General features: G+C 38.5%; 3 protein-coding genes across 5 annotated transcripts; 2 read left to right on the forward strand and 1 right to left on the reverse strand.

Annotated features, from left to right (window-relative positions):
* Positions 1–22,382: 22,382 nt before the first annotated feature.
* On the forward strand, positions 22,383–37,955 carry LOC122012817 (regulation of nuclear pre-mRNA domain-containing protein 1A-like). The gene is made up of 8 exons (XM_042569465.1): positions 22,383–22,570; positions 23,985–24,085; positions 24,702–24,949; positions 26,673–26,792; positions 26,909–27,050; positions 29,261–29,400; positions 29,513–29,548; positions 36,933–37,955. The coding sequence occupies exons 2-8, from the start codon at positions 24,010–24,012 to the stop codon at positions 37,692–37,694; spliced, it is 1,524 nt and encodes a 507-aa protein (XP_042425399.1). The 5' UTR covers positions 22,383–22,570; positions 23,985–24,009; the 3' UTR covers positions 37,695–37,955.
* Positions 37,956–38,642: 687 nt separating this feature from the next.
* Positions 38,643–46,336, forward strand: LOC122012819 (protein DEK-like). The gene is made up of 11 exons (XM_042569469.1): positions 38,643–39,182; positions 39,295–39,328; positions 41,999–42,078; positions 42,159–42,218; positions 42,957–43,067; positions 43,158–43,232; positions 43,335–43,400; positions 44,704–45,322; positions 45,649–45,746; positions 45,832–45,862; positions 45,941–46,336. Exons 1-11 carry the CDS (start codon positions 38,781–38,783, stop codon positions 46,099–46,101), a joined length of 1,737 nt encoding a protein of 578 aa, XP_042425403.1. The 5' UTR covers positions 38,643–38,780; the 3' UTR covers positions 46,102–46,336.
* A 1,092-nt stretch (positions 46,337–47,428) lies between these two features.
* Positions 47,429–56,832, reverse strand: LOC122012818. Of its 3 annotated transcripts, XM_042569467.1 has the most exons (5): positions 56,542–56,832; positions 53,839–56,175; positions 53,567–53,717; positions 47,986–51,328; positions 47,429–47,787 (listed from the first exon to the last, which is right to left on the reverse strand). In XM_042569467.1, exon 2 carries the CDS (start codon positions 56,134–56,136, stop codon positions 53,851–53,853), a length of 2,286 nt encoding a protein of 761 aa, XP_042425401.1. In that variant the 5' UTR covers positions 56,137–56,175; positions 56,542–56,832; the 3' UTR covers positions 47,429–47,787; positions 47,986–51,328; positions 53,567–53,717; positions 53,839–53,850. The 3 variants fall into 3 exon arrangements, with proteins under 3 accessions (XP_042425401.1, XP_042425402.1, XP_042425400.1); XM_042569468.1 differs by lacking the exon at positions 47,986–51,328 and having other exon boundaries at positions 56,662–56,832; XM_042569466.1 differs by lacking the exon at positions 47,986–51,328.
* Between the last annotated feature and the right edge of the window lie 15,257 nt (positions 56,833–72,089).

Below are 72,089 nucleotides of genomic sequence, written 5' to 3' on the forward strand. Positions count from 1 at the left end.
AGGCTCGGCTGAGAAGGATCCACTGGAGGAGTGTAGTTGATGATCAAAGACACGAGGCAGGGAAAGCTTTAGCCGGCGCACAGGGACCCAACCTAGGGTTCAGATGCTCGACTTCCGACGGCTCCGGGTGTCCATGAAGAGAGGGCGTCGGCACTAGAAAGGCAGCCGGCTGTCGGCTGGGGTGGCGGCGGCGAGTCGCTCAGCGAGGAGGAAGAGCACCCGACGGCGCTGTCGGGTGGAGAAGGCGCAGAGAGGAGAGGGGTTCAGCTCTTGATCAAGCGCCGGCGAGGAAGAAACCGCCGGGGTTGGTGGTTAGGGCAAACCGAAGGGCTCGGGTGCGCAGAGGAAAAGTCGGCACACTGGTTTCGGCGAGGCAGAGAAGGGAAAAACAAATAAAGAAAATAAAGAAAATAAAAGAAAAAGGAAATGTAAATATAAACATTTCCTCACTTAAATGGGATAATCTAAACAGGCTTTTCCGGGCCCCGTTTTTGTCCCTGTTAACTCGTCCATACGAGCTCCGAAAAATTCCTAAAAATTCCGGAAAATTCCCTTATTCATATTCGCCTATTTTCGATATTTTACATTCTCCCCCACTAATAAAAATTTGGTCCCCAAATTTCGTTATCTACCATCAGCAAGTACTAACAACAGATATAGAATATAAATGCTGAACGGTAAATAAATCACATACCTCAAGTGAAAAGCTGGGGATATCGAGCTCGGATCGTATCCTCGAGCTCCCAAGTAGCCTCCTCGTCCGAATGATGCTGCCATCCGACTTTAACCAGTCGGATAGTCTTGTTCCGCAATAGCGCGCTCTTTCCGGTCGAGTATCCGTATCGAACCTCCTCATAGGTAATGTCAAACTAAACACATGCGTCGTGTCGGGCACGTATCTCCTCACGGATCGACACGTGAAATACATCGTGAACTAGGGACGGTGGTAGTGCCGGTCGGTAAGCTACTGCTCCGATCCTCTCCAAGATCTCGAAAGGACCAATGTCTGCGGAGCTAGCTTACCTCACGAGGCCAAATCTCTTCACCCCTTTCGTGGGCGAAACTCGTAGAAATACATGGTCACAGAACTCTAGTGGTCTGCGTCTCCGATCAAGATAACTCTTCGGCGATCCTGCGCCTCGACATCCTCCGTCCGATAGTACGGACCATCCTTCTGAACTCTATGAGGTCCCAACAACCGAGCCTCCAACCTCATCCCAAAGGACGGGTGTCCAAGGTCTACCATACAACACCTCAAGCGGTGCCATCTGGATAGCCGAATGGAAGCCATTGTTGTAGGCAAACTCTACCAACGAGATGGTCCTCCCAACTGCCTCCGAAATCCATAACACATGACCTCAGCGGGTCCTCTAAAGTCCGAATGGTCCGCTCTGTCCATCCGTCTATGGATGGAAAGTCAGATCTTGAAACGCAGTGTGCCTAAGGCCTGCAGACTCTGCGAAACGAGGCGTGAACCGTGGATCTCTATCCGAAATGATACTCAGCGGAACACCATGTAGTCTGATGATCTCCCTACAATACAGATCTGCCAATCGATCCAGGGGATCAGTCCTCCGAATCGCTAAAAAGTGCGCGGATTTGGTTAATCGATCAACGATTACCCAAATCGCGTCATGGCCTCGTCGTGTCCTCGGCAACCCTACCACAAAGTCCATGGTAATGTGATCCCACTTCCACTCAGGAATAGGAATCCGCTGAAGTAATCCTGCAGGTCTCTGGTGTTCAGCCTTCACCTACTGACAAACAAGACATCTAGCTACAAAATCCGCGATGTCTTTCTTCATGCCGTTCCACTAGTAGGAACGCCTCAAGTCTCGATACATACGGGTCCCGCCTGGATGGATCGCAAATCGAGAACGGTGTGCCTCCTGAAGTAGCTCCTGTAAGACCGGATGAGACTGAGGTACGCATAATCTGCCTCGGAAGTATATAATACCCTCCTCGTCTCGTGTAAACTCGGTCTGCTGCCCGGAAGCTATCTGATTGCTAATGAACTGCAAATGCTGATCACCAGCCTGTGCCTCCCGGATCCTCGACTGAGCAACCATGGTAACCAGAATACCGTGCTCTGTCGGTCCCTGCTCCTCAAGATCTAACTCCGAGAAACTCTGAATCAAGTCCGTGACTGAAGCCCGGTGGCAAGCCAAAGTCCCTCTGGACTTCCTGCTGAGTGCATCTGCAACCACATTAGCTTTTCCCGGGTGGTAGCTAATGGTACAATCGTAGTCCTTCAGGAACTCCATCCATCTCCTCTGTCGGAGATTAAGCTCCTTCTGAGTGAAAATGTATTTGAGACTCTTATGATCAGTGAGAATCTCAAATGTGATACCGTATAAATGATGACGCCAAAGCTTCAGAGCAAAGATGATGGCAGCTAACTCCAAGTCATGAACTGGGTAGTTCTTCTCATGCTCCTTCAGCTGACGAGAAGCATAAGAGACTACCCTGTCGTGCTGCATCAGAACAGCGCCCAAACCCTGTAGAGACGCGTCGGTGTAAAGTACAAATCCATCCTCTCCAGAAGGTAAAACCAAAACTGGAGCCGACACTAATCTCCGCTTCAGCTCCTGGAAGCTGGTCTCGCAATCCTCGGACCATATGAACTTCACGCCTTTCCGGGTAAGACGTGTCAGCGGCATAGCAATACGCGAGAATCCCTCGACAAAACGTCGGTAATATCCGGCCAATCCCAGAAAACTGCGGATCTCCTGAACTGACTTCGGCTGCTCCCAACCGGTGACAGCCTCGATCTTCTGAGGATCAACTGAAATACCTCTGCTAGAAACCACGTGTCCCAGAAAACCGACTGAGGATAGCCAGAATGCACACTTGTTGAACTTCGCATACAGCTGATGTCGTCGAAGAATCTCCAAGACTGTGAGAAGATGTTGTGCATGCTCCTCCTCTGAACGAGAGTAGACCAATATGTCATCAATGAAAACGATAACAAACTGATCCAAATACTCCAGAAAGATGCGGTTCATCAAATCCATAAACACCGCTGGAGCATTGGTAAGCCCAAATGGCATTACCAAAAACTCATAATGACCGTATCTGGTACGGAAAGCTGTCTTCTGGATATCAGAATCTCTGACTCTCAACTGATGATATCCGGATCGCAGATCAATCTTAGAATACACTGAAGTACCTCTGAGCTGATCAAACAAATCCTCAATCCGTGGTAATGGATATTTATTTCTGACGGTCACTGAATTCAGCTGCCTGTAGTCAATACACAACCTCATAGTACCATCCTTTTCTTGACAAACAGGGAGAACCCCATGGTGAAACACTAGGAGAATAAATCCCCTAACTGCTCCCGGAGTTGAACCTTCACTCGTTCAACTCTTTTGGTGCCATACGATACGAGCTTTCGATGTCGGCGCGGTTCGGAATCACTCAATAGCGAACTCCACCGGACTTCGGGAGGCAAACCGGCTCCTCGGAAATACATCCGGTATTCCGGACAGAACGCGTTGAGAGCTGCGAACTACTATCCTCGATCGATCAACGACAACAAAACCATGGCGGTAGTGAGGCATACCTGAATCGCCGAAATAATCGAGATGTCATCTTTGATGCCGGTGAAACTCCACGAGGTTGGTTCGGAGGCCGAAGGTGACCACCCTCGTCGGCAATCAACGGTAGCATGATATATCGATAGCCAATCCATACCAAGAATGATATCAAACTCGACCATCTCCAATACTAGAAGATCTACCGTAAGTATCATGTTGCCAAAGTCTATCGGTGAAAAGAACCATGACGTCAAAAACAAACATAGATCAAGAAGAACATCATGACAATAACCTAGTCAAACAAGATATATATAAATTGGAACTTCCGGTGATCTATCATGACCATCGTCTTCAAAATATCGTAAAATACATCGAAGCTGCTTTGCATGAAGGATCAAAGTTGTTGCCAAAGCATCCTCCCTCACCCACTGACGTCTGGTGAACACATTGAGGATGAATATGTGCCAATCTAATCCATAGAGGAAATCAATGTGACTATTAGAGGGCTCGTGGACAAATGAGATGAAAACCATCCTAACCGGTGTTAATAGCCAGTACAAGCAACTAATTGGAAGTCTGACAAACACATGCTAATACGCTTATCCGGAGAACTCCCTCTTCAAATTCTTTTTCAAACTCACTGCCCCTTGACTGACTAGACTGTCCTCTCTGACCTGACCCTCCGGAAGCCGTGTGCTGAGCCTTCAGCTGACAATCTCGGCTCTGGTGCCCCGGCAGTTTGCAATAAAAGCAAACTGACTGTCCCAGAGAGCAAGCTGGGGTGAGATGATCTCTGGATCCACATCTGAAACAATGAGTATCACCGGAAGGTGGTTGCCGGTTCTGCTGAGAAAACCGGGAACGTCCTGAAGAAGACCGCCCTGATTTCTGAGGCCTACGAGATGCCCCAGAAGTACCCTGACCTGACCGTCTGTGACTACTCTGAGGTTGTCCTGTCGCCTGTGTCTGCTGGACCTGCCTTGAAGTCTGACCCGTATGCTTTCTTTTCCTGTCCGGATATGCTATCTGCCGAGCTAACTCTATCATCAAAGCTCGATTCAATGCATCAGAGTAAGATGAAATCCCTAATCCGGCAAGCTGTACATGCAGATAACCATCCAATCCCTGTATAAAGCGCATCATGCGAGTTCGCCCTCCGCAACTAACTCGGACAAAACCGAGCCAACCGAGGAATTCAAGATTATACTCGGTCACGAGCGATTATTACGCCTCAAACTCATAAAATCCTGTCGGCGAGACATCTGATGGAAAGAAGCGGCTCTCAAAAGCCTCTCGAACCTGGTCCATGTGACGTTACGCTCACCAATAATAGAACCGAGTAACCCACGGCATTAGCTTCATCCGTAAATGGTAAGCGGCCACCGCTTTCTCCCACTCGGAGCAAGCCATATAGAAGAAAGTCCGCTCCATAGTCTCTATCCATGACAGAGCCATACTCGGATCGAGATCTCCGCGAAAAGAGTGAAACGAGTCTTCATCGACTTAGCCTGCTGGAATCCTAGCTCGTGCAATGACAATATCAGTGATCTGTGTCAGGACGGCTGCAGGAATGCAGGTGGTACCGCGGAATAAACCGGAGGAGGAACTCCCGATGCTGGATATACTGGAGCATAAGCCGTCGGTGGTACTTCTGGGGAATAAAAGTGGTGGCGGTGGAGGCGGTGAGGTAATGGTACGGATATGGTGCGACTCTGCTCATCGTAGTCATCGAGAGCACCTTGGTATAGGATACTTTGTAGATCCAAGTGGTGGTGGCAGAATCGCAGTAGGTTGAGCAGGATGTCGGGTCACACCAATGGTACCCACAGTGGTACGTAAGCGGTGGCGTGGATACGTCGGTGTGGCCAAAGTAGGTATCTTTACAGAGCTATCGGGTTTGAGGCCCGATGCTCCCTGCATCCTGAGTGCCCCATCACGGTAGCGGGCTCACTAACGATGGGCATCTCGGCATATCCAGGAGATCCGTGGTCCTCGCGTGGTCATCCGACCACGTCTCGCAAGAATCTGAGTAGATCGTCTCATATCTTAAATTAAATTACGGATATCAATACCAATATAACCAACATAAAATAACAACATACCTATTTGCTGTCTGGAGATGTTGTCCAGTCCCCAAATTTGACCTCAAAATTCGAGCGTACATATCACGGAAATCCAAATAAATCCAAAGCGAAATCCGAAACATAACCATATCAAAATCCGATAATGCCCGGTTTGACTCAAACTGGCTAACCCAAATATCCGAATACCAACAACAGTGTATCCGATAAATCTCCGAACACCAAAAGCGGTGTATTATAACCGCTCGATACAAAATAAATTGGTATCGGATAAATCCGAAAATCCATAATACAAAATCCAACAAGTATCGCCAAACTTGGCGCCGATACCAAGTAAATAAATTGGTATCAGTTATCCCAAACATCTAAAATACGAAACAAAGATCGTATAACTTACGTTCTGATACCACTAAATTGTCAGAAAGTCTCAGTCCAGAAATTTAGCAAGTATCGTCTCCCTGCTATGATACCAAAAATTTTCAAGCACTAAATACTCAACCAGACTGGAATCATAACAATAATAAAATCAATCACCACGCAGTTTATATATATATTCACGTATCATACACAACCACGCAGAATAATACTGACTCAAAACCACCCTACTCAACTACACTCGTAAAGCTCAAAACCGACGAACTCACCTCTTCTGCCAACCAGGCGGGCATGTAGTAGAATAAAACCAAATCCAAATCCATCGATATAATAAAATCTATATCATGTCCATAAGCAAATAAATCCGAACGTAACGAGTTCAAACAGTCTAGAACAGAAAGAAACCAAAGAAAACCAAACATATCCTGGAGGTCTGCAGGACCAGCACTACGTGCAATGAGGACTAGCGACTGGAACTCCCTCCTGGGCATCAATGAAAAATATCAACAATGGAGGCGGGGTGAGTCCAACACTCAGCAGGTGCAGTTGATATACAAAGTAAAGAAACTAACACCTAGCACTAATCATGCGTACAGTCTCCTGATATAAGAAAGATAAGAATGCATCTGAAATAAACAGGAGAGAATCTGTACTAACCAGTCCTGAGTATAAGGTCAAACAGTCCGAGGGATAAGGAAATCCTGTATGCATGTCAAACATAGGTATCCAAACAATATGCAGCATATAAATGCAGCAAACACAAACACAAGCAATAAATGCATCATGCATATGATGCCAATGATGCGTCCTGGTCACCCCTGACGCCAGTCGATCATCTCATACAAAAGTGAGGCCGAGTGGGTAGGGCTGTGACAACCGTGCACTCTGTCGTCACTACTCCTGATGAGTGACCGAGTGGACGGGATGCTGTCGGAGTACACCTATCCTCCTACCCCAAATCATAGATGGGGGAGCGCAATGCTCTCAACTCCCGGTACACGATGACGGGGAGGAATCCCTGCCGGATAACACGTTGTGTCACACTACCCATGAGCGGACCAACGGTGCCTAACAGAGTCCCTGCTGCAACACACTCAGCCTGAATCGACCACTAACCCATGAGTGGTGGTGTGTGCAGATCCATGTAACTGGCGATGTGCTCAACAATAATGGAGCGGACTATCGCACAGCATGCAATCATGCAAATGGTGCATGGCACTAACCACAAGAATATCCTGACCTAATCCACATATATATAAAAATGCATCATAGGTCAACGAATCCAAAACAATCCAAAGGTATACAGAAGGTATAAAACCTAGGTCCTGAACATGGTCAAGCATGGCATATCACTACCCCTATAAGCATGTATAAACAGGTAAAATATACCTGAGATGCAAAACCAATCAATCAATCAAGCATGTAAGATTTGGGTAGTGATTAACCGAAACAGATAAGAAACACAATTAATGCAACATGTTAATTTAATTACTAAGCATATCAAATGACATAAGTCAAAAGTACCCGCCTCCGATAAAATGGTCCAAATCCTGACTCCGAGATACTCGTCTCGCGTCAAAGTCCTGAAATACCGATATACAGATATTTTATTTAGCTACATTTCTCATAAATAACCAAATAAAAATCTATAACCCTAAATTAGGGGAAACCCCAAATCATATGACCATCATCCTGTCTAAACAATTGGACGATTAATTAGGATTAGTTACCTAATCCTCAATCCACCCTTTGATTAAAAATCTAAAACCTAAGTCCAATTACCCATGCATCTAAAACATGATGAATCACATATTCCATTTTAAATGTAATTCAAACATAACCCTAATTCAAATCTACACATGATCAATAACATGTATCAAATGCCCTACTCCTTACCTCACTACCAAGCCACTGTTGACGCTGGAAATGTTGGTCGGAGCTAGGTAGAGCCGCAATCCTCCACACAAGTACCCTAATCAACAATTCCCCTTACAACCTAAGTATCCAAACCAACCATATCACCAACCAAATCTGAATTAAATTGATACATATGAATCAAACCACAACTTACCTAAATCTAAATATCTTCCTGCCAACTCACAACCATAGATCTTGTTGTTGGAACTTGGTGCCGAAGCTGGGGATCATCCCCAACCAGTGATGCTTGGATCCACAATAGAGCCGCTGATCTCTCAAATGTGGCAGCAAGGAGACCCTGTGTAAAGCACTGCTCGGCCAATTCCAACTAATCGAGAGTAAGGCTCGGCTGAGAAGGATCCACTGGAGGAGTGTAGTTGATGATCAAAGACACGAGGCAGGGAAAGCTTTAGCCGGCGCTAGGTTTCCCGTGGCCGGCGCTGCCTCGGAAAGGAGAGGGAAGGCCGACGCGAGGGCTGAGGAGCACGCTCATCGAGGAGGAAGAGCACCCGGCGGCGCTGTCGGGTGGAGAAGGCGCAGAGAGGAGAGGGGTTCGGCTCTTGATCAAGCGCCGGCGAGGAAGAAACCGCCGGGGTTGGTGGTTAGGGCAAACCGACGGGCTCGGGTGCGCAGAGGAAAAGTCGGCACACTGGTTTCGGCGAGGCAGAGAAGGGAAAAACAAATAAAGAAAATAAAGAAAATAAAAGAAAAAGGAAATGTAAATATAAACATTTCCTCACTTAAATGGGATAATCTAAACAGGCTTTTCCGGGCCCCGTTTTTGTCCCTGTTAACTCGTCCATACGAGCTCCGAAAAATTCCCTTATTCATATTCGCCTATTTTCGGTATTTTACAAGTAACCCAATCAGAAGGCAACAACTACAAGAATAAAAGTTATTAAAAATTAAGACATCAATCAGCAACAAAATATAGCTTATGAAAGTCTCAAACTATTTGAACAATGAGATTTTAAAAACATTGGCAGGTTCTCTTATCCATTTGTAACAGTTTCACTCCTTCAGTAAGCAAAACACTCAAACTCTTCACAAGGATGCTGACATTCTCTAACAAATATCACATTTACTTCAACAACTGAACTCCAAAAGAAGAAACAAAGAACACAGAATATTCATCATTGTCCACCAAACAAGATTAAGTGTAAGGCAACTCACCTTGAATTTGACGGTTCCCTTCCTCACAACAATATTTTCGGTCTATACCTCCGGATTCCACTTCTCCTTCCAGTAGAACTGGGAAGCGATCTCCGACCAGAACCAGCTGGATCCTTTATTGATTTCTGTACATGTTCCGATACTAAAGATACATGATATTAATGCTGAAAAAAAAAGCCAAAACAAGTTTATCCAAGAAACTAAACAACGTTCCATTTTAAAGTTTTCGCATTCTTTCGAATCGGGAAAAAACACACAACTAGTTCTGTACAATAGCAAATATCACAATCTACAAGTTTCCACAAAAGAATAAAATTTACATAAACCTAAACAAAGCCAAAACTTACTTACAAAAACAACAGAATGCCCAACAAAGGAGGAACCTTCAAGCCCATAAAACGGAATTAGCCCAAGAAAGCTCGAACCGAAGAGTTCAAGTACAAGCAGCACACACCTGTTCGAACCGAAGCAGCACGCACCTTCGGACGAGGAAGAAGACCAACAAGGATGGAAGAGGTTTTGGCGAAGAGGGACCAAGCACAAGCAAGGAGAGGAGTCGCCGCTGAGATCTGAGGCACCCTAAGCCCTTCGCATCCTCTTCCAGGATGAAGAAGAGGAGACAACAAAAGAAGCGCAGATTCATTCCGCCTTCCTTTTACAAGATGAAGAAGAGCTCGTCGGGGAAGTTGGGGGGATTTTGGTGGCATCGAGGTGGGATCGAGAAGAGATCAAGAAAGAAAAACGCGAAGTAGATGAAGAGATCGTAGGTTGGACGGAAATGCTTAGGGATCGAGAAGGTAAAGGGGCGGAATCGGCGGCAAAAAATTTCGGGGAAAGGGAAAGAAAAACTCGGCGGTAAAAAATGGTGAAGGGAAAACAATGGTATTCAACAACACTTAATAGACAACGAGTTTTAAAAAATGTTGTCGTAACCCCAAAAAAAAGCGCACATAGACAACAATTTTCAAAAACCATTGTTGTAGCCTTTAAAAACCGTTGTCGTAGCCCCAAAAAAGCATAAATAGACAACGATTTTCAAAACCATTGTCGTAGGTCAAAAAAATTGCTAAAAGACAACGGGTTTTGTTAAAACCGTTGTTAAACGGCAAAAAATAACAATTTGGTATAAAATCGTTGTCGTTTGAGTGTTGTTAAATGAGGATTTTCTTGTAGTGAAGTCTTGTATAGTTTTAAACAAGCACCTAGGGCCTGGTATGAAAGGTTGACCTCCTACCTAATTTCCAAAGGATTCAACCAAGAATAAATTGAACCAACTTTATTTGTAAAATCAATCAAACAAGATATCTTTATAGCCCAAGTATATGTTGACGACATAATCTTTGGTTCAACCAATTCAGAATTTTTACAAGAATTTATAACCTTAATGGAATAATAATTTAAAATGAGTTTAGTAGGTAAACTAACTTACTTTTTAGGTTTACAAATTAAACAAATTAATGAAGGAAATTATGTTTACCAACAAAAGTATATTAAGGAATTACTTAAAAAAATTTAGAACAAAAAACACCAAGGAAATAAAAACACCGATGGTGACTAACACAACCTTAGATAATGACCCAAATGGAAAACCCGTATACTTAAAATACTATAGAAGTGTGATAGGTAGTCTTCTATACTTAACCGCAAGTCGACCTGATATTTTATTTGCGATTAGTATGTGTGCTACATACCAAATCCGTACTAAAGAATCCCACTTAACTGATGTAAAAAAGAATTTTCATATATCTAAAAGAAACATCAAATGTAGGAATTTGGTATTCTATAACACTCAACTTTGAACTCATAAGTTACTCTGACTTAGACTATGCTGGCTGTAATCTAGACCGTAAGAGTACAAGCGGTGGATGCCAGTTACTTGGACCATCAGTTGTCAACTGGTTTAGTAAAAAGCAACATTGTGTTGCCTTATCTACTACTGAGACAAAATATATAGCAATAGAAGAATGCGTTGCATAATTGCTATGGATGATCCACACTCTAAAAGATTTTAATCGAAACTTTACAAATACAAAAATACTAATTAATAATGTTAGCTCAATTAATTTAACAAAAACATCATGTGCATCATTTAAGAACCAAACATATCGAAGTTAGACACCACTTTATCAGGGATCATATCAGTAAAAGTGACATTGAACTCAAGTACATTGAGTCCAAGTCAAACTTAGATGACATATTCACCAAACCCCTCCCTGAAAGTGAATTTAACAACTTACGTCGACAATTAGGAATGTGTTTCATAGACTAGAACCAATATTTTCAAAATTATTTTCAAATAATTTGCAAATTCTAGAGTAAAATTTCTTTTCTTACATTTTTCTCAAAGTTTTCTTATTTTTAAAATTTTCAAAATCAATTTTAGCCTTAGTCTAGATCAACTCCATAGAAAGCATGTTCCTATAGATTTAGGACTTGAACATCTCACAAACACATTAGGGCTACCTTGTTTGTGTATTGCCAAACTTAGAAAGGGATGTGATACATAGGCAGATTGCATTGACTTAAAATGTTTATATCAGTGCATCAACATAAGTCCGGGCGTTAAATACCAAATTTATAGTGATCAGGTTAAGTAATCCATGTTAGTCAAACATTAATTGGATAAAAAGACTTAACCTGGCTAACCAAGTGACCACTACTATCATCTGATAGTTAGTTAGTAACTAACAGTTAGACAGTTAAGGACAATTTATAGTTGATTAGATTAATTTAAAATAATATTGGATTCAGGAGGAGGATATTTAAAAATGACTTTCAAATTTTTTCTTTGAATAGATATTTTAAACATACTTATATTTTTCAAAAATATTTCTAAAAGATGTTTTTGAAAACACACCTATACTTTTCAAAGTTCTATTTTGAAAATCATTCTTCACACATTTTGAAATATCTAATGTTTTGCAAAATTCTAATGGTTTTGAAAACTGACTACTTTAATTTTTGCAAACTGTTTTTAAACAAACTTGAGAAGTTTTTCCTTGAAAATTTTTGAAAAAGTTTCACTTCTGTAAAAATTAATCTTTTAAAAGTTTAAATCTTGAAAAATGTTCATCCCTGATTTTTTTTTTGCAAAACTTATTTCTTTAAAGTTTCTTAATAACTATTTAAACTTTACAGTTAGTTTTTAAAGAACTACAAGTGTTTTGCAAACCTTCATTTTTTTGGTTAAGTACATCCCCCATAACTCTGAACCTTATTTTTTGTTGCCTATTTTCTGATCAAGTTTTTGTTTTATTGTCTTACTTATTAACTCATGTCCTTTAGATGAATGTCAAAGGGAAAGGGTTAGGGATTAAGTTAGCAACAAATAAAAAAAAATCAGAACAACTTAAACCTCACAACAAAAGATAATTTACTCATATATTTTTTTGTACGCTTACTTTACATATTTTTCCCTAACTTAACCTAGGTTGTCATTGCATCAAAAAGAGAGAGATTGTTGGTGTAATTTACACTAATGATCTAACTCAGGTTTTGATGAATGACAAGTAAGTTAAGTTAGGTTATGTTGTGATCTAACCACATGATTAAGTGTGCAGTACGAAGTCTAAATAGATCGACGGGCCGACTAAATATTTGGCAGGAAATCCAGCTAGGTCAATGGGTCAACAGGATAGCTAGTACGAAGTCCAGATAGGTCGACGGGTTGACCGGATATCTGGTGAGAAGTCCAGCTAGGTCAACGGGCCGACCGAATAGTTGACATAAAGTCCAGACTGTTGGTGCAATATTCCCTAGGTCAAGGTTGACCTGTTTGACTGAGCTTGAATTGAGTCAAGCTCGAGTCTTGATGTTTGGATTTCGATGTTTGACAATACATGTAGACAACACATGGAGATTGCAGGTATGATTATTCATGTGGGGAAATTCAGGAGGAGAGTCAAGTAGGTCAAGGTTGACTGGATACTTGACTGGAAGTCCTGGTGAGTGAAGTCAGGTGAAAGACCTAGTGAATGAAGCTAGGTGAAAGTCCCGGTGAGTGAAGTCGAGCAATTGGAAAGTCCTGGTAAGTAAAGCCAGGTGAAAGACCTAGTGAGTGAAGCTAGGCAGAAGGAAATCCTGGTGAGTGAAGCCAGGTGAAAGACCTAGTAAGTGAAGCTAGGCAGAATGGAAATCCTGGTGAGTGAAGCCAGGTGAAAGACCTAGTGAGTGAAGCTAGGCAGAATGAGAGTCATGGTGAGTGAAGCCAGGCAGTTGAGAAGTCCTGGTGAGTGAAGCTAGGCAACAGAAAGACCTGGTGAGTGAAGCCAGGCACGAGGAAATCCAGATGGGTCAAGGTTGACCAGACATCTGGTGGAAAGACCAAGTAGGTCAAAGAGATTGACCGGATACTTGGCACGAGGATAAAAGTCCAAGTGGGTCAAAAGGATTGACCGGACACTTGGTGAGCGAGTCCTAGCAGGTCAAGGGTGACCGGATGCTAGGCACGATGAACCAACAGGTCATGGTTGACCGGATGTTGGTTTAGGGGACTTTGGACTTATTTTTGGGTAAAAACAAGGAGCTGGATCGATCAGCCGATCGATTGGTACATGCTCAATCGATCGGGCGATCAATTGGATGAGTCTCCGTGACAAGCTTTCTCCCAATGATCAGTGGATCGATTGGGGAGAAGCGTCGCGTGAACAGAAAGCCTCCCAATCGATCGACCGATCGATTGGGAGCCTCCAATCGATCAGTGGAGCGATTGGGAGGTGTGATTCTGCGCGATAAGCCATGGATCGATCAGTCGATCGATCCAGGCAATTCCCGAGAGCACAGAGGCACTCTGGATTGATCGGTCGATCGATCCAAAGCCTCCCCAATCGATTGGGAGCAATCCAATCGATTGGGATCCGACCATTGACGTAGGGTTTAGCCGTTGGCATGTGATTGCTTCGGCAGTTCTTCCTCTCTTCGACACACACGACCAGAGCTTGAGTTTGGGTGACTTCTCCACAAAGTTCCCCGCCATATCTTGAAGGTTCTTGGAGGCACGTCCAAGTCAAGAGGCAAGAATACAACAAGAAGAAGGAGCTAGGGTTTTATTGTAATCTTGTAAGATTCATTTGTATTTTGCTTCCTTCTCTCTTGTTGTTGTATTGTGAGCTTGTAGGGCTTCTCCGCCTTCGGTAGTTACCGAAAAGGAGTGTTGTTGGACTAGTCACCTCTTGTCGAGGGTGTGTGAGTGTGTGGATCCTTGAACTAGTCACCTCTTGTGAGGTGGATACCAAGTAAATCCCTAGAGTTAGCGTTGTTGTTTGTGTTTCTTGTATTTTTCATTGCATATCTTTGAAGAAACAAGCAACGACGAGCACGAGATCGCGTCGAGATATTCACCCCCCCCTCTAGCTCCATTTTCGGTCCCAACACAAACAAGGCGACGAGTTGACCGAATGTCTGGCAAATTGGTAAGTTAAGGTAAGTCACTAGAGGAGAGTGATCTTATGAGGACACATCCTGATTAAGGAGACAATAGGTGTCGGTTTAGGTTAGGTCCATTTCGGATCCCTAATCTGAGATCTTGACTAGTCCTGGTCCTGGGAGAACAGAAACTAATTAATACTGCTCATTATTATTGTGCTAACATTTATCTTGTAGGTTATCATTTTTGGTTATTGGACTAACGTTGTTTTGCAAGACAAAGGAACAAAATTACTTTCGGATGAACAGTGTCTGGAGGTGACTTCAAGCTTAATGGAAGGCGTCTTCGTACTGTTCATAGAAGGCGCTTTCTAAGGTTATGGAAGGCGCCTTTCGCAGGATAAATTTTGGACAAAGTCGCGAATAGAGGCCATGCTGTTCGAGATCAATTTTCTCAAGTTAGAGATGCCTTCAATGGCTATGAAAGATGCCTTCAATGCCCTATATAAGCCAGTCTCGAGGAAGCTTCAAGACACAACACTTATACGAGCTACTACGTGTCCATTTGAGGTTCTGACTGCTCCAGGTTCCTGCTATGACTCTGCTAAGAAGCTGCTATGCCCTATGACTATTCTGAGAACTTTTGATCACAACCGACAGACCGACATCGATACACGAACAATCCACTTCGATCATAAGTGTCGGTAATATTTTTATTGTACTTAAATTCTACAAACGGGAAGTACAGTCTGTTGTACTTCACCGATTTTCTTGGTACTTGATTCCCTCTTCCGGAGGTACCGGAAGATGTTTTTAGTGGATTACTCATTGATAGGTCCACGAGACCTGGGTCTTGGAGTAGGAGTCACTGAAGGCTCCGAACCAAGTAAACCTCCTGTGTTTTCTCGTGTTCTCATTCAGCTTTAATTTTCTAATGCGTACTTAATTTTTGAAAAGTTTTTAAGACACGTGATTCACCCCCCCCCCCTCTCATGTGCATCTCGATCCAACAAAATCCACTAGGACTTTCTTGCAAGCTCAATCGCACTTGTTAGACAACAAAACATCTTAACTTTTGAATCCTTTGCCATTATCAAAATACAGGTTTGATTGTCTGGTGCTTCTTGCACCAACACAAACACACTTAAGCAGCAACCTTGAGAAAGCTCTTTTGTATAGTTGATCCCCGATCATGGTGAACGACTTGACCCTCTTCTTCAATAGACAAGCTTCCTCCTAATCGGCTCGCGTGATGCCCAATCGGAGAAGCTCTATCAACGGTGTCCTCCAGTCGCATGGGAATTCTATCCCGTCCATCCTGTCGATGTGTGTCACTAGTGAGACTTGTTTGATTGACTGATCTATCACAACTGACGATAGTGAGCTGGCTAACTTAGCTAGCTCGTTCGCAGCCTAGTTGTCTGATCGGGGGATCTTCTAGATAACCACTTCTTAGAAATCATCCTTCAACTTTTTGAACGCTTCGACGTATAGCTTAAGCCGGGCGTTACTTATCTCAAACGTGCCCAATAGCTGCTGAGCTACCAGCTGAGAATCCGAATGGATGAGGACTCTCGTGGCTCTTACATGTCGAGCTGCCTGTAATCTTGCTTTCAAGGCCTCATATTTAGCTTCGTTATTTGTAGCCCGATAATCCAACCGCATGGACAACTACATCTTGTCCTCCCGTGGTGAAACCAAGAGAATTTCTATCTCGCTGCCTTGCCGAGTGGATGAACTATCTACATATATTTTTCAAGTCACATCTGCCATGGTGTTCTGGACCTCAGTGACAAAAACAGCTAAGACCTGGGCCTTGATCGTCGTTCACAGTTGATACTGATGTCGAATTTGCTTAGCTCGATGGTGTTGGAGCAATCTAGGTGCCCTAGGTTTTGATGTTTGGGCAAAGGTTTAGTTAGGTTTATTGTTGTATTTGATATGCATTGTGAGTGTGCAGGATACAGGTACAATAAGGAAAGTCCAAGTGTAATCTTGGCAGAGGAGAAAAGTCCAAGGATGAGTCTTGGCGGTGTAAGTCCAAGTATGTAGTCTTGACAACGTAAGTCCAAGTGTGACTTGACAATGGATGAAGTCCTGGAGGTGAGGATCCTCTTGGCAAAGGAAGACCCGATAATAAGGACACGGTCGAAGGAAGCTCCAGAAGGCAAGACATGAAGGATGGGGAGACATCTGAGGGATACGAGGTTGATGGAGGAGGCTAGAAGGCTAGGTCTAGGTTGGTCGGGCGAGGACGAGTGTTGAGTGATTGTACTCGGGGCGAAAGCTTATGGTTTTAGGTTTCACTGTAGCAGCACTGTAGCAGTACCGTTGTGACACTGTAGCAGTCGAATGGTTACTGTAGCAATTGACTAATATACTGTAGCAGTCGACTGGTAGTCGATCGTTGGGTAACGGTCAACTTCACTTAAAGGACCAGTCGACTGGTAGCGGGGAAACAACTTAGTGTTTTCCTCTCGAGCTCTATTTAATAGAGCTCGGGGTACTGGGTATGGTTGATAAAATAGACTTGGTTAAAGCCTATTAGAGTCTCCCAAGCCTTCGTGTGATTGGTATGCTTGTATTCAAGTGTTTGTGACGAGGTTTCTCCACCGACAAGGAGCTTGAGCTAGCCGGAGGTTTTCCAGGGAGTCATCCACCGACGGATGAGGATCGTCCACCTTATGGACAGTCGTGGAGTAGGAGCTTTATCTCCAAACCACGTTAAATCAACGTGTTAGGTTTGCTTTCTCTTGTTAGTATTTGTTTTTTTATTTCCGCTGTGAACTAACATTATAGGAAGTAATCGATTTGGGTGAGACGCTATTCACCCCCCTCTAGCGGGCGTCAAGGTCCCAACAGATGGTCCATTTGATCAATCGTCTGGATGCTTCTGGGTTAAGGAGTACTCTTCCTAGGGTACTATTGATCATCACCACGATCGGATATGATAGAAAATATGGCCGAAGTCTCCGAGCAATGAGTATTAGTGCGTAGACTAATTTTTTGAGATAGGTGTAGCGGGATTCTACATCTTTAAATATATGACTTATCAAATATAGAGGTTGTTGCTCCGAGCCGTTCTACCTCACCAACACCAAACCAACCGCATACTCTGTTGAGGACAAGTAAACCCAGTGTAGTTCACCGACATTGTGTTTCGCCAGTATAGATAGGGAAGTAAGGTACTCCTTAAGTTCCTCCAGCGCCTTGTCACAGTCCGCGTCCCATTGGAACTTCGTCGCTCGGCGCGGCACCTTGAAGAACAAGTGACTCCAGTTGGACGATTTGGAGATGAACCTTGATAATGCGATAATCTGTCTGGTCAGCCGTTGGACCTCCTTCAAGTTGAAGGGTAGCGACATGTTTTGCAATGCCTTCACCTTGCTTGGTGACGATATAGCCCATAAAGCGAGCACTCCTTTCTCCGAACATGCATTTATTTGAATTCAGCTTGATTCCCTATGCCCTCAAAGTCCAGCAGGTTTCTTCGATATCTGCACAAAGGTCTATAGCTCAGAGGGATTTTATCAAGATGTCATTGACATATACCTCTATGTTACAGCCGATCTACCGTCGGAACACCTTATTCATCAATCTTTAATAAGTGGCGCTGAGGTTCTTTAGTCCGAACGACATGACATTATAGTAGTAAGTTTTGTCGACTGTGATGAAGCTGACCTTCTCTTGATCTTCTCGGGCAAACGACACTTGGTGGTAACCTTGATATGCGTCGAGCATGCAAATCAGCTCACAACCTGCCATGGAGTCCACTATTTGGTATATTCGAGGCAAGGGATAGAAGTCTTTTGGGCATGCCTTATTCAGATCATGAAAGTCGATGCAGACTCACCACTTGTTACTCGACTTGGAGACCAGCACGACCTTGGCCAACCAGCTCAGGAATTGTACTTCGCAGATGTTGCCTGCTTCTAGCAACTTCTCTATCTTCGCTTGGATAATCTGATTCTGCTCCGAGCTAAAGTCCCTCTTTCACTGCTTCACTGGCCGAGCGTCCGATCGGACATGAAGCTCGTGTTGAGCTACGCTTGGCAAGATGCTTAGGAGCTCGTGTGTCGACCAAGTGAACACATCATGGTTTCGCCTAAGGCAGGCGACCATCTCTACCTTCTTGTCCTCTGTCAAGTCAGCGACGACAAATGTAATGGCTTCCGACCGGACGGGATGGATCTGAACCTCCTCCTTTTCCTCATAGATCAATGCGGGAGGTTCTTCCCTGATGGCATTCACTTCCAAGCATGGGATCTTCCGTGTGGCCCTCGCTTCAGATTTGACCATCTCGACGTAGGACCGCTGAGCAACCAATTGGTTGCCTTTAACTTCACCCACCTCGTTGTCCACCCGAAACTTAATCTTCTGGCAGAAGGTGGACACCACCGCTCGAAACTCATTAAGGATCGGTCGGCCCAATATGGCATTGTAGGTGGACGGTGCATCCACCACAATAAGATTTGTGGTCCTTGCCCTCTTAAGCGGCTCCTCTCCGAGCGATATAGCCAGTCGAGCTTGGTCGATCGGTAATACTTCATTGCCTGTGAACCTATAGAGCGGGGTCATCATTGGCCGCAACTCATTTCGGTCAATTTGCAACTAGTCAAACACCTTCTTGAATATAATATTCACCGAGCTATCTGTATAAAAAAATCTAATGAATAGTGTAATTAGCTATCACTACTCGGATGATCAAGGCATCATCATGCGGGGTCTCTACTCCCTCTAAGTCTTGGGGGATGAAGCTAATCTCGGATCCCTCAGCCTTCTCCTCGCTTAATTTAACAACATGTATTTCTAGTTGCTGGGCGTGTGACTTCCTTGCTCAGTTGGAATCACCGCCAGTCGGGCCACAGGCGATCATTCTAATCTCTCCCTGAGCGATGTTATTTCGATTCTCTTCCTTCCTTGCCGAGGTCCTTGTCCGCTCAGCAGAAGCTCAGACGAGACTTATGCTATTTCTCTTTTAAGGCTGATGATGGCGTTGCTCATTCGCCTATCTTCTTCTCTTCACCAGTCTGACTGGCATTGATGTCATCGCTCGGGAGCCGGTGAGCGACGATGATATCCTGGTGGAGTCGGTCGATGGGGAATCGACATTAGGTTGTAACAATTACGCGTGTTGTGCGTTGTCGACTGATGAAAGGAGCAAAATAATGGCGTCCATAACTTGCCTTTTGCTCGGGCGACCGACTACTACATACTGCACAACATGCGTCCTTGACTGATATGGTTGTGCTGCTCTCGATCGAGGGCCCTTCGATGGTTGATGGTTAGTGGTTGACCGTCGTTCCACAGGAGCAGCATGCTCGGCAAATGCTTCATTCCTCCGTGCTGCTTGGGCTTCCTCAACATTTATGTATTCAGTGGCTCTCCAAAGTAGGTGGTCGAAGTCCTTTGACGGCCTCCGGATGAGGGAGCAGAAAAATTCCTCTTCGGTAAGCCTTTGGGCGAAGGCATTTACTAATATCTCTGAGGAGGCCAATGGAATGTCTATGACCACCTGGTTGAACCGCTTAATGTAGGTCCTTAGTGCCTCCTTGGGCCCTTATTTCAACGCGAACAAATTAACTCTTGTCTTCTAGTAGCGGCGATTGCTGACAAAGTAGTGCAAGAATATCAATCGGAAATCTTTGAAACTATAAATTGATCCGATCGACAGTCGTCTGAATTAGCGCTGCGCCGATCCGGAAAGGGTGGTGAGGAAGACCCGACACTTCACTCCATTGGTGTACTGATGGAGTGTGACCACGTTATCAAACTTGGCCAGGTGGTCTCCCGAATCGGTCGTCACATTGTATTCCCGGATTGTCAACGGAGTGTAATGCCGGGGTAGGGGGTCTTCCAGGATCCCTTGAGAGAATTGTCAGTTGATTCGCTCGAGCGAATCATCATTCCGTAGTGCTTTCCCTTTCCGTGCATCCCACACTGGTGTGTCATCCGATGAGGATCCTGGTTCCCTGTCTGCTAGGCACTGCTCCTCTAATAGAGTATAGAGTAATACCCGATGGAAGAGGATCGGCGTGTTGGGCGCACCCCCGTATGTGTCGATCGGCTTCTTATTCTACCCCCGAACAGATACATGCTCTAATCATTCCTTATATCCGGCCTGATGGCCTGCTGCTGATGTCGCGAGCTTATGTACCTCTAGCACTAGGACAACGCTTGTTGTTGTTGTTGCTCTACCATTTTTGCTACTCGGGTTTGTATTAGCATATCCAGTTCCTCTTTTGTTAAAGTCACCGTGGTGAGTCGTTCAACATTCTCCATCTTCACGAATCAGATATAGGCTACGTTTCCACAGACGGTGCCAATATGATCTTGTTCAAAAATCTTGGAGATGGCTGGCTGGGGATGTGACTTCTTTGTTGACTGGATGTTGACCTTGCTTCACTCTGCAACACAGGAAATGTTAGTGCCGAGCTAGGGAAGGAGTCTCCGGCGTTGGTTCTCCGACGCTCAAGTCAATGACCGGAAAGATAGAAGGAAGTGGAGCAATAGTAAATACAGGCGTGAATAGTGAATAACACGTACCTTAATCGGTGCATGGACCCCCCTTTATATAGCGCCCCAGTGAGCGATATGCATGCTTCTCGAGACATGGACACGTTCTCTAAATTGTCCTATGAAAGGACATGTTAGGAAAGTGTCTCTGACACCATACCTTAGCAGGATATGCAAATTTCTGATGAGACAATAGAAGCTTCCGTTTACAATCCGCTTGTTGACCATGCCTCGTTGTCAGCAACATTATCTCCCAAAGGGATATTAAGAGATATGAAAGAGGTCCTACTGTTTGGCCGAGCAGGGGAGCTGCTCGGTCGAGGATCCCACCCGGTCGACCTCTGCTGCTTCCCTATAATGACTCGGTTCGGTAGACTGTTTTCGCCTAACCGGACTCATGCTCCGGTCATCTCAACGTTCCTCTGCTCTGTGATGAGCGTCTAATGATCTTGGATGTACAGACGTTCTGCTTGAACTAGCCTTTTGTTGGTCGGGCGCTTTACGTCCGATCGACCACTGCAGTAGAGCTCCGCTCGGGTCCCTTGTGGTGAGCCCGTTGATTCTCTGGCATTGACCTTCTTGACTTTAACCTCTATATTGATTACTATCTCTGTCCTTTGTCCATATTTAATGGGTCCCCTTGATCATCGCATAACGAGTGTACCCCGTTGGAGCACAAATATCCGCATGAGGCGATAATAATATAAATATTCCACTGTTTGATGAAATTTTTTATTATTAAATATGATAAACTACCTTTTTAACACCTTAATTATTTCAATCTATTATGCTTGTTTTTTTTAAAGAATAAAAATATAATAATGAAGTTCATAGTTGCAATAATATTATGGAGGTTGTTAGCTGCTTTAAGTTTATAACCTTGCCGCAAAAGATGTGATTCAACGTTTAAATTTCATTTCATTTATTTATTTACTTTCGCAATTTATTTGTGTTAATGAGCTCTTAAAATATTAGGATTCTCTTAATACGCTAGAGCAAAATGAGATAAAATAAAAAAAGAGGATAGAACGAAATAAAAAAAAGTCATCATTTGTTTTTTGTATTTAGTTGTAAGAAGGAAAAGAAATCATATGGACAAACTTATCCTGTTTATTAAGCAAATTTATTTATTTAAAATTTTAAATGATAATATTACTTGTCGCAAATATTGATTTTAATACACTTCAACAAATTGAACGAGGAATCTTTTTAGAAATTGTGTGTTTATCTTGATAATTTAAAAAATAATAAGGCTTAAGTTAAAGTTTAAATACATAAAAATGTAATTTTGTCATAAGAGTAGGACTTATTGGAGATTTGATTTATTAAATGCAAGAACTAACTAATTATCATATTTTAAGAAAATAAGGTTAGGAATATTCGGAATGGAAATGAACACACGCACGCAAAAAGTGATACCGTCCAAAGTTTCTTTTAATTAATCGTTAGAAAAGAACTGAAAGGGCGGACGCCATCGCCCCACCGACCAGAAACCCTAATGCAAGAACAAAACCCTAACCATTTCATCCGGCATCGGACCGACCAAGAGTTCTGCAAATTGCAGTCATAGACTCGCCTCCGCAGCGGCTGCACTAGTTTTTTCAGGTCAGATCGCCAATGGCTTCTCTTGTACGAGCCTTTTCAACTGATTTCCTGTCTTCCAGCTTTATTTTGACGCTGCTCTGCTGCTTGCGTTTGCAAATTGTTCCTCGAGTACGGAAGTGACTTCCAGTGCCTTCTTTTATGGGAGAATTACTACTTCCCGTATGTTTTTGGTTCTTTAATCTAGGGCGATTCGTCTTTTTGTTAGCGTCGAAGGCTGTAATGACCTAAGGATGACGTGTTGATAGAGCGCCGAGTTTTTTAATTACGTATCTGGTAGAGCTGTAACATCGACGATTTTGCACTGAAGTCGTTATCTTTATGGGATATGGCCTCAGATAATCCCTTTTTTCCCTTCTCCTGCGCGTGCATCTGATAAAATTATCACTTCTTGTTGGCTATTGCGATTGGAAATTTATTGGTTAGTGGATCTACGTCTGCCCTTGACATTTATCCTTGGAAGTGAATTTTTCTTTAGTCATGTTGTCTTGCAAGTCAGTATTTACCCCGGATTGTAGTTGATACATTTTAATTCAAACCCCTAAGGTCTAGGCCAAGGGTACTTGTTGCTCTGACATTCTTCGTGATCAAGTATCTGTTGTTGTTTCCATTTAGTTTGTCATAAGCACATATCGAGGAGAGATATTCATAATCAATTCCAGTTTCTAGTAGTGACCTGTTACTACTTGCATTTATGAGACCATGGCAACCTTTGGCTATTATTTTTCTTGTAATAACATATGAATTCTTTAAGTATCTGTATGTGTCTTCAGTCTAATTTTTAGTGTAGCTCAAATTTCATAAGGATGTGAACATCAGTATTTTGACAGTCAATTAGAGATTTCTCCATTTTGCAGTAATATGGTTTCTTCTGTTGTTTACCATTAATTATTGTGTAAATATATAGTCATGAAAAACAACAAAGTCAGATTTACACGCATGCAGGTTCTTTTGAAATGTGCTTATGATCTGTCTGTTTTGATCCACTTGCTTGTTACAATTCTTTAAAAATGCATTGAAGTTCATGGCATGCTGTAGGCATGCTGGCAGAGTAACAAATCTTGTATATATTGTTTCAACTTGAACATGCATTGTAGCTTGTTTAGTCATCTATTATGTATTTTTTTCATTCTTGAAAATAGTATCGGTTTTTAAATCTTTTTTTTGAACGATGAAAAAACAATTTATTTTTGTTAATATTGTAAGCAAATACTAAGATGTTTGAGCCAAATCCTGTTAATTCTAACTTTTGCAGTTATAGTTTCTTTACTGTGTTAATTTTCTGTTGTTAAATCTCTTGTAAGGATAAATTTCATACTTGTAGGATTTGCATTCTATGTTTCTGATATTATCTTGTTCTTTTCATTTGGATTGTCTCATATCCTAATGATATTCAATTCATTTTTCTGTTTTCCAGCCTACTGAATTTCTTTTTAGGAACGATGAATGGATCATTCAATGGGCAGATTTTGGTGGATAAGCTTGCCAGACTTAATAATTCACAGCAGAGTATAGAGAGTATCCTTATCCATTATTTCTTTTGACTGGCGCACATGACTGCATAAAGTTCAGGGAAGAAATATTCTGGATTCTAGAAGTAATTGTTAAATCGATTTCAAACATTTTAAGAAGTGTGCACTTAAAGTTCCCTTTCTTGATTGCCTTAAGATACAGTGGATCGAGATTAGTTTGTTACAAAATGCATTGTGTTTTATTTACAATTTTTATCTTTTCAATTTGCTACTCAAAACCCCCTCTATTTCCCTTAGGACCTTTGTGTGTACCATGATGCTGATGTGAGAATAGACTTTCTCTCTTTTTGAAAAATCATTTCATCTCTTAATTGTTTTTTCTCTGTGAATGTGCTTGCTTTGACAAGCTTCCCAGTTTAGTATTGTGGAGGTAATTCTTCCTTTCCAAGAAAAATTAATCCATTATTTTTAATTTCATTCTAGTTTCAAATTTTCAGGGTAATCTTGATTCATTTTGTTTGTTTTCCATTGCTCTTGTTATTTGTTGCTATATACAAACTATTGTTGCTAAACAATTGCTACTGTTGGACACACACTGGATTCTAAGGTGTTTTTAGCAATCAAACACTTATTGTACCTATTACACTTTAACTATGAATTAGCTTTATCACATTGGTGCATCTTCCATCGGAACAAAGCTAAGCAAGTTGTTGAAACGTGGGAACATCAATTCTATTGCTCCCCTAGGGAACAAAGAATATCCTTCTTGTATCTTGCCAATGATATCTTGCAGAACAGCCGGCGAAAAGGTTTAGAATTCATTAATGAATTCTGGAAAGTGCTTCCTGATGCTTTATCTGATGCATTTGCTAATGGAGGTGATATCGGAAGGAATACTGTACAGAGACTGGTAACTTAAATTTTTTCTCATTATTTTCTTGACTTTATATCATCATTTGGAGGCTGTGAAGCACAGTTATTTGCATTTTCTTTTTATACTAATTGGCGTCGAGGATTTCATTGTACAACCTTGTACTTACAATGAAATTTCTATTATATATATATATATATATATTTCCTTTCTGGCCATAACCTGATTTTTGCATATTTATTGTGGAACTTTCCCCTTAAAAAAATGCTCTTAAGATTTGAATTCATAATATGATTTTGTTGTATACCAAACTAGCCATTACATCATTTGTTTATAAGCCTCATACCAAATTAATAACTCTTACCATTGGAATTCAACTCTTTATTTCTGACACCTTATTCAAATTTGAGCATGTATATTTGTCATCCCTATCTTTCCACGTGTAATATAGTACCATTGAGTGGCTTGATGAAAAATGTGGATAATATATTCTTTGGTTAAGCATAATTGTTCCTATCTTGAACAAGATCTCGAGTAAAGTAAATGTCTATAAAATGGCAGATGGCTTCAATGTGTTTAGTGCCTTCATCAAATGCAAACTGTTTGCATTGTAAAATGATCACTTCATTTCATAAATGTTCATTTGTTCAATGATAGTAAATTTGTGATCTTTACTGAAATTGTATTGTGTTACCACTCGACATGCTTTAGCACAAATCAAAGCCTGCGGAGATGCATGTAGATAAGCTTTGTCCATTTAATACACTTTTATTTAGTTTGTTAACTTATAATAAGACTAGCAACTGCATATTCAATTGAATTAAAATTTTATTATACTATATTATACCAATAGTCAACGTGCGTTGAAGCATGTTGAGATGCACTTAACTCATTTAATCATTTTCTCTTAAATTTTCTATTTTACTATATCAATCAGATAATTGAATTAAAAATTATATTTATTCATTTTTACTTCAATGCATATCAGATAAATTCATATGGTTTACTCTTATAAACTTCTTCTATTTAATTTACTTCTAAAAATAAGACTAGGAATTCTACAATTAATTGAATTCAGATTTTGAGAAACAAGTTATAAAAATTAACAAACATTATTTGACTCGTGCCATAATTGTAGAATAGCGCTTCTGGCCTCTATCCACACCACAAATCCTCTTTCAATGTTGTCATTGGGAGGAGAAATGGAGAAGGAATATGAAAAACTCTCTTGGAGGAGAAGAGAGGTTGAAGGGAGGAGATTTTTTCTCAGTTTCTATCAAGAAGAGAGGGGTGGGCCATGTGTAAAATGGGGAAGAATAATCATGAGGTAGGGGGTGATTAGCTGTCTTAACAAAATATTTCTTTTTAAAAATAAAATTCAGCTCCAGAAATAAGCCCAAACCACATATAATGTGTAAACCTTGGTTCAACCCCTCAACCAATTGGGCTTCAAATTGAGCCAAACTTGAACTAAACGGTAGCTAACTCAAATTCATAGGTATAGGATTTAAAATTAACCGAAAAGTTTCAACTATACCAACTTTTCATCATATAGAAATTTAATACAGCTATAATAAATATAATTAGGAAAATTAGGAAGACTGCATATATTCTGTAAATGCTGCGTGTTCATTATTACAAACAGTTCTCACACTGTCTTTTTGAATAATTAGAGAAATGTAACTTGACATCCAACAGTCTCTTTTTTTTTTTATCTTTATGCAACTTCACTTTTTCTTTTCTAAGTCAGCAACCTTTTCAGGTTAACATTTGGGAAGAGCGTAAAGTTTTTGGTTCACGGGGGCAAATTCTCAAGGAAGAGATACTGGGAAGGAAGCTTGAAGATAAAAATAGCAATGGAAAGGCCATTACTCAAAACTTGGTAAGGAGCTTTGGTTCTGGGGTGTATTCTTATAAGCTTGTACACTGATTCCAAAGTTTTTGCATGATAGTTTTCTATGCTGGACTTTTGTGTTTATGTCTGTTTGAAACGTGCAGAAGCAATCTAGTGGAATACTAGAAAAGGTCATTTCAAGCTATGATAAACTTTGTGATGAAGATTCATTATTTGGAAAATGTCAAGGCGCTCTTAACATCATTGATAAATTAGAAAAGGAACTGCGAAGTGATTTTGAAATAGGTATATTTCCTTACCTGTTCATAAGTATTTGCTTGAATTTCATTTTTATTATTCCTGGTTCAATTGGAGCTTGAAATTGGTGATTGCCACTGGAATGTAACGATGGATTAAACCTATAGAAAACATAATTCTTTTTGCTAGTGGCTTATTCATTATTTGACAATTTTGTTCTTCAAGGTTTAAACAATTTGAATTAATTTGTTTGTTTGTTTTCATGATTGCTTCTTGCTAAACAAAAGTCTTGAGTCAATCTAGGCTCATGTTCTGCTGGTAAGCACAACATTTCTGATTTCTCACCAAGAATTTGTAAACAAATAAAGTAAATGTTTTTGTTTGTGAGTGGCATGATATTGCAATAATGACTAATGTATATTAGCTAATGTAACAATAGAAGAATGTGTTAGTGCACATCCAGGGATGATTGTTCTCTTAAGCATTAGAAACATATCTAATTTCAATTGCCAGGATCACTTGTAGAACTACCTTAACATTTTCTTGATCTGACAATTTGTTGTTGTGTTATCTAATTTTGATATCCAAATCATAGTTCAATTACTTCTAAATACGTGCAAGGATGTGTACAAGTTAATGTCATTTTGTTTTCGCATGTCTTGTTTCCTTAATGCTTAATATCTAACCTGTATAGTATGGTTAATCTAACGAAACTAATAATTTTTTTTCCTTTACACTAGGGCCCATGTGACGATCATCTAAGACTTAATATGCTCTCATGTTTTCTGCAATTAATTATCTTCCCTCTAATATCTTGCTGTTCAATGACAGATTCAAGATATTAAAAAACCATAATATTTCATATCAATTCATCTTAGTTGTTCCTTCATTTATTTTATCTCATTATTGAACCTACATTTCGTAGTTTTGAGTGGTACTTAGTTATAATCTTTAGTTTATCTGTTTTCTTCGCCTTTAGTGTTTCAAGTTTATTCTGTTTCCTCCGCATCAAGCCGTGCTTTTGGTAATTATTTGTGGATGTCTACATGAATTTTATCCCTAGGCTAATATCATTAACTTACAAATCAATTAAATACATTAAAAATTTTATTTAAATGAATTTATTCTATTTTTACTCTCATTTGTTATCACAATATTGTTTGCAAATAACACACAAGAAAAAAAGAGGATATTGACGTTCATCTAGTATTAATGTAAAAAAAAAGAAGTGATTTAAATCCTAAACGTACAATTTTAGAAACTCGTTCAAAAGTTCTAGCACTAATAATACCATTAACATACCCATCACTTATTTTTTCTATACAATTATTAGATGTTTCTTTCTCATCTAGAATCCACCACAATAACTATTTGGTGAATATAATAGTATTTATAGTATCATAAATTTGGTGGCATCAAGAATCATGTGCAAATCCTTGTTCTTCTTCTATATATTAATAGTATTTATAGTTCATCTTCTAAACATAAATAAAGTGATTTTTATACTTCACTGATAGAGATTGTACCATGTTTGGATTTTGACTCACTGTATGATTAAGTACTACTACAACAACAACCAAGCCTTATCCCACTAGGTGAGGTCGGCCATATGTATCCTTTTACGCTATTGAGCTCTATCTCCTACTATATCATCATCTATACTTAAATAAGTTTTATCTTGTTTCTTTCTCATCTAGAATCCACCACAATAACTATTTGGTGAATATAATAGTATTTATAGTATCATAAATTTGGTGGCATCAAGAATCATGTGCAAATCCTTGTTCTTCTTCTATATATTAATAGTATTTATAGTTCATCTTCTAAACATAAATAAAGTGATTTTTATACTTCACTGATAGAGATTGTACCATGTTTGGATTTTGACTCACTGTATGATTAAGTACTACTACAACAACAACCAAGCCTTATCCCACTAGGTGAGGTCGGCCATATGTATCCTTTTACGCTATTGAGCTCTATCTCCTACTATATCATCATCTATACTTAAATAAGTTTTATCTTGTTTTATTGTTACTAACCAAGTTTTTTTTGGTCTTCCTCTTTCTTGTTTGATATGCATATTTGTCATAGTTTCACATCGTCTAACTGAAGCATTTATTGATCGTCTAAGTATATACTCATATTATCTAACTGCGGTTTTGTAGAATGCCAGTTGTAACTCAAGCCTATTTGTTCCCATTTATTCTATTTATTTGACATCACACTGCCAAACTAATTCAGTGGTTGTTGAGTAGGAAGCAAAAATGGATCTGAAATCATTGGGAACTTACAAATTAAGCATGGCATTCTAGGAGAGTGCATTGAACAACTGAAAGCATCTGAATCGTCTAGAGCAACTCTGATCTCATATTTAAGAGAAGCAGTTAATGAGCAGGTGCATATGTCGGATCTTTCCAGATTTATCATACTGAACTTAATTTCAGTTTGCTGAAGGTTTTAGGTCAATTTTATTTATATGGTTTTCTTTACTATTAATTGATTTTCAGGAACAAAAGCTTGAACAAATTGGCCATCAACTCCAGGTAATATTCTTATATTCTTTTCAATTATCTTTGCATTAGTTGCTCCAAGAATTTGCTGTTTGGGTTTTTGTTTGATTAATGAGATTGTAAAATTTGATTCCAATGTCACTAATATTCATTCATTTCTGGAGAGATTTTATTTCACAAATGATGCTCCACTTATAGCTCCCTCATATGCAAGAAACATGATTGTGTATTTGTATTCCTATGTCTCACAATCAATATTTTGTGATTCAAGCTGACAAATTAATTGGAAGAGATTGTGGCTTTACATTCATATAGCCAATTAATCCTGCCAGAAAAGTTAGTATCAACACTTGATCATTTAACTTGCAACCTACCACGATACTATTCCAATTTTCAACATTGAATTTTCTATCACATTAGAAAATATTTGGACCTTCACCTTATTTGTTGACCTTTCACCTGTTGCCCTCTTTCAGTTCCTATCATTATCATTTTCAGTCATTAGGATACAATTCATATACTTATGAAATTTCACTTGGTAACTTGCTATATTTCCTACCTTATAAGAGAGAGAAGATGACTGAAGTTACATTATACACCTTGAAGACCAAAAAGTTTATTCGAAAACAATGAAAAAGATGTTGGCATCCTGTGAGAAGTTGAATTCTTCTTGGTGAAAGGGGCATGGTGCAATAAAAAAGTTATATTTTTTTAAAAAATAAAAATCGTCCGCTAAAATAAACTAGTTCTTGATCTAATTTTGAACTTATCATAATTTTTTCTAAATTTATTTTACATGTCCAATCAGTTTGTGCCTTCTTTCTTTCTGATAAAGCATATTTGGATGATCAGCCATTAGTCTATCTTCTACCCCTTTGAAAATCAATGTGACCTCAACAAACACTTAACACTAAGTATGTGAACAGAGCTGATGAATAACTTTGTTATCAGATCCTTGGAAATATGCACAAGCCATGTGTGACTCGATTGTTTGAGGTTGTCTTGGAAAATATGGTAAAAACAAGGATATAAATAATTCTTTTTGGCTAAATTGTGCTAATTGATATTTGTAAATTAATTCTAGTGGAAGGCTAACATTCTGAATTTAGCTAAGCATTCAGCTTGAAACCACATATCTTGCTGCATTTTCCATTTGCTTGATATTCTCAATTTTCTGCCTTCTTGTTTAGCAGTCTGGATTCCTGATTTGTGATCAGTTCCCTACCAGATGTATTTTCCCTTGCTGGTACTTCAACAACGTGCCTACTATTTCTCTTTATCGAGAACCAAAACTGATGATTTCATAGGCTTAGCCTTCTATCTGGATCCCTTTACCATTGATTGGACAAGTACATGACCAAATGAATTTGGCAAAAAACCATTGGATTGGCATTTTCAGATGGGTAACCTACTCTCAGATCTTGAGTTGTCAAATCTTGGAGCCTGCCAAGATGTCTAAAGTTCATCTTAATGGCTAATTTGCCCAGAAAGCCGAATCATACCAGTAGTTGGTACCGAAGCTGCTGCATGATTTTGGCATTCTCAATGGCTAGTCCTCACTAGGTCTAATTCTGTGCATCACATGCCTACCTGAAAGTGCCTTGGCAGCACAGGGCAGGATTCCTTTCGCTGGCTAAGGAACTGCAGTGATCTCTCACTAAAAGAATGAAATGGCAGTCATATTCGTAGCATGCCCTTGGATCCTTCTTATGGCATCCACAGTTGTCATTTCTCAGTTTTGTGGACATAAATGACAGTTATGTTACTGATAACAGTGTTTAAGTTCAATAATTGTTTAGGAAAGTGCATCTAAATTTAATTTTCTATATGTTTACGGTGGATTTGAAGGCAAGGAAACAAATACCGTTTCATGCCGGGCGACACGGACGGTTTTTACCGTTCCACCGCCTGGCCGAAACCGGCACAGGATGAGATAATGTTTCGGATGCGTGATACGCGCGCATCAGTCCACGCGCGATCGATTAATTGCGACGGAAAGGAAGAAATCGATTCCACGCGCGATCGATTAAACGAGACAGAAGGAATTGAATCGATTCCTTCTGTCGCAGGATCGATTACAGAAGGAATCGATTCCTTCTGTAGTTGATCGCGCGACAGAAGGAATCGATTCGATTTCCTTATATAGTCGATCGCGCGACAAAAGGAATCGATTTGATTCCTTTTGCGCGGTTAATCGATCACCGTAAAAAAAAAAAATCTATAAAAGGCACCTGAGATCGCCATTGATCAGCAGTCGAGGCGAGCAGCAGCAGCGAGGCGAGGCGACAGCGGACGAGGTGAGGCGATAGCAGCAGTGGCGAACTCTTGAAGGTATGATTTTCCCAAATCTCCGGCGTGCCGGAGGTTGCGATCCGCCGCGAGCTTGCGGAGCCGTGTGCCCTAACTTTAAAAAAAAAATAGATTTTAATTTTATTAATTTAAATAATTCCTAAGGAAGTGAGGTATTACAAACAGACTTTTATAAACCCTAATTAAACTATCCCAATAAAATATGTGAAAAAAATAATTAAAATTAAAATTTTAATTAATATTCTGAAAAATTCTTTTTTAATATTTTAAATTGTATTTAAATTTTTTAAAAAAATTATAATAAATCTGATTTAAATTTTAATAATTTTTTTATTTTAAATTTCATTTAAAAATTCGAAAAAATTATAAAAATTCAGATTATATATTCTAATATTTTTTTATTATTTTAAATGTCATTTAAAAATTCAAAAAAATTATAACAATTCAGATAAAAAATTATAAAAATTTAGATTATATATTCTAATATTTTTTTATTATTTTAAATTCCATTTTAAAATTAAAAAAAATTATAAAAATTCTTATATACATTCTAATAATTTTTTATTATTTTAAATTTCATTTAAAAATATTCTTAAAAAATTTAATAAATTAAATTAACATTCTGTTATTTTTATTATTTTATATTTTTTACAAATAGTAATTAAATAAATAATTAATTAATTTGTATAATTATTATATATAAAATAATATTTTTATGTTAATTTATATATTTATTATAGATAATATTTTTTAATGTTAGAATTAATTTAAAATTTAAATCCACGAATATTAACATATTTAATCTTGTGCAATTCTGATGAATCTAAACTGAGAAAGATGAATTAATATTTTTAGGAGATTGTTTCAAATTTCAGAAGTTGCTATTTATAGTTTATATACTTAATTTGTAAATTTACAATGATAAATACATTTTTGACATTATAAAATGATGATCATTACTTAGAAATGTATATTATCCTTACTTTTTGTATAATGCATAGGTAATGACACCAAAACAACAATCTCATGATCCAGCTTGGAGACACGCACGTCGATTAGAAAATCGATTCCATTGGTAATGTTTGCATTGCGATATGATTGGACGCGGCGGCGGGGTCACACGCCTAAAACAACATCTTGCTGGTGGATATCCTGATGTTTCTAATTGTCCAAAAGTTTCTCAAGAAGTTTGTCGTGCAATGAAAGAGGAACTTGATGGCAAAAAAGCATTAAAGTATAAACAACAACGAGAACGTGAACTTGTTGATAGTTGAAGCTCCAAAGAACCCATCTATGATGAAATGGAAGGTCGTGGTGAAGTTCCAAATGACGAAGACTTTTTAGCAGCTCTCAATGCCTCTCGAACTCAATATGACTATGAGCAAAATATGCAACATAGAAGTGGCTCTGGTGCTAGTGGAAGTGGCTCAACTACTGCATCAACATTAGGAAAGAGTGCAAGTGTGCGTATTACTTCAACACAAGGTGGTATTGGTCGTTTTTTTTCTTCTATGGGACGAAGACGTGCAGTTGATATTGTTGATATTGATCCACTAGCATTTCTAGACCAAGCTAGCAAACAGACCAGGATTGATAATGCATATTCAAAAGAGAAGAAGAAATCAATCGGTAAAAGTATTGCTAAATTTTTCCATTTTAATCATATTCCTCCTAATGCAGCAAACAACACATACTACCGTAGCATGGTGTCCAACATCCAAATATCTGGTCTTGGTATTCAACCTCCGATTGCATATGAAATCGCCGGCCCATATTTAGATGAACAAGTGGAGGAGATTAAGACTTGGATCCTATCATGCAAGAAACAATGGAGCTTATATGGGGTTACGTTGATGTGTGATGGCTGGACAGGACCTACACGGATGAGCATCATCAACTTTCTACTATACTGCAATAGAAAGGTGATATTTCATAAATCTATTGATGCAACTACAGATTATCATGATGCACCCTACATATTTCGTTTGATGGATAGTGTAGTTCACGAGATAGGTGCAGAACATATAGTACAGGTGATTACAGATAATTGTGCCAACTTTAAAAGGGCTGGAGAGATATTGGAGCAAAGGTATCAGACATTATTTTGGACACCATACGCAGCACACTGTATCGATTTGATGATGGCAGATATCGGTAAGCTCGATATAGTGAAGAAGGTAGTGAAAAAAGGTTAATCTTTAACAAAATTCATCTATAATCATCATTGGGTTCATGGATTAATAAGGAAATTTATTGATGGGGAGATTCTGAGACCAGGAGCGACTAGATTTGCCACTTACTTTCTACTGTTAAAATCGTTAAATCAGAAAAAAGTTGGATTAAAGGCCATGTTTTCTTCTGAGGATTGGGAAGCCTCTCGATATTCTAACACGACTGAAGGTAAGGAGGTGCAAAAAATTATTATTTCTATCAGATTTTGGGACTATATCGTAGATATTCTTATAGCAGTAGAACTATTGTACGTTGTTCTACGTAAAGTTGATATGGACAAGAAGCCACAAATGAGCAACGTTTACAACCTAATTCATGAAGCAAAAGAGGAAATTAAGAGGCGTCTACAATCACCGACCAAGTATCAACATTACATTGATATAATCACTACATGATGGGATGATCAAATGGGAAAACCTATTCATTTGGCCGGTACGTATTTTTTAATGATAACGAATTTTTAATATTGTTATTAATAATTATATATGTTTAATTATTATAGGCTATTATCTCAATCCGGCATATCAATATCGTTATAATCTTGGCACAAATGATGATTTATTAGTGGCCCTCAGACATGTAATATCAAGACTGCATACAAACACAGAATCAATTGCTGAGACTATTAATGAAAGTCGATTATTTCGAGAGGCATATGGTTTTTTTAGCGATCCTATTGCAGTTTCATGCAGATATAAAATGGATGCAGGTAAATATAGTAAAAATTATTACTAATTATTGTCAACAAATATAAATAATTATTTTAATTTTGTTCTTATTTATCTTACAGCTGAGTGGTGGTTACAATATGGAGGATCAGCTCCAAATTTAAAAAAGATTGCATTATGAATTCTCTCACAGACAACGCCTTTAAGCGGTTGTGAAAGAAATTGGTCAACTTTCTCCCTCATTCATACAAAAGTACGAAATCGTCTTTCTTATCGTCGCTTGGAGAAGATGGTCTACGTTCATTATAATATGCGTCTTCAATTAAGAGCAATAACAGAAGAGAATGAAGAACAGGAGTCTGGTGATGTAGACCCATTTGATATTGGACAAACTGAGAATGATCCAATGATGGATTGGTGGAGCGCTGTTGAGGCTGAGAATCCATTACTTGATGAAGCAGGAGACCCACCACGACCATCTCAATTTCTTACTCAACATATTGAAAAAATACAAGCTAGAGGAGATATCTGCGAGGAAGAAGATGATGAAGCTTTTGATCAAGAATTTCTATTTTCTGGATCTCGGTCTAGGCGTTCTCAAACATCACAAACCCAACCAAAGTCCATAGATAAAGGCAAAGGCAAAGCTCCTGCAATTTTTACTAAAAAGAAAGAAAAAGGCAAACCTCCTACTTTTATGAGATGTGGTCAATTTAGAATTAAAGAAAATCCACTCGATGCAATTGATGAGCAAGAACATGATGACAGTGATGAAACATCATCACCTTCTGACACTGTAGTCCGACGAGAAGTTCGAAATGAGGATAGTGATGTTGATAGTAGTGCAAGTACTCATGGAAGTGATGACAGTGGTGATGCATCTAGTGATAAAAATTGTCCTCCCTACTCTAGCACCAGAGCCATGGACATGTGAGATAGATTACACAGATGCAACTCAAGATGATGATCATGGAGCTAGAGGTAGTACTATTCAATATCAACGTCGATATAAGGGTGACAAACAAAAGAAAGCTCATAATTATCAAGATATGCGGGTGAGTTTAGCTGAGATTGATTCTAGTCGAAGTTCATCATACTCGCAACCTTCTTATTATAACTCTGATGCGTCATATGGTGATCCGTCATACCAGAGCTCGGGGACGTATGCTTATCCTTATCCTTATCATGTACCTGTACCTGTACTCGTTCCGATTTCAGTGGTGCCAGTTCAAATCCAACATCTAGTGATGAATCGAGACACGCTGATGAACATGTGGAGAAATCAATATCAATATTGCATGTCATGGGATGCTTATTTAATCTGGTCATTGGAGAACTATGGAGTTGACCTAAGCAGAATGTCGCAAGAACCAATGCTTCCATCTGATTCACGTCACTCCTTTTGGTATTAATAAGGTAGCATATTATGATGTATCAATTTTAATTCAAGTTATTCATAGATCAACTTTTTTTAAAGAAAACTATATTTAATTATTTTTTCTAACCATATTAAGTTGTTCAATAATTAAGAATTTATATAAAATTAATATACAACTTATTTTTAAATTATACACAATAAACATATTTATCTAATAATTACTATATATAAATAAAAAAAATACCGAAACAGTATTGGCACGATACGATACCGAAACCGTATCGTTCCGGTCCGAGACCGAAACCTCGGCACGGGTCGAGATTTTAAACCTTGTTTGAAGGTGAGCCTTGGTGCAATAGTAAAATTGCTGCCATGTGATCTAGAGGTCACGGGTTCGAGTCTTAGAGATAACCTCTTGCAAAGTAGGATAAAATTGCGTACAATACTCTTCCCCGGGATGTCACATTGGCAGGAGCTTTGTGCACCGGGTTGTCTTTACATATATACCGTGGATTTCTAAAATTTATTCTTATCGAGAGGTTAGTCTCTCTTTCAGGGGTAAAGTCTTAGTGTTCTTACCTATGGAATACAAAAATTTGTTGGACCAAATAGCAGAAATGTTAATTTTCATGCTATTTTTCTCTAGTTAGCAACTGTTATTTAATTTGAAACAAGTTGCATTTGTTTGATGAATACCGTATCACATATTCATGCATTTTTTTAAAAGATAAAAGCAATGATTCTTTTTCATCGTACCGTAGTTTGGTCATTGTTGGTTTCCAAAATTTATTTATCGAACTGGTCATGTTGCTTCTCACATATTCTCCAGGTTGCTGAACTACGTTGCAAGCAAACGGGTAACATCTTATCACAGTTCAATGTCGAACAGCAGCCAGACGCACAGAACCCGATAGAGTCATCACAGGCCTTCTCTGGTGCCCCTCCTGGCTTTGCACCAGAAGCTAGTGCCAGCTCTGCTGCTGATACACAAATCACCCTGGGCAGATGCACCCAGGAAGAACCTCTCACTGAAATCAAACCTTCTCTAACTGATGAGAACAGGAAAACAGAAGCTGCTGCAGTTGCAGCGAAACTCACAGCATCTGCCTCTTCGGCCCAAATGCTCAGCTTTGTCCTCTCATCTCTTGCCTCAGAGGGTGCACTTGGCCAGGCCAATAAAGAAGAATCCCCTGACAGCAAGAGGCCTAAATTACAAAACAGCTTGCCGCCACCTCACCCGCTGCTCCAAGTGCCAATGCCCATATATTCACATTCAGAAGCAATGCATCTGCTTCCTCCGCTGCAGTCTCCATCTCCTAATCTGCTGGAGCCACCATCCACTTCGGTGTCACTTGGAACACCATCGCCATCAGCTTCTGTCCAGTTCATGCAGTCTGTAGCAGGGCCTATGACAGGCGTCCCTTACGCTTATGGCTCAGCTCCACCACCTCTTCCGAACTATCCGATGTTTGGGATGCTTCCCAATCTAAGTGCTCCAAGTCCATTCTACAGCTTCCAACCTCCCGAAGGATCCAATCTTGTTGTTCAACCACCGTTGCCATCAGGACCGCCTCCGCTGACCCGGCAATAGCTGTCTTTTGACTAGGTTATATGAAAGACTCGGCCGATGCCCCATATACTGATGCAAACTCACTCTTTAGCCATGTACAAACTTAAATTGTTTTTTTTTTTTGACTGAAAGCTTAAGCATGTACATTCTATGATAGCACTTACCTACAGTGTGGTAGTTGAAGATACTGTTATAGTGTGTTGTGTTTTAAGATCAATATTCCTATGGACATATCCTGAACATTTGTACTAATGAATATCAAAACCATGTTTTTAGATTCTAGTGGGTTGAATTGAGATGTTATACAGTCGAATTATGGAAGCATCTGTGTTAGTCCGAGCTAGTCATATGTCAAATGTTTCCATATATACCTGATGCCTCGTCACAAATCTCCTTCCATAGATATTTATTGATTTTACTATTATATAAGTTTAATTTAGCGTGTATAAAATATATTTTTAATAATAATTCAAACTAAAGAGCGCACGATTTAGAAAACAGGTTATTGAGCCTTTTTATCGAATCATGTAATTTTTTCTTTTGAAATATCTAAATCATGTATCAGTTATAAAATTATCAAATCGATTAATTTTATAACTTTTAAAAAATATCAATTAGTGATTTGATAATTTTAAAATTAAAGTACGTTAGATATTTTGGAAATTTATTTAATTTCTTTTACGGAAAAAATATAAAAGGATACGAATGGGGAAAATTCGAACAGTCAAACTCCATATTAGTTAATTAATTCATAAAAAAAACATTAAATTTGGACATCCCGCCTTCAATTTCCGCATCAAGTTTTGAATCCAATTATTTACGATCCTTCCATTTAAAAATGCGCCCGAGATCCAACTTCCCCCTTCCCCTTCTTGCATCCGCCATCACTCCAGCACACACAACACCAAATACTTAATTATTAATGGCTGTATCATGCTGAAACCCACCGGTTGGTTAAGGTATATTATCGGTTAATTACAGGATTCAGGTGAAGCGTTAACACACTGCATCCCTGAGCGTTTCCGTCCTCCAAACACCCTCACTGCGCCCTCAGTGGTCACCGCGACCGCTGCCCTTCCTTCTTCACGTCTCGTTAGGGTTTTCTTCATGGACTCCGAAGCAGCAACGGGAGAGATCAACAGCACCGCCGGAGGATCCCTTGCCGAAGACTCTGAGCATGAAGTCAACGAGCAGAGCAACGAGGATGGCTCGCCTGCCTCACTGGCTGAGGCTGGAGGTGACGAAGAGAGCAACGAGGTAGAGGAGGAAGGCGAAGAAGGGGCGGACGAAGCGGCGATGGAGGGTAAGCGGAAGAGAGGGAGAGGAAAGGAGCAGAGAGGTGAGGGGGAGGAGGAAGTGACGGCGAAGAAGGAGACAAAACGGCGGTTGATTGCGAGGGAAGGGGTCGCGCCGGTAGATAGGCCGTCCAGGGAGCGGAAAAGGGTCGAGAGGTTCGCTGCGATGTCTCCGCGTAAAATCTCTGTGCCAAAGACTCCGTCTTTCGAACAGGTTAGTTGAAGCTCCTTGTTTGAATGAAAACAACTTAGTTATTTTCCTCGTTTCTATTGGAAGTATTTCTTTTTCTTGCTCTTGATATCGAGATATTTTATATGAATTTTAGGGTTCTGGTCAGAAGCTGAAAGACATACCCAATGGTACTACCCTACCCAATTTACTCTATTCGTTCTAATCTTTTCCCCCCTTATCTACTGGAATTGAGTGAAATGTGTGCTACGGCAAAAAAAAAAAAAACGCCCTTGTTTTTGCTGAATCTAGTCCAGCCCGAGATTTATGTATCTATTGCATTTTGTTTAATCTTCTTAGATAAAGTTGAAACATGGAAAGTCACCTTTTGCTTTTGACAAGTGAAACAATTTATGTATAAATAACCTGCAAGGGAGAATAAAGGAGACGAGTTAAGTGGAGATGACAGGTGGGGTCGTGGGGAGGAAATTCCTTCAATTATTAACATTTAAATATATTGGATTTATTTGTCAACAGTGAGAGAGTGAAGAAGTTGCTTCTAATTGAATTATCAAAAATGGTTAACATGGAGAGTGGTTTGTGTGTTCTGTCTAATGGCATTTTATATTACCTAAGGCAGAGAAACATTTATATATGTCTGCTGCAAAATAATTAGTTTGAGTCTAGGCAAAGCAAGAATTAGCATGCCTTAAGTATAACAGAATTAGGCTTTGGCTACGACCTTCTTTATTGAGTACAATGGAGTTGATAGCGATCGGATTCTTAGTAGCATTAGTGTGCAGTTATTGATTAATAAAATCTATATGGTTGAAGTGATTAATGTTTTAAGATGTTATTTGAAATGGTATTTTTATTGAGTATTAGGAGAAAAATAGTAATGCAGAGTGTGGGCATGAACTTGTTGGGGATGGAAATGAAGAGTCATTGGGGAACTTGAAATGGGAAAACAATCTGTGTCAGTCCCAAGCTTGACACAAATTAGTGTTAAACAACCAACTTCTAAATTGTCTAAACTTTAAGCCTGAGTATGAATCTTAACCTGATTTTTCTAGTGATATACCCTTACATAAGGCTCAATGGAGGGACAAAATCCCTCGGCAAAGCCGAGAAAAAAAAACTCTTTCTGCGCTGGTCAACTATAGTTTTCCGATTTACTTTATCACAAATGGTCGTGGGGCCGATCATGTGGGGCTGATAGGGTGGCAGATTCCACTTTTTTTGCTACCAATGGAGGGACGAAATCCTTGTAGTCAACTCCAAATAGTTGGGTCAAATAGGGTTTGATGATCATGATGAGTTGGAAGAAATGGGTTAATTATGTCTAACAGCATGAGGGGTGTAAGGATAAGAAAATATTAGAATATCACTAATCAGTTAAAACAGTCAATGCATATGAAACACACTACCTGTCATTGATCATTGATTGAAAAACAGTAGGTGATGCCAAACATTCTACACTAACAATTTGTAGCCTGTTATCTTGAATAGACTAAAGGAGATTATTCAAATTGAAAAGATATCTTTTATTGCTTTACATGTTACTCTGTTGCAACCACTTAATAGCACATTGAATGTGATAGCTTATAATTCTCTATTCAACTTTCATTACCTTTCAGTGTAAAAATGACATAGGCATGCATCCCTATTCTTTAGGTTTGATACATTTATCTGATATTGCCGTTGAGTTCTATGTAAGCTTTTTTTATAGAAACACTAAGTGATTTAGGTATCTTTTAATTATTTTAGACTTAATAATATTTGATACTGAAAGATGAATATTTCTCGAAGTTGTTACTTGCAAGGGTCAAAAAAAGACCACTGTTGGGGTGATATAATCAAAATTTATGAAGTCATAGATAGTGTTGAACTGCTGGCAGATTATATCCCATCATTGAAACTTATGTAAGAATATATCGCTAATAATATCTAAATGTTTTAAGTAGGCTATACATAAAGTTTGATACAACAAACTATGTTAGTCCCAACTATTTGGGCTTAACTACATGGATATTATCCCTCTATTAAACTCTATGGAAAACCATATTGCTAAATGCTAATACTAGTGATATTCAAATCTCTACATTAAATGATCTGATTCCCCTAATTATGTCTTCATCATGTTATCGTGACCTGTTTTCTCTCATTTTATGACCTATTGAAGTTACACCTTGCTTCTTTCAGATTGTTGAGATTTTTTTCTTTAAAAAAAAAACTATTTTCTAGTGATCTGGTATGTGCATCTTGACATTTTCATGTTTGCTCCACTAAATGTTTGTGTGCTTTTTTGTAACTGTTCTGCATCCTGGCAATAAGCACATTATGACCACACGAGAGAAATTTCAGAAGCTTTGCATAAATATCTCTTTATTGAATAATAGTTCTGAGATATCTAACTTTAATTACAGTTAATATTCATCCATCTTTGCAACTAACTTCATAAGTTCAGTGGCAGGATAAATCTCATAATTCCATTTAATTTGCAGCACTGCTTTTTGCAATTTTTTTGGGATGTAGCTCTGTGGTTATATGGTTTTATATACATAGAAGTATGCACAGATCATTGTTACTTGTAATCAAGGACGGAGCCAGAAATGTCATATCGAAGGGGCGAAATGTATATGTTTATGTTGAGGGGAGGCAACCATGTCGTTACCTCCCATTCACCCCCTATTCCTATACCTCATACACTTCTTATACTTTAAAATAAATCTGATAAAGAAGAATTCTTGTGTGAGATAACTAGATAAGAGAAGTAGAAGTTTATTAAAGCTTATTTGTGATACAAGCCAAACACATTTTGTTTTAACTTGATTTCCAAATGATTTTGCTACATGCTTTAGTTTCATTCAAGCTATCTAAACGAAAAGTTGATGAGAATCTTCGAGCTCTTCATACCCTTCTCTTTGGAAGAAAATCAACTGTAAGATTCTGTGATTACTGGAATACTTCTATACATATCACTTCTTCTTTTCTTCCTGGAATAATTTGAATATCATTCAGGTACGTTATCTTAAGAGGAATATCCTGCAGTTCTCTGGATTTGTTTGGAGTCAAAATGAGGTAACTTTTTCTAGTCCTTCCACTTTTACCATGTGGAGCATAATTGAAATTGTTAAATATAAAATTATAAACACTTGGTTCCAACAAAACAAAAATGTCAACAATAGTATGTTATTTTCATATTAACATTTTTGTTTGTTTGTTTATCATAATGCATATGATCCCTTTGGTCTTATACTAGGCAGAACCAAAATTGGACTAATATTAAACCTTTAAGAGGTTTATATGATCCAGAACCAAAACTAAACAAATATAAAAAAATGATTGGATGGACCCCATAGCTGAACCTTATTCTCATAGTTCTGATAGATTTTCACAGGATTAAAGACATTCTTTGTTTGCTTTCCAATCATGTTGTAGCCATAGATTGTTTTTCTTATATTCCTTTTCACAATTCCACTGCCAACTTATGCTGTAGTCAGGATGCATGATATGCATAATTTTTAGTGGTGTTTAAAACACATTTTGTTATCTCACACATCATATAATTTTATGTCATTTTTCTACTGATTTTGGTCCTATTTACCATAGCAAACTGTTCTTCTAGCAATACTGAACCATGTTTGATAGTTGGAGATTAAGGTCAAGCTGACGTTAGTATTTAATTGAATATTGTTATTGGAGTTATTGGATTAATTCTGAGGCATACTAAGAAAAAAATTATCTGATGGAAAGATTTAACATTTAGTTAAACTATTGTTTTGAATTTATCATGGCTAAATTATTTGTTTTGTTTAGGAAAAACAGAGAACAAGGGTGAAAGAAAAACTTGACAAGTATATTAAGGAAAGATTGCTTGATTTCTGCGATCTACTTGATATTCATGCTGTAAAGACCACCACCAAAAAGGTACACAATTAATAATAACCTTACGTTAATCAGTAGCCACATGTAATGGTTTTTCCAATACAATTAATTTATCTTAATTTTTTATTTCAGGAAGAAATTGTGTCAAATTTATTGGAATTTTTGGAGTCGCCTTCTATTACTAGAGATGTAATACTTTCAGAAAAGGTGGAGGGCTTATATTTATTGTAGTTTTAAACTTCCTTTGGTTTTTTCCTTTAATTGTTGAGTACTTGAGTGATCCAGCATTCAATAATCTTATTGTTCTAGAAAGGGAAGAGACGGGGGCAGTCAAAAGGAATATCTGGAGGCATTTCTTCAGAAAAAAGTAACAAGGTGTGTTTTCTGTATTATTTAATTCTGATTAATTTGAGTGATTGGTTTGGCCAAGGAGAAATTTTATTTTGAATTTACTTTGCATATGATATTCGTGTTAACTTGGCACTCAACATAGGCAGGACCGCAGGACTGGTATTATTCCTTTCACTTTAAGCAATTAAAATGTCTGGAAAGTGATGATTTGAGGTTTCTGTGTAATATTAGGTCGTTTTGATTTCCTCTCTCTCTCTCTCTCTCTTATGTTGACGTATGAATGCGGCAAGTTTTTTTTCAAATGCATAATTTTTGCTTTGTTTGTTGTCCATCAGTGAGGAATTTGTCTCCATGTTAACTCTTTGGTTGTTTAGAATGGTAATTGGTACTAAGATCTAGGAGGGATAAGACCCACATAGACAACCACAATAGTGGTAAATAACATGGCTTGTATTCATCTCAGTAGTCCATTGTCACCCACCAATTAAGTTTTGATTAGACCAAGAAGTTTAGCATGCTAAATATCATGTCGCCTTTTCTTTTAAATAAAAGATGCAGCATATTATATTAAAGATACAGTTGGACAAATACTTTGATTATGACATTCTATTTATTGCCAAAATGGCAAAAGGAATACTTCAGGACATAAGAAAATTTTATCCATGAACCAAAAAAAAGGACTCATTATTTCTTGTAAGATGACTGTTTATCATCGGCAAGAGCATAATGAAATATTTGCAAAATTCTTTGAAGAAACTAAGCAGGAACTTCTTTCGCCCTGGAAATTGTTGACTGTTCAGTTATCAGAGAACAGTGAAGCTGCCCCATCCTTCCCTGTGGGCCCTTTTATTGCCATGCAAAAGGGCGTAAATCTTGTCCTGTGATGGGTGCTTGGACATATAGAAAAGTAACCTTTAGCAGTTCGAAATCTATCAAAACTGTGAAGGAACTATTCTACAACTGCCTTATTACAATCTTTAGAAAGTGTTTTTTCTACGCATTATAAGGATTGTCTTGGACTTTAGACCATTTGAATGTTCTTCAGTTACTTGGAAGTTATGAGGTTTGGAAAGCAATAATATGGTCAGATAGTAGCCCGCCTGAAATCTTTGCTCAATAGGATAGAAAGATTAAGTTATAAATTCCTGATCATAATTACTTTGGACAGTTATATGTAAATTAAATCCTTCTTTAATAATTTCAATCTTCAAATATGTACAACCAACCATTTTCATTTAGATTCGGTTGATTATCCGGTTTTCATGTTTTTGATGAATAGTTTTCTAAGTTTATGGCATTAACCTGAAGAGCTCCTCTTTTTGTACAGAAACTAAGAACTGGTAACAAACAACCCACTGCAGATGAGAATGGAGATACTGAAGAGAATGTTTCTGGTGATGCAAAGGATGAAACAAAAGATGGTGAAGATGATGGGGATTCTTCAGAAGAGAGTGAACGCTGTAAGAGTGAAGATGAGGAAGAACAAAATGAACCTGCTCCAACCAATAAAGGTTCTGCTGCCCAGCAAACAAAGAAGGCCATTGCGCCATCCAAGAAGAGCACGGTTACTCCTGTTAAACAGATCCCTTCTGGAAAAGATTCAGAAGATGATTTAGATGCGTTTAGTGAAGATGAACCAAGTTCACCTCCAGAAAGCAAAAAGCATTCTGGTAAGGAGATGAATGAACTAGAAACCATGATCTCAGCAAAAGAGAAAAGTTCAAGAACTAAGTCCGCTAATAGCACTAAAAAAAGTACCTCTACATCTTCTGCAAGAAAAAGTGATTCTTTAGATGGTAGTGATTCTGAACCACCTTCAGATTCAAAACCCAAAAAAGAAGTTGATAGAAAAGGCAAGGCTAAGGAGAAACCTCCATCCAAGAAAGAAGGCACCAGCAGGAGAAAAAAAGCCAAACCAGAGTCAGAGGAAACAAATAAAAAACAAGGTAGATATTAGTTTTTTCCCCATGTAAAACAGTTACGTATTTTGGAATTTTTTGTATATCTATTAAGTTATTTCAATTGATAAATTTTCATTACTTAAATGCAATTCACATCAAAGAGGATAGTGCTACATGCTCTGCTCCTTCAATTCCAATCAATCTAAGCATTCATTGAGTTGACTATAGGCTTATTTGAATAATGGCTATGGGTTAACGTAATTTCAAGTGTCGATTAAATCATTCATCTATTTCTAACATTGTATCCTGTCATGTTTAGTTTAATTTATTTTCCCACTGTCTTTTTCCTAAATTTTTTCCCATGAAATTAGGAAAATCAAAGCTAAATCAAGCTAAGAAAAATGAACCCAGCACTGAGGAGTTGCATTCTGTTGTCAGTAAGATATTGAAAGAAGTGGATTTCAACACTGTAAGTTGATTCAGACTGTCTGGTACTTCGGTTTTTTTTCCCCCCATTTGATATTTCTAATTTTAAAAAAATCTTCTGGACACAGGCAACTTTGGGAGATATTCTGCGTCGGTTAGGTACGAGTCTAATGGGTTTCACAGCTCTATATATTTAACACTAAAATTTTAATGATGGATGAAATTAACTGTGCACAGGAGGTCACTTCAATACGAATCTGATGGATAGAAAAGCTGAGGTGAAGCGCATAATTGAAGACGTCATCAACAACATGACAGACGAGGAGCATGATGATGGTGCAGAAGACGATGCTGAGAGTGACGAGGTAAAGAGAGATTCTGATAAAGATGACAAGTAGCTATCGGAGTGATGCCCTCTCCTCTCATTGGAGTGACTAGGTAGATCTAACCATTTGACAAGCATAAATTGTCTCGGGCAGAAGTTAATATTGTGTTTGACTAGCCCAATGTACAATATCCTTGTCTTTTATGACATATTTTGGTAGCTATATATTTCTGCTGAAACATTTAATAATTAGGAATGTGTTCTCGTTCACCATTTAATTTTAAGTGAGTAACCTTATGTTCAGTGCAGATTCCTGTACTGTGGCATCATAACATTGAACCTTGTTTACATGTACCTTGTAAGATCTTGTAGTGTTTATTGGATCGAGCCCTTTTTAGCTTATGACTTTGTAGCTTGTTAAGCCAAGCATTGAGCCTAAAATGCTTAAATAATACTTTAACTAAAATTAATGTAAGTTATTATAATGCACCTGACTCTTTATTTGTCTATATCAATCAACCATAAAGTTTACAAATTCAATTTTATAAAATTTGGTGTGTTTGAATATATCCATTTTTATATCTTAATCATTTGTACTAATCATTAGTAGTCACATGTTAGTCTAAGGACGGAATAATGAGAGCAATAGGGACAAACAAATTACCTTTTGTCACAAATACTCAATTTTAAATCAAAGAATAATTTACTCATTTAAATTATATCTTTATTTATAAGTCGGTATGGGATTAAAAACATAATGTATTAATTTCTCGTTCTTCCCATGAGGTTTCTATTGGGAGGACTGTTATGACACATTTATACGAAGTTTTCTTTCAAATAGAATGCACAACTACAAGATGCCTCAAATAGAATGCACAACTATAAGATAGATGTTACACTTTTAAATCGTCCGCTATAAAACTTTCATGGACTAATCAGTCGTTCCAAATTCCAACTTGATTAATATATTTTTTTTTCTATTGGAGGACTGCACCGCCTTTGATGGCGTTCAGGCCTCTCAACCAACCTATCGCATAGAAAGATACTTTTCATCAAAATTACCTATTCATCAAATTGTTTAGTAAAATAACATAAAAAATGAACTTCAAAACTTTAACCGTAGTAGCATCATCTAAGATTAGATTTTTAATCATTTGATAAAACAGTTGATGGATTAAAAAACTACCTATTTAACATTTTTGACTCTATTTTGATCCCTTGTTAACTTCGATAGGATATTTAAGTGACATTTGATTAAATGATGGGAATGACTATGGATATGAATTTGATAATAAAATGAAATGAGAATAGGAATGAAAATGAAACCACCTAGTTAGGACACCTCCTTAGTGTTGTAACATATGAAAGGATAGCTGGATAGCAGATTTTAAATAAATAGATGAAATTCAAAATCCTTGATTAGTTAAACAATAACAGCTACCCAAAACGACCAGCTGGGTGACACAAAGGATTACTGACAAACAGATTCCAAACATGAAACATATAGTATCTTTGGCTACCGAATAAACTTCATTTCCTGCTAGACAATAGCTTTCAGAGGTATTATACTATACATGATGTCAGAGGCTATCAATAAAGGATCGTGTTGGCGATGAAGAAACTACTAAAATCTATATGCCAAAGGCTTGCAAAAAGAATGAACTCTAGGGATGACTGTCAAAACCTGACGTCCACATGATTGAAGACAGTGGGTCGTGATCATAAAAAACTTGTGTTCAGTTTATCAGCTCTGTTCCAGCTGCAAAAATAAAAGACAGTAGGAGGAGTTAACACATAACAATAACTATGACAAAGAAATCTAAAACCAAGGGGGGAAAAAAGATGAATAGCAATACTTTATAGAACTCCAATGAATAATATCGAAGGTTTTGTTTAATTGCTAGATTAGATTGGACAACAAAGGATGCCATTGAGGAACAATTCGAAGTCCCAATACCTGGAGTTTTCTAGAAGAGCCTAATTAACAAGACAGTCCTAGCTCATTTGCAACATCATATACAACCTAAAAACAAGGTTTCAAAAGGCGTGAGTAGACATTATGCAGTCCACCCAAAGCATAGAATGTGTATGCTGGAGTATATACAATCAGCACTAATACTAATTGCTAAACAATATTTTATTACAATATTTATATTGATATTTAAAAAATTTATCACTCGAAATAGTCCGACTTGCAAACTGCCAAAATAGGATAAGTTGGACCTTTTAGTCAATTTAGTTCAACCTACAAAAACGGTTTTTCAAATGCATATGCAGGCCACTTATGATACAGCATATATGCCTAAAACACATGGCATCGGTTATAGTCTAATTGTTCTTAAAGTAAAAGTACATGATTGATAGTATAAGCGAAGAAATAGTATTACTGCATTCAATTATGGTAAACTGACGGCTACATGATGCACTATTTAATAAACTGACATAAATAGAAGGAAATACATATACCAATATGTTAAACTTAAATAAACCATAGTGAATCAAGAAGATGTCAGGGATGGATTCCGAATAATCATTGATGAACTGGAAGAATCACTACAAATCAACATGAATTATCAAATAATCCCTTTCCTTTAACAATAACAATGGTTTACAGTTGTCCACCATTCTGGCAACATACATCAAAAGCTTCTGAATAGATGAAAGTTTTAGGTATTTCTTTGTTTAAATGAACTTTATTATACATGTAAATTTCAGATAGAAAGATAGACTCAATGATTTTACATATGTATTTTACCCTTTTTATAAATCACATTCTAACTAGTAAGAGAGAAACCAACTCTAAAGATATGGTTAAATCAGATATCTTAAGACAAGATAATTCCATTAACTTTTATAGAGAACAAGTATGGCGGTGCATTGAATGGCTAAAGTATTTATGGCATAAATGCAATGTTCCAAAAATTAGACCGAAGATCAATCCAACAAGATTACTGATATTGGCTGAACTGGTCGAACCGGTTGACAGGAAAATGACACCATAACCATCATATATATATATATATATATATATATATATATATATATATATATACAAACAGAATTATATCCATACCCTATGTATATAAACTCATACTAATACAATAAAAAAGGTAAGCTTGCATCGACACCAAGTTGAACTGCCCCTTTTGTGAGAGGGTAACACAACCACCAAACCAAAGAGCCAATAACTTAAAAGGAGTCAATTACCAGTTTTTACAGCAAACAGTTTTCCAATCAAACAAGATCAGATTTGTTGCTGGTTCCTAGTTTAACCGATTGAGACCAGTGGGTCCAGTTTTAAAAACATTGCAAAATTGGCTCATGTCAAAGACTTATCTAGCATATGGATGGCATAAATGGTCAATCAATCTCTAATTTTATTTTGATAACATTGATCAGGTTTGCTATTTAAAATAGAAGCACAATATTGATTTCTTGAAAGCAGACAATTTAAGTCATCTGATAGTTCTTGCTGCAGGCACTTTTAAAACAAATTTAGCAAGAATTAATTACTTAATAATTAATCGCTAATTATTATTTAAATCAATAATTCAGATAAGTTAATTTAATTTAAATACAATTAATAGTGAAAGTCAAATTACTAGTAATATCACATGTACACTTAATAGACAATATTAGATTATTAACATATTTTATAAACAATCAAATACCAGATCAAATAATCTAAGAATATTATATTATTAAATTATATATTTTAATGCCATACAGTAATATGCTGATAATCAATAATGCACATAATGAAATAACATTTTTCAAAAGTAGCTGATCATTAAAATAGTAAACCTAGTTGTAAAGGCATGCATCAAAGGGCGCACCCTATCCATGCTCCTTCCAAATTAAGAGCAAAGTATGCAAGTATATTATGTTAAAACATGGAGACAGTCTAGCTGAAATTCTTCAGCAACAATGGCTGATATATTTCTCTTCCAATCGTGGTTGGAGGTGCAGCATTACAGACATTATGTAGAACATAGAAAAACTAAAGATGAAAGTGATAGAAATGGAATATATTATAAAACTAATATCCCACTTCGAGCCCTCAGTGAAGGATGTTTGTTTGTTCACATTGATGGAAAAATGAACTTTAATAATTCTAGTATTCATTGCTCAGGAATACCAAAAATGAAGTTGGCTAAATTTGGTAATATAGCATGCTTTATTATATATATAGTTAAAAAAGACATGAAAATAGTTTATGATGGAATAAGGCGATGCGCTCGCCCCCAACGTCTCCGTCAGCCTATCCTAGGCCAACAAGGAAGAGGTAAATCATAGGTGGCTACCAGTCTTGGACAGTTGAATAGCGCAAAGGGGAGGGTAGACACCCGACTACTAGCCAGAATTTAACCCCAGACCTTATGATGACAACACCACTATGTGCTAGCCGACTGTCTGTCCCGAGGGGACGACATGAAAAATAGTTCATACATGTACTCCTGTAGGTTTGTCAAAGGTTGTAGTCCATGCCATAAGAAAATAACTGCGTCACCAAAAGGAAAAACAATGGTAACAAGAGGACATGGATCACACTTTACAGGAAACTGCCATAACTAGTGCAAGATTGTATTCTTTGTAAGGAAACTATTACAAAGTATAGAGTCAACTTTACCATATGCCTAATGTGAACAATATGAAACTAAACCCACTACATATGATTACAATAACTTATACATTTAACATTCCCCTCAAGTTGAAGCAAGATTTGATCTATAATCAGATTGATGTATAACTAGAACATATGGACCAAGACATGATTAAAGCCAAAAAAACATAAATAAAATTTTCATAAAACACACAAGCATTAACTCCTTGACATCAGAGCAACACATTTACAAAGCAAGGACAATGGTACTTGATTAATAAGGTGATATTGGTTTACTGGGTTTAGCCTCACATTAACAGTTCTAGGTGTAGAGGATTACTACCAAGTCTATGTATACCCATTTAATAATTATAGCATTAAAGACATCAACCACAAAACAAGACTACTGCTTTGCTGACGTCCTCCTTGACGATAAGGCCTCTCTTAGCGGTTGGGCATCCTCCTTACACATCTTCAGAAACTCACCACACATCCTTAACTGCACCGCACAACCTTGAGCATCCTCAACAACCCAATGCCTTCGATCATATGCCTTTGGCCAGCATCCTCAGCAACCTCATTGACATTTCTAGTTTATATTCCTTTACCTGGAATAACTTTGTCCAAACCCAACATCTGTTAGGTCCTCATCTCTCAGCAACAACTCTTGTCTTATAGCCCTCTTCAACCAGAACACCTTCAAATGAGACAGCATTTGTTGATCTCAAGAGAAATTGCTAAAAGAAAATGCTCAGTATAACCAGATTACTACAGGATTGTAAGCTACTGTGAGTGTGTATTATTGAATTACATTATTGTTCACTATTCCCACAGTTAGAATTATAAAGTATCATTGATTCATTCCTTAACTCTATCCAACATGTAGCACTTCTATTTTGGCTTTAGAGTTTCATTTAATCTCCAAATATGTTTTTGAACTTGAGATTGATAGTGTACATCCCTATGTGGAGTATTCACTTGTTGCATTAGCAAAACAATTGCTGACTCAGCTTCTACACTTCTCTTGCTATATAAAGCTTTTAAATCTCTGTTCGAATAATTTTCTGGTAATGTTCAAAGTGGCGAGTAATTTAATATCTATCTTCTAATCATCAGGGAAATTTTATTTTGGAATACTTTGGTTCTTTATAATGCAATTTGTCACAATATGATGTGAAATAAGATATTCTTACAAATTCTAATGAAGGAGATTTTCTTTTTTTGACTTATTTATCAATTTAACATGATCCTTACAATTCATAATTCAATACACCTCCAAAATGATTCAAGATTTGAACCTTGAGATTATATGTATACAAAGACAAACTGGGATGTTAATTACTATGTTTTCTTATTATTATTTATTTTATATATTATGTGATCAACATAAACCCTAAATTATAATAATTTGTATTGTTAATATTAACAGGATTATTGTTTGAAAACAAGTTTTAAATTAGATTTAAGTTAATTTATATTGATTTTGTAATTAACAATTTCAAATTGAACCAAAACAAAAACAAGTTTTAGTGTAGTTTCAAGCCTAACCAAAACAATTTTGGTTGATTTCAGTTTGAATATTTCCAAACTGAAATATTTCAGATTGGTTTTTGTTTTCCTCTTAACTGACAAATTGAATTGTGCCCCCTAGGTTACTCTAATGCGATGAGAGGGATGAGCAAAAAAGTGAAAAGAAGAAATACAGAATAATGCAAGATCAGAAAGAAACAGGGAGAAGAAGAAGCAATAGTAGATGTCTGCAAAGCGGACTCTCACATCTGCCGAGATCCACTTGTAGGCTGCCAGGTGAAGAGGAATCCTGGAAAAATTGTCAATGGATGGGCAAATTGGCAAAGAAGAAGAGGGTGCTGCAGATCTGAAGGAAGGCACACTATCAAAATGGCAAAGAAATCATCATTGGAAACTAGATCCGGAGGAAGAAAATGATGGAAGAATAAGAAAACTCCATTTAAGAGACATGAAAATAATCAAGAGAACAAAAGATACAGGTTAGCAGGAAGAGAAAAGAAGAGAAACAAATCTGCCCAGTGCAAAGATATGAAGCTGCAGGGATGAAGTAAACAGATCTTATCTAAGGTGGACTCCCTTCTAGCTCCTATGAGAATTTGACACAAAAGGCAGAGGTTGCAGCACAGGCTCACGATGAAGAAGACAGCTGGAACAAAAGGGGATGGAGTCTATCACCATTGCTTTTGAACCCACAAAAAAGAACATGGTGGAAGCATGTCTGATAGCAACCAGAAACAGCAAGGAACCAAGAGAGGGGATTGGTGATCTTGTGCCTTCAGTCACAGTTGGCAGCTTCCATGTGGGAATTGACCTCCAAAGGAGGTCATTTAAGAGCTTCCATTAGCATTGGGGTTATGAGCAATAAAGGCAGGCATAGCAAGTTTCAGTTTGGGAAGAAGTTACTACAGTGTAGGAGATAATACTTCAAGAGGAACTTGAAGGCATACTAGGACGCAAGCAGAGAGATCATAGAGAAGGAGATGGAGAAGTGGAGATATCACAGAGATGGATCGATCACACCAAAAGAAGACATGGAAGGGATGCCATCAAAAGTATTCCCTAAGGGATGACCTTTTAGAATACTAAGTCCTAAAAGGTTTCCTATAAGAGATATTATCGCGCGCACGCACATACACACACACACTATATATATATATATATATATATATATATATATATGTGTGTGTGTGTGCGTGTGTGTGTGTGTGTGTGTGTGTGTGTGTGTGTGATTTAATATCTCAATGTATGTTTAACAAATACAATGAACAAGCATACAAGCACAAAAAAGTGGGATTTCTAAACTTAGTATAAAACAGAAGGATGATATAAAGAATGGGGGGAAAATACAGCTTATCCAAAAGTTAGCTAAATTAAAAAGCTCAATATAAAATAGCTGTCATCTTACCAATCCTGCAGGACAGGAATAAGGAACTACCAGTGGACGCTTTGCTAAGTAGAATGTGTAATCTCTTAATTGAAAGAATGTTCTAAGTCCAGCTAAATTTCAACTTGCAGACGAAAATTTGGTTCAGCCAGAAAAAATTTCCCTCGCCAAACTGCAAAAGACGGGGAAGAAACTTTATCCAAGTCATCTAACAACCTTCCAAACTATACAGCATCATAAAATAAATGACTAAATGGACGTGGAACAAACTGATTCTGGTATGACAATAATACCAAGTTAAACAATTAGGTAACTGTTGGCTCAATGGCCTCTGCCACTGCTTCTGTTTTACTATCTTTGATTATCTGAAGAAGTTCCAAAGGAGTTGCTGCAGGGTCTAGCTCAAAATATCCCTTGGGAGAATTCTCAGCTTCTTCACCAGTCAATAAATGTGAAGGTACTTGATGTGAAAACCGAAACATCTCTTCTTTCTGGATTCGCTTTATTTGCTTGGGATCTGTGTTACGACTAAATACTGTTCTAAATTCAGAAATTTTGACCAAAGGGATAATAGATACACCATGTTCTTCATTATAATCTTCAAGTACTTCTACCATATCATACTTGTAGATAACATCATCAGGAGTATGTTCATTCCATTCTGGAGACCAATTTCTGTAAAGCGCCCAGGTTTCACCTTTTCTTGGGACAATTTTTATGATACCACGAGGTCCCTTTTCCCACGTAACCTTGTGCGAGAAAATATTGATTGTATCAGTCACCTCATATCGTCCTATTCTAAAATCACCACAGCTCTTTGGAAAACCAGAAGCAACCCAATTCAAAGGGCCAAATTCACTATTGGATTTTGATGTCAAAAAACTAAAGCGGATTTTGAAAGGATTCAAAGTGATAACTTTCTGAACTAGCGCATAGTAACGAGGCATACCATCCTCATCATCATATGTAGCCCATATTTCATCGCCTCGAAAAGCTTTCTCTGAACGATCATTATCAAAATCATGAAAATCTGCATCAGGAACATCGATTGACATTGGTTCATTAGTCTCATCATCTGACTCAGTGGATTGGAAATTAGGTGGTTTGTTCTCATTAAGACATTGAATGGTGTCATTCTGTGGCTCAAGAGTCTGTTTTTGACCAGTAGCATCCCCATGTGCTACATCTTTGCCCTCGTCTTTACCAGTTTCACAGAGCTTTTGTTTCTTCTTAACATTTTCTTTCTCATCAGGTTTCATAGAGGCAGTAGATTTCCACTCTTTTAACTTCTCTTTTATTGCCGACTTAGTCATCTCAATCCACATCTTCCTAGTATTAAAAAGACAGAACTGTATGTAAGGATTGTTTGCTCTCTCAGCCATTCTGGTCTTTAATAAGTCACCACAATTTCCACCCACTTCATTTGTCCCAGATGAATGAAACTGTTGTGTCAGAACAGCTCTTTTGTCACTCCCAGGATCATGACTAATGCCTCGCCCTTGTGTTACACGAATATCAACACTTTGACCTGCATTAGGTGCTCCAGAGGGATTAGTATTTTTCTTGAGAGCATTATTCTTCCTGCGAAGAGACACATCCCTTCTAGCTGCTGCCTGTGCCTCTTCACGTTTTCTTCTTACTTTCTCATAAGTCTGATGGACAACATTTGCAGCCTGTGCAGCAGCAGCTGAAGAGGCAGTAGCACTAGCAACTCCTGCACTTCGAGAAAAAGAACGCCATTGGAAATTTGAGTTAGTGAAAGAGCCTGGATTTGCTCCATTCTGGAGCCCAGTAGTTTCTTTCCCCTGAGGCATTGAGTTACTGCTCACTTGACCAGAGGCATTTTTGCTGGGAGCACTATGGTTGTCGTTTGGTTGACTCTGCTGAGAAATTGGCACTGAGTTTACAAATTGGTTGGAAGGAGACTTTGTCTCTTTAGCTAGAAAAGGTTCGTGGCAACTAGGACATAGAAGAGTATGATTAAGGTAGACCTTGAGATACTCATACTGCATGTTGCACTTATTACAAGATGTCCAAAATGTTTCAGGTGCTGATGGCTTGTGAGACGGATTGGTGGTTGCGGAAACCACCCTAGTGCTACCATTCCCCATGTGTGCTTTTACAGTGTTTTTGGAGAATTTGTAAAACCCATTAAAGTTACCAGGAACAGTTTGATTTTTGGTTGGTTGGAAAGATTTCTGCACTTTTTGGTCATACAGCATTCTCCTAGATTTATCAGATAAGACACTCCATGCCTCTGAAATTAGCTTAAAAGCACCCTCAGCACCAACAGATTTATTCTTGTCCGGATGAAGCAGTAGCGCCAACTTCCTATACTGTTTCTTCACTGTATCTTCATCTGCTGTAGAACTCACGCGGAGAATAGAATACCAGTCATTCTCCCCGTTAGCTTTATGTTCAGACGCAATATAAACATCAAGAGTTGATATCAACTGGATCACGCCTTCAAAAGCAGGAAAGAGATTTTGAGCCTTCAAGGCAAATTTCTTGGCACCCATATAATCCTTTTCCATGAACTTTTTTTCAGCAATCGCTTTTGCCCTAAGGGCTTCATCCTTGTTGCATTCCATTTTCCAACCTTCTTCGGGCGATCACAAAGCTTCTCTTTCCTGATAGATTTCAGCAAGTAAGGTCAAATTAAACGTGATATAAAGCTAGCAGGATGTCTCATACGAATCATTTGACCATAAAACTCTACAAAATATGTCAAACGCGATGAATTCCTAACCCGCAAATTAATGAACAACCCAACTGTCGGCCAAACTACAAAGACATCATTGAAAAATCGCTACCTTACTAAAAAAAATAAAATAAAAACACGAACTCTCAACACATCGGCATTGCGAAGAGTTGCAAGGCTCGAACACTCGCTTTACACCCAGAACCACGGGCAAACGATCAACAAAAGCAATGAGAAAAGCCAAAGGACACGACGCGAGCGGAAAGACTGGGAGTTTGGAATCATGAACACGAACCGGCCGGGGGAAAATTGCGACTTTCCTCCAGAGAAGCGTCGAAACCCTAAACTGCACGATCTCCGGCGACCAACGACGACGGCAAATAAATCGGATGCAGCGATCAGAGGAAGAGATTACAAAATGGGAGGAATCGAAGGCGACGGCAGTGATTTGAGGCGGCTTGATCGCCAATTTGATTTCCGCCCAAATCAGAAATGGGAAGCCCAAACCAAAGGTTACAAACCCCGCTCTTCCTCTCTCTCTCTTATACGATGAAGTACCAAAATACCCAAATGAGAGGCACAAGAGAGAGATGAGTCCTCTTTACTTTTGGACTCCATTTATAGCAAAAATTTCTAACCCTAACCTAACCAACCCTTGAAAAAATCTATATTACGCAAAAAAAAAAAAAAAAAAAAAAAAAAACTAACTAGAGGTAAGTTCCAACCCTAACTTGGTCTATACTCTTAACTATTAACTATTTGATATTTACTTGCATTCTATATTAATTTATTCTTTTTTAATGTATAAAAATAGTATTACTAACTTGATTTAGGTTGTTTGAAATGAATATGCGTTCGAATTCTAGATCTCTGATTTATTATTAAAGAATTTAATCATGGCATTTTATTTCGGAGTAAATAGACATGCTAAATGAATGTTTAAGAGATCAATTAAGCAAAAATAATTTTACACTCGAATATCCATTCCACTTGCTACTTCATGGTGAGAGTAAGGGTTAAAGTTAGAGTAATTCTTGAGTTGGGTTAAATTAATTATGGTATGGTAAGAAGCATGATATAGTATGAGCGGTTAATTCTTGAGTTGGGCTAACTGAGGTTAAGTTAGAGAAGAGTATCAAGGACCACTCGAAAAGCTACTCTATTCCTCTTCTTTTAAGAATGATAGTTGATTAACAATTGAAATAGCTCGACTTTTTGTCAATTGTCTATTAAATATATCACTCATTTATATGTATTATTTGAAATCATATTTAAAGTCTGATCATTCTATTTATTTTCTTAAAAACTTAATCATTTTATCTTAGACAAAGACACAATTCACTTGTCACTATATCTCTAATATCATCATACGTAATAGACAGGAATTGATTATCAAAAATAGATGATCTAAGTTTTATTTTATCGTGTGTTTATAGTCTATGTATTTATATTTATCTTCATCTATATCTATGAGATCGATAAGGAGATTATTAAAATAGTGAATCTATCATTTTCTAATGTTATCAGACTACAAGCTGCCTATCGAATTTCATAAAGAATCTGTATCAAAGTGATCTATGATGTTGCAATGGGAGACATGAGGTTTCGTCCAATAAATAGAGAACACACACTGCTTCGAGAATAAAAATAAAGAGAGTGAATGAATGACTTTAAAAAATAAGGATAGTAGAAAGATTTTCAAGTGGATTGTATCCCTTTACCATCTCACACTCTGAGGGAATATTTCTTTTGGAGAGTAATAGATTTAATTTAAGTAGTTATGGAGAATATTTCTTTTTCAAAAAAAAAAATAATTGTTTTGTAAAATTGAATAATTCATTGCTCACATATACCCTACTTCTACCATTCCTCTTCTTCCTCCATTAAATAATCATAAGCTTTTTCTATACTCAAAGAAGTAGGAGGAGCTTGGAGATCATGATAGATGATGACAATTGTCAAAGTCCATGACTCAAATATTGAGCGAGAATTGAGAGTGATGTGAGCGATGGTTGATGGCTCGATCATGTAATTTATTATTATCTTCAAACTCATAACTTTTAGATTTTAGTTTGCTAATCAAATTATTATACTTTTATTCCATCGATAATGCATGCATTATTGTGTATTTTGCAGCATAGTAATACATCTGTGAGGAAGAGATCACGAAGTGGGAGGATTCAACAACGATGGCGGTGTTGAAGTACACATAATAAAAACACATAGGTATAAGAAAAAACTAAAAAAACAAAGAAAGAAAAGATAATTATTTCTTTATTATTGATTGATAATTGTCACAGGTTAATTCACCTATTTATACATATTGTCAAGATAATATATGAAAAATATAATGATAAATATAGAAATATATTATTATAAATATGGTAATAATAAATATAAAAATAATGAAAAATATGGTTTGGATTACAATCCAAATATAATAAATCGTCAATAATTAAAATCAATCTCTAAATCTCCCAAATTGCTATCTTTGTCGTCATTACTCCCGACAAACTCAACGGGAGATACTTGAACGTTGAGTTTGGTTGTTAATCAATCATATCTTCTAGAGCAAAATCCACCAGTACAATCAACGAAACGACAGATTTGTTGAACTTTGTCTTTGATGAAAGAAGACAACAACTAAAAGGAGACGAGGAGTTGTTGTTTGACGGCTGGAATATGATCTGTCTCTGGAATAAAAGCAGTAGAGAAAGAAGGCTGCATTTTGGTGGTTGCATGTGCTGGAGCAGAGGAAGAAAATCTATTATTGTGTGTTGAGCAATGAAAAAAGTTTGCTATTTGGTCGTCTAAAAAAGAAACAATAGTTATGAAGAAAATGCAGTAATAATGAACCTGTTATTGTAAAAGAGGAGATAGAAGGAGAAGAAAGAGAGAGGAAGATAAAGAGGGATGAAATTTGATGTCCTTGAAATTAAGAACGACAATAATATTGCTCTTACTATGAGAAAAATAAGAAGAAAAAGAGAAAAGAGGAGGAATTAAACCTCACTAAAAAGAAGATAGGAAGGAGAAGAAAAGAGGACAGTAAGAGTAAGAGAGAGGAGCTTTAGAGTAACTTGTTGATTTTGGGAAAGAAAGAGTAAGAGGAAGAAATAATGGTAATAATAAATATAGAAATAATGAAAAAAAAAAACTTCTTTGTCGTCATTAGGCGGGGCCATTTAAAGCGGTTGGATCACTAAATTGATCTCCGCCCCATAGAATGGGAAGCCTGATAAAATGTTATAAGAAAAAAAAGGATAAATTCAGTTAGTTTTATTGACTATCTCTAAAGGTGATCAATTTGGTCTCACGAAAATTTTTCATCGGTCATCAAGATAAATTAGAAAGCGCACGTGGCGGTAAGCCCAGAAGCCCAATATCTTTTGATTGTGCGTCTCATTCTGATAAAATATTATAAGAACATTCACAATGGAAACTCATTACAAGAGGGAGCTACATTTTATTAACTAGGGCTCTCCAAACAATGAGCCGCTTTTTATTTTTTAATGGTTTAATGGTTCTTGTAGCTATTTTAATGGTAGTTCCTTTTTAATTATTTAATGGTTTAATAGTTTCGGCAATTTGTAAGTACGTTGTGATGATCATAATGTGATCAATTAAGTCAAGTTAGACTCTGTTGTTGTCTGATGCCTTGTGTCTAAGTGTGCAGAAACTTAAGAGTACAAGAGGTCGAGCGAAAGACGCAACTAGTGAGAAGGACATCATGGGAGATCAGAGTCGATAGACTTGGTGCGTCCGAGGGACGAGGTGTTACAAAAGAGTACGCTGGCGGACGAGAAGGAGGTGTACGGTGTTTTCGAGTAATGAAAAGCTAGAGCGGAAGACTGCTCGAGAAGGCCAGGAAATGGGTGCGGATGAGTCATATTCCGAATGACCGAAATTACCCAAACAAGCGGAGTCAGAGAGAGAACCCGGACCAAAAAGTCAACCTGCTAGTTGACTTGGTTCGGGCACCCGGATCAACTAGGCGCCTCCAGGGTGCCTCACATTCCAAGCACCCGGAACCCTTTCGGGGGGCTCGGACTAGAAAATTTATCAAAACGTGCCGTGGTGCAATCCTGTGTGACGAGAATAAAATTCTATCCACGTCCAGGCGCCTGGAACCCTTCTAGGCGCCCCAATCAGGGCTATAAATACATCCCTGATCCCAGTAGCCTAAAACATCACCTGTAAATTATTATCTCTTTGTTCTACTACTGTTTATAAGTAATCAGCGTTATAAAAGGCTGTTGGGACCGATTATGTAGCTAGAGGGGGGGTGAATAGTTCGTCGTGCTCCTCGTGCTCTTCGTTGCTTGTTTCTTCAATGATGTGCAGCGGAAATACAAGAAACAAAAACATACAACACTAACATAAAGGATTTGCTTGGTATCCACCTCAAGATGAGATGACTAATCCAAGGATCCACACACACGAGCACTCTCCACTATGAAAACACTCCTTTACGGTAACTACCGAAGGCGGAGAAACCTTTACAAACTCTCAATACAACAAGAAAACAAGGGAAGACAAATACAAGAAATATCTTACAAGATATGCAGTGAAAACCTTAACTCTAGCTTCTTCCTCTTGTTGTAGTCACGCCTCTTGACTTGAATGTCTCTCCAAGATCCTTCAAGAACTGGCGGTGAGAGTGGAAGAACGCTATGGAGAAGCTGCTGTGATGATCGGAGCTGAACAGTGTGAGAGATAGCGAAGAAAGAGCTCGACAATGACTTTAATCGACGCCAACGGTCGGATCCTGATCGATTGGATTGCTCCCAATCGATCGGGGAGGCTTTGGATCGATCGGATGATCGATCCAGAGCGCCTCTGTGCTCTCGGGAATTGCCTGGATCGATCCAGGGCTTATCGTGCGAAATCGCACCTCCCAATCGATCGCCCGATCGATTGGGGGCTCTGGATCGATCGGTCTATCGATCTAGAGCTCTTCTGTTCGCGCGACACTTCTCCCCAATCGATCTACTGATCGATTGGGAGAAGGCTTGTCGCAGGAACTCACCCAATCGATTGGCCGATCGATTGGGCATGAGCCAATCGATCGGCTGATCGATCCAGCTCCTTGATTTTGCCCAAAATCAAGTCCAAAGCCCCCTAAACCAACATCCGGTCACCTATGACCTGTTGGTACATCATGCCTAGCATCTGGTCACCCTTGACCTGCTAGGACTCCCATACTAAGCGTCCGGTCAATCCCTTTGACCCACTTGAACTTCCACCAGATGTCTGGTCAACCTTGACCCATCTGGATTTCTTCGTGCAAGTATTCGGTCAATCCCTTTGACCTACTTGGACTTCCCAACACCAGATGCCCGATCATCCTTGATCCATCTAGATTTTCATTGTGCCAAGTATCCGGTCAATCCCTTTGACCTATTTGAACTTCCCAACACCAGATGTCCGATCATTCTTGATCCATCTGGATTTTCCTTGTGCCAAGTATCCGGTCAATCCCTTTGACCTACTTGGACTTCCCAACACCAGATGTCCAATCATCCTTGATCCATCTGGATTTTCCTTGCCTGACTTCACTCACCAGGACTTTCCGTTTGCCTAGCTTCACTCACCAGGTCTTTCACCTGGCTTCACTCACCAGGATTTCTCTTCTGCCTAGCTTCACTCACTAGGACTTTCACTTCTGTCTAGCTTCACTCACTAGGACTTTCACCTGGCTTCACTCACCAGGATTTCTCTTCTGCCTAACTTCACTCACTAGGACTTTCACTTATGCCTAGCTTCACTCACTAGGACTTTCACCTGGCTTCACTCACCAGGATTTCTCTTCTGCCTAACTTCACTCACTACTCACTAGGACTTTCCAACTGCCTGGCTTCACTCGCCAGGACTTTCACCTAGCTTCACTCATTAGGATTTTCCTTGTGCCTAACCTCTCAGTTAGGACTTTCACCTGGCTTCACTCACCAGGATTTCCCAGTCAAGTATTCAGTCAACCTTGACCTACTTGACTCTCCTTCACAATCTCACCACATGAACAATTGCACCTGCAATTTCCATGTCTTGTCTCCATGTATTGTCAAACATTGAAACTCAAACATCAAGACTCGAGCTTTAACCAATTCAAGCTCAGTCAACCAGGTCAACCTTGACCTAGGGAATATTACACCAACAATCTCCCCCTTTTTGATATTTGACAATACCACTTAATAATACCACTTGTAAGTTAGGCTAATCTCATAGCCTGAACTTCCTTCATGCCAATATGAGAATGATGGTTTCCTTCATCTTTCCCTTTTTCCCATAGGGTGATGCACACATTCTCCCCCTATTTCAGGGAATGAAGGCTTAACTTCACCCTACATTCTTCCCCTATTGCCACACATCAAAAAGAAACTCTCCTCCTAAAGAGTTACTCGCCGTTATTCACAACTTCACTCGTTGTTCACAACACGATTCAAATAAAGGTCTCATACCCTTTATTTTCATTAAAAGCTCATCCTTGAGCATATACCACTAAACAATGAAGATGTCCACTCTCCATTGTATTTCAATGCCCAACCTTAAGCATTTTCACTAAAGAAGGTAAAACCACCTTCCAAGGTGTATGAAAATAATTTTTTATGTCCGTAAAGAGTAACTCCCCTTAAAGACATGCACGTAACTTCTGTCATTGCACCAACAATGACTTGGAATCCCTAAACCTTTAGGAAACCCAAAATTAGAAGTTTTGAGGTTTAAAAAAAATTCAATATTGAAACCAAACCTCAACCTAAACTTCTACTTAATCTTCCTTAACCAATCTGTCCTTGTTTTCATAATGAAAACTCCTCTTAATGTGTATAAATATGTTTTGAGGGGTTAGGAATGATTACCTAGACTAAAGATGATCCAAAATGCTGAAATCAGGCTTTACCAGCCAAAATCAGCATTCCCAATTGATTAGAGTTGGGTCCCAATCAATTGAACCTGCTTGAATCGATCCACTGATCGATTCAGTAGGGCTGGATCGATCGGTGGATCGATCCAGGAAGCTTCTGTTCGCGAGAAGCTTGCTCTCAATCGATCGCCCGATCGATTGAGACCCTTCAATCGATCGGGTGATCGATTAAAGTTCTGAAAAAGCTGAAATTCAATTTCAGTCAATTTCAGAAACCCCTAGAAAAATCTACAAAATTCCAAAAATCATAAAAATCATTGTAGACATTATTTAGGGCATATAGTATCATGGAAAAATAGTTTTCTAAGAAAATACTTCATATTTTCAAAGATTGACACAAACTAGAAAACTTGTAAAAATTTTAATGTTTTCTTCTAGTTTGTGCTCAACTATTCAATGATGATTACTATCAAAAGATAGCATTCACCAAGGTTTTCCAAAAACATTTTAAAATGATTTTCAAAACCAATATCCAACCATGTTCCTTGGGCTCAATGCACATGACTTGTACATTAGCTTTCCCAATGATTGGAAAACACATAACTATGTGTTTGATGAACTTAAAACTTACAAGAATGCACTAAATCAACATCTTGAGTTTTGTTCATCATCCTAACATCTCACTTGTGTTTAATGTGTATGAAACCACATACAAGTCACCTTATAGTTTTTAGTGAGATGTAAACTTTTGGTTTTGCCCTAATCTAGGGATCATGCATATCTACCTAGGCATTTTGAGGTTATGAACATCCACCAAGGATGTTACTTGTTAATAAATGTCATTAGTCCTTAAATTGCAAGGAATTAAAATAGCACATGATATGTTATGACATACATAAAAAAGAAATAAGTTTCAAAAGAAAATTTTCTATAACTACATGATGTATGTATGACATGACATGGTATTTTTATGTTTTTCATAATAAACATGAATGTAAAAATAAACATGATGTCATGACATATGATGGGCAAACAAAGCATGGCAAGTTTTAGCATTAATGAAATACCTAGAATAACTATCTAAGTATCCTTAATCCTTAGCTAAATTAAAATTTAACCCTAGATTGCCCACTATTTCCTAATAAAATGTCAAACTCCCAACTTGACATTTCTTTTACTCTTAATTTGTTGTGCCAATTGAAATTAACTATATTTCTCAAATTTTAGCACAATCTACTCTTCTAAGAGTAATCATTTTAAATTTAGGCCCGGATTGCCTTTAATCCTTTAAGAACATATCAAAATCCCAACTTGGTAGTTCTTGACACTTGATTTCTTGTGTCAATTAAAATCATCTCAAATTTCCCACATTATGGCACATTTTACTCTTTGAAAGAGTAAACCATTAATCCTTATCATTTTCAAAGGTTAACAATAACATTGAAAATGCTCTTAGAGTGCCAACTTTATCATGATTAGGTTAACTACCCTTTCAATTTGAGTTGACACTCTCTAACCCATCTAAGGGGTAGAGAAAATGCTCCTAGGAATCCAAAATCTATTGGTGCTCCTTGGATGCTCTAGATATTCACTAGGGATAACTTCCCTAGATACCTTCCTAGTGACTTTGTTTGGCTTCTTAGAAGCCTTGGTCACCTTTTCTAGGTCAACCCTAGGGATTTCTTCCCTTGTGACTTTTTTAGTGACTTTGTTAGATTTCTTAGAAATCTTAGTCACCTTAGTTGCAAAAATACTCCTAGGGATGACTTCCCTTGTACTTTTGACTTGACCCTTAGACCTAGACTCGGTTCCATAGCTATATGGAACCCTATGGTAAGAAATTACATCCTCCTTAGCCTTAAGTTTGTATCCCAAACCTCTATGGCCATTGGATGACTTTTGTTGTCCTAAACCTAGGTTTTGCCCATTTTGCCCTTTAAGGATATTTTCCATCCTTTTTAGGGTCTTTTCCATTTTATCAAGTCTTGACCTCAAAACTTGATTTTCTATCATTAAGTCCTTAGTTTTTGGGTTTTCATTAAAATCATGAGCATTTTTATTTCTAGACCTATAACTAAAACTCTTAGTTTTCTTGCCTAGATTTTCATCCACCTTCCTATGTTGGGACTGATTATGTAGCTAGGGGGGGTGAATAGCTCGGTGCGCTCGTGTGCTCGACGTTGATTGTTTCTTCACGGATATGCAGCGGAAATACAAAGAAACATACACAACAATGCTAACTCGAGGATTTACTTAGTATTCACTTCAAGAAGAGGTGACTAGTCCAAGGATCCACACACTCACGCACCCTCCACTAATAAAACACTCCTTTTCGGTAACTACCGAAGGCGGAGAAGCCCTACAAGTTCACACTACAAGAAGAAAGAAAAGGGCTTACAAGTTTGCATAAGGAAACCCTAACCCTAACTTTCTTCTTCAACTGTAGATCCGCCTCTTGACTTGGAAAAACCTCCAAGAACCCTCAAGAACTGGCGATCTGAACTTTGTGGAGACGCTGTGGAGTTGTTGTGCTCGCTGGAGAAGAAGCCGTGGAAGTTCTACTGAAGGAATCGAACGCCTGCAGCTAAATATGATGCCAACGGTAAGATCCCGATCGATTGGATTGCTCTCAATCGATCGGGGAGGCTTTGGATCGATTAGCTGATCGATCCAGTGCGCCTCTGTGCTCTCAGGAATTGCCTGGATCGATCGGCTGATCGATCCAGGGCTTATCGCGCACAAACAGCAGCTCCCAATCGATCCACTAATCAATTGGGACCTTTGGATCGATCGCCCGATCGATCCAGAGGGATTCTGTTCGTGCGACACTTCTCCCCAATCTATCCACTGATCGATTGGGAGAATGCTTGTCGTGGGGACTCACCCGATCGATCGGTCGATCGATTGAGCATGAGCCAATCGATCCAACTCTTGGTTTTTGCCCAAAACCAATTCCCAAATCCCCCACACCAACATCTGGTCAACCATGACCTGTTGGTACATTGTGCCTAGCATCCGGTCACCCTTGACCTGCTAGAACTCGCTCACCAAGTGTCCGGTCAACCTTGACCCACTTGGACTTATCTTCACCAGATGTCCGATCAACCTTGATCCACTTGGATTTCCCATGCCAAGTATCCGGTCAATCCCTTTGACCTACTTGGACTTTCCAACACTAGATGTCCGATCAACCTTGATCCACCTGGATTTCCCGTGCCAAGTATCCGGTCAATCCCTTTGACCTACTCGGACTTCCCAACACCAGATGTCCGATCATCCTTGATCCATCTGGATTTTTCTTGCCTGGCTTCACTTACCAGGACTTCCCGTCTGCCTGGCTTCACTCACCAGGTCTTTCACCTGGCTTCACTCACCAGGACTTTCACCTAACTTCACTCACTAGGATTTTTCTTCTGCCTGGCTTCACTCACCAGGACTTTCATTCTGCCTGGCTTCACTCACCAGAACTTTCACCTAGCTTCACTCACTAGGATTTTCCCTCTGTCTGGCTTCACTCACCAAGGCTTTCATTCTGTCTGGCTTCACTCACCAGGACTTTCACTTCTGCCTAGCTTCACTCACTAGGACTTTCACCTGGCTTCACTCACCAGGATTTCTCAGTCAAGTATCCAGTCAACCTTGACCTACTTGACTATCCTTTACAATCTCACCACATGAACAATTGCACCTGCAATCTTCATGTGCTGTCTATATGTATTGTCAAACATCGAAATCCAAACATCAAGACTCGAGCTTGACTCAATTCAAGCTCAGTCAACTTGGTCAACCTTGACTTGGGGAATATTGCAGCAACAATCTCCCCCCCCTTTTTGATGTTTGACAATACCACATTTAAGTTAGGCTAATACCATAGCCTCAACTCCCTTCATGCCACTAGGTAATGATGACGTAAGTTAAACCCTACATTCTCCCCCTAAGAGGGCAAACTCCCTCTTAGATAATGAAGGCCTAACTTAAACCCTTTCATTCTCCCCCTATTGGCACACATCAAATCCCTACATGCCCCATCGTTGGGCACATAACAAAAACAAACTCTCCTCCTGAAGAGTTACCCTACGTTGTTTACAACTTCACTCGTTGTTTACAACATAATAACGAAGATCTCATACCCTTCATTATTCTTAACGCCCATTCTTGAGCATATACCACTTGGTATATTCACTTGTTACATACAACTTCACTCGTTGTCTGCACACACGATTCAAATGAAGGTCCCATACCCTTCATTATCATCAAATGCTCATTCATGAGCATGCACCACTTGGAACAATGAAGATATTCACTCTCCATTGTAGTCAAATGCCCAACCTTGAGCATTTTCACGAAAGAAGGTTAACCACCTTCCAAGGTGTATGAAAATTAAATTTTCATGTCCTTAAAGAGTAACTCCCCCTAAAGACATGGCCGTGACTTCTGTCATTGCACCAACAATGACTTGGAATCCCTAAAACTTTAGGAAGCCCAAATTTAGAAGTTTTGAGGTTCAAAAATTCAATATTGAAACCAAACCTCAACCTAAACTTCTACTTAGTCTTCCTTAACCAATCCACCCTTGTTTTCATCATGAAAACTCCCCTTAATGTATACAAATATGTTTTTAGGGGTTAGGAATGGTTACCTAGACTAAAGATGGTCCAAAATGCTGAAATCATGCTTTACCAGCTAAAATTAGCATTCCTAATCGATTGGAGTTGGGTCCCAATCGATTGAACCTGCTTGAATCGATCCACTGATCGATTCAGGAGGGCTGGATCGATCGGTGGATCGATCCAGGAAGCTTCTGTTCACGAGAAGCTTGCTCTCAATCGATCACCCGATCGATTGAGACCCTTCAATCGATCGGGTGATCGATTGAAGCTCTGAAAAAGCTGAAATTCAATTTCAGTCAATTTCAGAAACCCCTAGAAAAATCTACAAAATTTCAAAAATCATAAAAATTTGTGTAGACATTGTTTAGGGCATATAATATCATGGAAAAATAGATTTCTAAGAAAATACTTCATATTTTCAAAGATTGACATAAACTAGAAAACTTGTAAAAACTTTAGTGTTTTCTTCTAGTTTGTGCCTAACTCTTCAATGATGAGTACTATCAAAAGATAGTCTTCACCAAGGTTTTCCAAAACATTTTTGAAATCATTTTCAAAACCAATATCCAACCATGTTCCTTGGGCTCAATGCACATGACTTGTACATTAGCTTTCCCAATGATTGGAAAACACATAACTATGTTTTTGATGAACTTAAAACTCACAAGAATGCACTAAATCAACATCTTGAGTTTTGTTCATCATCCTAACATCTCACTTGTATTTAATCTGTACGAAACCACATACAAGTCACCTTATAGTTCTTAGTGAGATGTAAATTTTTGGTTTTGCCCTAATCTAGGAATCATACATATCTACCTAAGCATTTTGAGGTTATGAACATCCACCAAGGATGTTACTTGTTAATAAATGTCATTAGTCCTTAATTGCAAGGAATTAAAATAATGCATGATAATGTTATGGCATACATCAAAAAGAAATAATTTTCAAAAGAAAATATCCTATAACTACATGATGTATGTATGATATGATATGGTATTTTTATATTTTTCATAATAAAATGTGAATGCAAAAATAAATATGATGTCATGACATATTATGGGCAAACAAAGCATGGCAAATTCGCATAAATAAAATGCCTAGGTTGTCTACCTAAGTATCCTTAATCCTTAGATAGAATACGATTTAAAACCTAGATTGACCACTATTTCCCAAGAAAATGCCAATAATCCAACTTTGACATTTCTTTTGCTTTTCCTAATTTGTGACAATTTAAATTAAACATATTCCTCTAATTTTGGCACAAATTACTCCTTTAAAGAGTAACCATTTGAGTTAAGGCATACATTGCCTTTAATTTCCTAAGAACATACCAAAATCCCAACTTGGTAGTTCTTATGATTTTCCCAATTTGTGTCACTGAAAATAACTTCCAATTTATCAAATTGTGACACATTTTACTCTTATGAGAGTAAATAAACATGTCCTCATTTTCAAAGGTTAACAATAACCTTGAAAATGCTCCTTGAGTGTCAACTTCATCAAAGTTGGGTTAACTACCCTTCTAATCGGAGTTGCCACTCTCTAATCCATTTATGGGGTAGAGAAAATGCTCCTAGGAACCCAAAACATATTGGTGCTCCTTGGATGCTTTAATATTCACTAGGGATAACTTCCCTAGGTATCTTCCTAGTGACCTTGTTAGGCTTCTTAGAAGCCTTGATCATATTTTCTAGGTCAACTCTAGAGATTGCTTCCCTTGTAACCTTTCTAGTGACTTTCCTAGACTTCTTAGAAGTCTTAGTCACGTTAGTTGTAAAAATACTCTTAGGGATAACCTCCCTAGTATTTTTGACTTGATCCTTAGACCTAGACTCGGTTCCATAGCTATATGGAACCCTATGATAAGAAATTACATCCTTCTTAGCCTTAAGTTTATATCCCAAACCTCTATGGCCCTTGGATGACCCTTGTTGTACTCCTAGACCTAGGTTTTGCTCCTTTTGCCCTTTTAGGATATTTCCATCCTTTTTAGGGTCTTTTTAATTTTATCAAGCCTTGACCTCAAGATTTGATTTTCTATCATTAAGTCCTTAGTTTTTGGTTTTTCATTAAAGTCATGAGCATTTTTTATTTCTAGACCTATAACTAAAACTCTTTGTTTTCTTGCCTAGATTTTCATCCACCTTCCTAATCCTAGGTGTGGTAGTCTTAGCATGAAAAGCTACATGATTTTCCTTAAAGCTATCATGCTTTCTATTTTTATGGTCAATAACATTAAAATGATAAAAATTAGACCTAGCATGCTTTTTACCATTATTCAAGGGAGTAGGCTCAATAAATGATACCTTTCTTTTTACCTTGGAGGCTCCCCCTTGAGTTGTGCTTCCTCCATGAGCCTTGACCACTTTCTTCCCCTTTGGATATTGACTCCGGTAATGTCCTTTTTGATTGCAAGAAAAGCACACAATGTGCTCCTTGCGCTTCTTTGTTCCGGGAGCGGTCTCCTTGGGCTTTACCTTGCCCTTTAGTGCCACTTGGCCCTTCTTCTTGACCAATTTAGGGCACTTGCTCTTATAATGCCCATGCTCCCTACACTCAAAACATATAATATGGTTTTTATTTTTAATTGAAACATATTTACCTTCCTGTGTAGGGATGACATCTTCTCCTTTTGATCCGGAGGTAGAAGCTTCCTCTTGTTCTGATAATGGTGCTCCTCCAATAGATTTGACTTGACTTGTGGAGGTGGAAACTTCTTCATCCTCTTCTTCTCTTGACCTGGATGTGGAGGCTTCTTCTTGCTCCGGTGTCAATGATCTACCCTCCCCCTCAATCCTAGAGGTGGAGGCTTCTTCATCTTCGTCTTGTATATGAAACAAGGAGTATGCCCTCTCCTTGCCCTCTTCATTACATTCTTTTGAAGATGAAGGTTCTTGGACTTCTTCTTCGGAAGATGAGCATCTCTCACCTTCAGAATTCTCCTCCTCTTGATTTTGCTCCATTGAGTCACCCTCTTTGGATTCTTCTTGGTTTGGTACAGTGGAGGGGATCTCATGAATCTCGGCCAACTTTCTCCATAATTCTTTCGCATCTTCAAATTTTCTAATTTCGCAAAGAATTGTGTTTGACAATAAGTTAACCAATAATTTGGTTACCTTGTCATTTGCCTCGCACCTTTGAATTTGTTCTTGACTGCATTTGCTTTTCTTGAGGATCTTTCCTTTTGAATTTCTTGGAGCTTCGAAGCCTTCCATTAGAGCAAACCATTGCTCTATCTCCATTATCAAGAAATTCTCGATCCTTGATTTCCAAAGATCGAAACTTGTTGAAATAAATGATGGAGGCACCCTTGTATCGAATCCAAGTCCGTCTTGGAATTCCATTGAAGTTGAGCTTGATAAAATCTTTGACTTGAAGAATTTTGCTCCAACTTCTTCACCCTCTAGCTCTTTGCCCCTTCCGGCGATGATTCCGGTGAAGAGCAACCTTGCTCTGATACCACTTGTTGGGACCGATTATGTAGCTAGAGGGGGGGTGAATAGCTCGGTGCGCTTGTGTGCTCGGCGTTGCTTGTTTCTTCACGGATATGTAGCGGAAATACAAAGAAACATACACAACAATGCTAACTCGAGGATTTACTTGGTATCCACCTCAAGAAGAGGTGACTAGTCCAAGGATTCACACACTCACGCACCCTCTACTAATAAAACACTCCTTTTCGGTAACTACCGAAGGCGGAGAAGCCCTAAAGTTCACACTACAAGAAGAAAGAAAAGGGTACAAAATACAAGCAAGAGCTTACAAGTTTGCACAAGGAAACTCTAACCCTAACTTTCTTCTTCAGCTGTAGATCCGCCTCTTGACTTGGAAAAACCTCCAAGAACCTTCAAGACCTGGTGATCTGAACTTTGTGGAGACACTGTGGAGTTGTTGTGCTCGCTGGAGAAGAAGTCGTGGAAGTTCTACCGAAGGAATCGAACGCCTGCAGCTAAATATGATGCCAACGGTCGGATCCTGATCGATTGGATTGCTCCCAATCGATCGGGGAGACTTTGGATCGATCGGCTAATCGATCCAGAGTACCTCTGTGCTCTCAGGAATTACCTGGATCGATCGGCTGATCGATCCAGGGCTTATCGCGCACAAACAACAGCTCCCAATCGATCCACTGATCGATTGGGACCTCTGGATCGATTGCCCGATCGATCCAAAGGGATTCTATTCGCGCGACACTTCTCCCCAATCGATCCATTGATCGATTGGGAGAATGCTTGTCGCGGGGACTCACCCGATCGATCGACCGATAGATTAGGCATGAGCCAATCGATCGGCTGATCGATCCAACTCTTGGGTTTTGCCCAAAACTAATTCCCAAACCCCCCACACCAACATCTGGTCAACCATGAC

The sequence above is a fragment of the Zingiber officinale genome, chromosome 8A (genome assembly GCF_018446385.1).
Source record: "Zingiber officinale cultivar Zhangliang chromosome 8A, Zo_v1.1, whole genome shotgun sequence".
NCBI classification, from domain to species: Eukaryota; Viridiplantae; Streptophyta; class Magnoliopsida; order Zingiberales; family Zingiberaceae; genus Zingiber; species Zingiber officinale.

What these genes read in the sequence shown, in the direction of transcription:
- LOC122012817 (XM_042569465.1), top strand. Translation starts at nt 24,010, where the DNA reads ATGAATGGATCATTCAATGGGCAGATTTTGGTGGATAAGCTTGCCAGA. An exon ending in TTCACAGCAGAGTATAGAGA is followed by an intron (nt 24,086 to 24,701) that starts GTATCCTTATCC and finishes ACTATGAATTAG; the next exon opens with CTTTATCACATTGGTGCATC. An exon ending in AAATTGGCCATCAACTCCAG is followed by an intron (nt 29,549 to 36,932) that starts GTAATATTCTTA and finishes CATATTCTCCAG; the next exon opens with GTTGCTGAACTACGTTGCAA.
- LOC122012819 (XM_042569469.1), top strand. Translation starts at nt 38,781, where the DNA reads ATGGACTCCGAAGCAGCAACGGGAGAGATCAACAGCACCGCCGGAGGA. An exon ending in TTGTTTGGAGTCAAAATGAG is followed by an intron (nt 42,219 to 42,956) that starts GTAACTTTTTCT and finishes TGTTTTGTTTAG; the next exon opens with GAAAAACAGAGAACAAGGGT. An exon ending in TAAAGACCACCACCAAAAAG is followed by an intron (nt 43,068 to 43,157) that starts GTACACAATTAA and finishes TTTTTATTTCAG; the next exon opens with GAAGAAATTGTGTCAAATTT.
- LOC122012818 (XM_042569468.1), bottom strand. Translation starts at nt 56,136, where the DNA reads ATGGAATGCAACAAGGATGAAGCCCTTAGGGCAAAAGCGATTGCTGAA.